Consider the following 72089-nt stretch of genomic DNA (forward strand, 5'->3'; position numbering starts at 1 on the left):
ATTTTCAGCAGCTGTTTCATAATAAACAAACTTTATTTGGTTTAAGACTAAACTTTGCTGTTGGTTAATTTTAAATTGAATCATCCACAAACTAAAAGGGGGCTCCATCCACACCAGCACCCCTTCTTAGTTCACAGACCACTTTGATGATACACCTTTTATATGGTTGTGACACTTTCTCGCTGGGATAAATCTTTGCTGAGAGTTATTAAATATCTCCTTAAAAATCTGCCACTGCATCTCTACTATCCTACCTTTTAACCTAGTTTCCATTAGTCAGCTCTGTCCTCATACCCTTATAGTTACCTTTATTTAGGTTTGCAACACTAGTCTTAGACGCAAACTTCTCTCCTTCAAACTGAAGGTGGACTTTTATCATGCTATGCTCACTGTCACCTAAAGGCTCCTTTACCATGGGTTTTTGATTAATGCTGTTTCATTGAACATTACAAGGTCTAGAATAGCCTGTTCCTGGTTGGCTCTAGAACATACTGCTTTAAGAAATTGTCCTGAATGCATCCAATGAACTAATTTTCCCAGCTACCTTTGCCAATTTGATTTGTCCAAACTACATGTAGATTAGAGTCACCTATGATTGTTGCGGTACATTTCTTACATGCCCTATTTATTTCTTCCTGTAAACTCTGTCCTACAGTGTAACTACTGTTAGGTGTCCTATAAACTACTCCCACATGTAACCTCTTAAATTTCCTATTTCTTATCTTTATAGAAACCGATTCTACATCTTGCTCTTTCGAGCTAAGGTCATCTCTCATTACTGTACTGTCATCCTTAATCAACAGAGCTACCCCATCACCCTTCCTAGCTTCCTGTCTTTTCAAAATGTTAAATACACTTCAATATTCAGGTCCTAGCCTTGGTCACCTTGCAACCATGTCCCCGTAATAGATATCAGGTCATATATATTTATTTCTATCTGTGCTAACAATTCATCTATTTTGTTGCACAGGTAACACAGCTGGCTGGATTCTCACTCTCAGCTGCAAAGAACCATGTCTATCCCCCTGACTATACTCTCCCCACTTGAATGGTTCCCTGTAGCATGATCAGTTCGTTCATCCAACTTGCAAATCCTGCTCTCATTCATACAAGCTGCAAGGACCTCAGATCTGTTGGACAATTGCAAGGGCTGAGGCTCCTCCATTTCCACCTTCTGGGTCCTCTTCCTTGCCTCACTTGCAGTCATGCCCTTCTGCCCCTGGAACCTAGAACAAATCAGATGGCCCTATCCTAAGGGGTGTGACTTGCCTTCTGGAACAAAGGGCCCAGGCAACATCCCTCCCACCACCCCACCGCGATGCATCTGTTTGTAGCTCGGCCTCCAGCTCACTGACTCTGCGCTGAAACTCCTCAAGCCTCATTTACTGCAGACGCGGATGCCTTGGATCACACTGTTATCCATCAGTACCCACATACTGCAGCCCCAACACATCACCTGCCCTGCCATCTCTACCATGTGTTAATTAATTTATTTTTAATTAATTTGTAGTTAATAAACCCTACTACTGCTAATAAACTTTAGTACTGTTCATCAACCTTACTACTACTAATAATAAAACCTTACAATTACTAATAACTCAACTTTTGAAAGATAAATGAGAAGAATACTAACCAGTTAACTGTTTCCCTGTGATGCCACACCTAATTTTTCTAAGAGCTCAGCCGGTCCCCAGACTGACCCCTCCCTCGGTCCCCAGACTGACCCCTCCCCCACACCCCCAACCTGTTTTAAGCTCCGAAGTCTCTGCCGTTCTCTCCCCTTCTAGCACTGTTCTAAGCTCTGAAATTTCCACTGCTCTCTCTCTCCGTCTCAGGTTTTAAGCTCAGATGGATCAATTGTCAATGTTAAAATTGAGATTAATAGGTTTTGGTTAGGTAAGAGCATAAAGGGATATGAAACGAAGGCAGATAACTGGAGCTAAGATACAAAACAACTATGATCTAAATGAATGCTGGTCAGGGTCCAGGGGTGAGTTATCTACTCCTAACAGACTAAGGACAGACCTAGTAACCCAAAACTGGGCATCTATGAGACAAGGAGGGCTATTAGCAGTAGAATTGCACGCCACCTCAATCTACAACCCATAACTCTTCTAATTCTTCATTCTTTGATCAGCATCAAGCCAGGAGAACAATGCTGATTCAATGCAGCTATGTACAAGGACATATCAAAAACTGGAATACGTTCAAATGAGTAATGGACTGAACGAAGCTAATATATAGGCCATCGCATTGAAAATAATGTTAGAGTAAACAGTCCTTGAAAAGCTATATATGCTTACCATATCCAATAATGAATAATGGGAGACAATGTACAAAACTAACATCCATAATCATTCCCATCCTCAATCATGGTAGAACCCAGCACATGGGTGCAAGGGACAAGGCTGGGTTGTTTGCAAATGCCTTTAGCCAAAAGTGCTGAATCACAGAATTTTAATGGCACAGGAGGTGGCCATTCAGCCATCGTGTCTGCAGTGGCTCTCCAAATGAGCGTTTTGATCTAGTGCCATTGCCCTGCCTTTCCCCCGTACCCCTGCACATTGTTTCTACTCAAATAATCATGTAATGCTCTCTTGAATGCCTTGATTGAACATGCCACCACCACACTTCTAGGCAGTGTATTCCAGACCCCAACCACTCGTTGGGTGAAAAAGATTTTTCTCACGTCACATTTGTTTCTTTTTCAAATCACTCTAAATCTGTGCTCTCTCGTTCTTGATCCTTTACAAACAGGAACAGCTTCTCCCTATCTACTCTATCCAGCCCCCTCATGAGTTTGAACATCTCTACCAAATCTCCTTTTAGCCTTCTTCTCTCCAAGGAGAACAGTCCCAACCTCTCCAATCTATCCTCATAGCTGAAGTTTCTCATCCCTGGAATCATTCTTGTAAACCTCTTCTGCACTCTCTCCAATGCGTTCACATTCTTCCTATAATGTGGTGCATAGAACTGTACACAATACTCCAGCTGAAGTCTAACAAGTGTCTTATATAAATTCAGCATAACCTCCCTTCTTGTACTCTTCTGAGTGGATGATTCTAATTTGTCTTTTCCCAAGGTCCCCACTACCATAAACATAAGTGTCCAGTGTCATGAAGCTGTTAATGTATATATTATTATTAGAAAATATTCTTTTAAAATAGAGGTTTAGTCTGCGGGTGTGTCTTAATTGGATTAAAGCCAGCTAGTCTGAGTGCTTTGATGTGTACTAGTTTTGAGATGTAAGAGGTAGAGTGCATCTTCATTTTTTGAATAGAGCAATCAAGAAGTGGGGAATAGAGCAATCAAGAATATGGCACCTAGCTAGCAGAGACCAAGCAATATGTTTATATTACTAATAAAATTGGTACTATGAAAGGGGTTTTATTGTCAGAAGAGATGGAGTTCAAAGGGGCTGGTGATACAATGAGAAGTTACATTCAATGAGCTGTGCTAGGTATAACAGACAGCAATGCAGGGCAGAGGCATGTAACATCAAAGCAGTTGTAAGCCTACCACTGCCTGTACAGGAACCAAAGTGAAAAGAACCTCATTTTGAATTCGTAAGGTGAAAATGCTTTGCCTGGGGTCTGGTTAAGTCTAGGGGTGCTGTTGCCTTGATGGAGATTAGTTTGGGAATTTGTTAAAAGTTATGATAGTAGTAATTTGTAGCCATGTGTATATATTTAACTTGTGTAAATTAATAAATGTCTTACGTAGTCGATATAAAAACCTTTCAAGAACTGGTGGTCTGATTCCTGAATTTAGAGTTGCAACTCAAAACATACCACTTAAAATATAGGTTATGACAGTTGTTTAAAATTTCCCTCTGGGATTTTTAAATAACTCAGCTTTACCAACTGCTGGGTCATAACACCAGGCGATCTGGTTCACGTTAGGTGTCATTAAGAGGTGCATTTCTCTTTAAAAAAACCTTCCAGCACAGCTAAGACACCAATACCTACTTGACAATGTGGAGAACTGCCATGCTTTATCTTTTCCCCCAAAATTAGAATAAGTCTACCTGGCCAATTAGCACTCACCAACCTCCTCCTAATCATCAGTAAAATTATGCAAGAAGTCATTAACAGTGCCATCGAGCAACATCTTCTCATCAATAACCTACACATCAACACTCAGCTCAAGTTCTTCCAAAACCACTCAATGCCAAACATCATATAATCTTGACCCAGGCATGAAGTGAATGCCAGAGGGTGGGAGAGTAGATGTTCTTGCTATTAAGGCAACATTGTGACTAAGTTTGGTACTGCAGAGCCGAAGAAACTCTGATGTCAATGGGAATCTATGGGAAACTCTCAACATATCTGACACAAAAGGAAGTGGTCGTGGTTGTTGGAGGAATCAGTCCCAGGACAAGAGCCTACATTACAAAGTTGTCAGCTATGATTCAATTGGTAGCTCTCTCACCCAAGTCAAAAGGTTATGGGTTCAAGTCCCATTCAAGGAATTGAGCACAGTAATTAATGCTGACACTTCTGTGCAACACTGAGGGAGTGCTTCACTGACAGAGTTGCTGTTTTTTGGGAAGGATGTTAAACTGAGGCTCCAACTGCCCTCTCACTTGGGCATAAATGATTCCACAGCGCTGTTAAGAAGAGGAGGGGAGCTATTCCTTGCGTCCTGGCCCATATTTATCTCTCAATCAATGTCACAAAAAATATTATCTGGTCATTATCACATTGCTGTTTGTGGGACTTTGATGTGCTCAAATTAGCTGCCACGTTTCCTGCTTTACACCATGACTACACTTCAAAATACATCGTTAACTGCAGGACGTACTATGCACAGATGTACTACAACAACTCACCAAGGTTACTTTGGTAGTACTTACCTCCCCTGCAACGTCTACCTCAAGGTGGCTGACTTGAACATATATCGCTGGGTCAAAACTCTGGAATTCCCCAGCCAATAGCATTGTGGCAGCACCAGCATCATAAATACTCCTGCAGTTCAATGGGTAGGCACAATACAACCTTCTCAGGATAAGTATTATGGGCAATGTGATCTTGTCAACAGCCTTATGTTCATGAACAACAACAAAGGAAATATTTTGTAATGGCATTATATAAATGGAAGTAGTATTGAAGTATAGCGTAAGAAACTACTGAATCAAGTGAAAGTGTAATAACTACAAATGCTGGAAACAAAAAAAAAATCAAAATTAAACAGGATTATCAGCATCTGGAGAAAGTATACGGGTAACATTTTGTGTGGTGATCATTCATTATCTGAAAGATAAGCAAGCATTGGATCTTGATTTGAACACATTATGAGAATGGGGGAGGATTTGTGAGTTATCAATTACTACCATGGACCTTACCTTAACGTAATGTTATTCTGAAAATTAAATCATTTTCAATACGACTGTCTAATAACACTGCTTTTCTTTGTAAGTATATCTCTCCAAGAAAAAAATCTGATGCACTCTATATACAGACAATGATTTAATAGGGCAGATACTCTGGTGTGATCTAACAATTTTCTTAAACAGGGATACATAAACCACAACAGCTTGTATTTATACTGCACCTTTAACATAGCCAAACATCTCAAAGCTCTTCAAACGTGCATAAAGGCAAAAAGTAATGCAGGTCACATATGGAAAGAACAGATGACCAAAAGCTTGGTCGAAAAGGCAGGTTTTAAGGAGTAACTTAGAGGAGAGAGGGGTAGACTTGCAGAGAGGTTCAGGGGGGGAATTCTAGAGCATAGGGTCTAGAAAGCTGAAGGCAAGGCCAACAATGTTACAAAGTAAATCGGGGTGCGCACGAGACCAGAATTGAAGGAGCACAAAGATCTCTAGAGGGTTGGAAGAGGTGACAGAGATAAAGATGGGCAAACCATGTAGGATCTGAACACTAGATGGAGAATTTCAAATTCGAGATGTTGGTGGACTGCGATGTTATGATGTGGCAAATGATGCATGCCAGGTGGATCAAATGCACATGGGAAAGCTGATCAAGCGGTCACAACTATTTTGCAATTTGTATTTTATTTTGAGTTGTGTGCCCTAAATTCAGAAATAATAAGAAAACCATGACTTCAGAGGTTTTTAGAAAACTAAATTAAACATTTATTAACAAAAGAAAAGATTTCAAGCACATACATAGGTCTACAAATTACTACTGTAATAATTGCTAAAACCCCCTAATTAATCTGGCTCCCAGTTGCACTTCCATTAAGACAACAGTAAAAACAAATAGATTTAAACAGACCCAGTAACCTTTGGGAAAAATAAACACATCGTTTGGCTTAGCTTCTTCTGGCTAAGTGTAACATCCTACCATCTCTTTGAAATTCAAACTAACCTAATTTATCTAAAAATGCAAATGTTCCTTACTCCTCACTTCTAAAACTTCAGCCGTGCTTACATATTTAGCATTTCAAACCTAGCTACTTGTTGATAACTCAAAGCCTCCAGACCAGCTGTCTCGAATTCAATTAAATCCCACACACACACAGAGGAACTAATCCAAACCCCACTATTAACCCACTTTTACAATAAATCATAATATTATGAAAATTATTATATTTTCATGACAGTGAGTCAAAGTATGTCAGTGAGTGTAGGAGTGCTATTGTGAATGAGACTTAGTGAGAGTTAGGTTAAGGGCAGCAGAGTTGGGATGAGCTGAAGTGTACGGAGGGTGTAAGATGAAAGATTAGCCAGAAGAGCATCAGTATAGTAGAATGTGGAGAAAACAAAACCATGGATGAGGATTTCAATAGCAAATGAGCTGAGGTAGGGGTGGGGGCGAGCAATTTAACACAGTTGGAATAAAGCAGTCTTGCTGATGGAGAGGGTATGGGGTCAGAGACTCAGTTCAGGGTCAAGTAGGTTGCTGAGGTTATGAACAATTATTATTGTTCAAGAGAGCGGCCAGAGAGAATCATGGACCAAGTGGATAGGAAACGTAACTTGTGGTTGGTCTTCCTACTCACCCAGACGTGAGATGGATGTCAGACAGGTAACCTGACAACACAGGCAGTGGAAGGACAAAAAGTGGCAAGTGTGTCATCAGCATGCATGTGGAATCTAATGTATTTTCAGATAAATTTTCCTCTCAGACGAGAGGTCAAGAGAATTTCAGTATCTATTAAAAAACATAGCTCACACATCAGTATTTCAAAACAAATCTCAGACTTCAGGTAGCTTTATTACTCGAATATTAACCTTATGCGAGTAAAATAACAAAAAGTCCTTTTCTTTCTTATTCTCCTTATTTTCATTTATTTCTCACATGTCTAATTGTATCTATTCTGAACACAAGAGTAAGTTAAAATAAATTATTTTTGCCTTCCAGGTCCCATTGGCCATTTTGAAGCTAGGAGCAATATATGAAAAAGCTTCGACCTGAAGGTTAGCTTTCTATTCAGTCGAAACCCAGAACTATAATGATTGATTTAGGTTGAGGAAAAGTATAGCCCTCAGGTAACTAGGAGTAATTTTCAGAAACAATATTTGGGAATGGAAGAATATCTGAAAAAGTAGTGCACTGAGGGTCTATAATAAGTGTGAATTGTCCCATCTTAAAACAAATTGGTTACCGTCAGCCGTGTTGGAAGTAGGTACTCTACATATTTCCCAATTCATCCTTCATCTTAGCAAAGCATGAAAAAAATCATTAAAATAGACACTCCACATTTTTCACTGGGTTAATATCCAAACCTTGAAACAGGGAACTGACATAGCAATGTGGGTTATGTAACACCATGCTCAACGTCAAAATATCAAACCATTGCACAAGAACAACATATTTTTATTTTGCTTCAATTAACAGATTATTTTGTGAATCCATTTTCTTTGCACAGTTAATACATTTCGCTATACACTCAATAGTACTTTGCACAGATTGCTGACCAGGAAAAAACATTCCTATATGATATGGTTTTCAGTGTTGAAGACTGAAAACTGAGTTTTACTATGGCCTTTTAATTGCTTTACAAAGCATGCAGAAGTACTAGCATTTAACTGCCAACTAACAGGAATCAAAATTGAACAAGTGTATTTATAGAATGGGGAGTTTCAGATCATTAATATGAAAAGAACAGGTGAACAAGAGCAGCAATTACTAGAAAACGACAAGCCAACAAAAATTTCTGTTATCTGTCATAGCTTCAATGTCAATTTTAAGATAAAATGAAAATGCCCCACAACCCCACAAAACTCCAAAAACTTTATGTGGATAACTGAATGAATTATAACGATGAGAGTTTTTTATATTGTACTTTTTCACATCAAGTACAACTAACATTTTGGAAAATAAACATAAGTATGTTTTAAACTATGTGTCCTACCACAGAGGCCTATCCTATCAGCCAATTGTTTACAAAATGCTGCCCATTAGGAAACAGTATAAACAAATGTTGATGAAGATGCTTTAAAAAAAAAATTCTAAACATAGCCACTGCTAGGTTTTCTTTCAAATATTATTTTCTTTCAAGTAAACCAGTTAATTAACACTATTGCTTTAGGAAAATGGAATACTAACAGGGCTGTTTAAGTAGCAGCTACTCAACATTGCACTGTGAAACAAACTTCAGATGCTCATGGCATCTGTAGCTACACAAGTTATATGATTTCAGAATAAAAGCTTGGCACTGGGTTTACGATGCAATAATACATCCAAGACACTGTGCACTGTTATGGTAAAAGATATTCCACTGACATTCCTTTTACAATATTGTAATGTTTAAGTCATGCAAAAACCTCAGATACTGGAGTGTAGCACTAAGTAGAGTAGGAGCACTACTGGTAAATGAAGCTATTCATCACAAACAATCTTTCCATCAGCATCTTCTGTATCCATAGTTCATAACAGAAACATGCATGAGCTGTTTTACTGGAGAAAGCAATGCATATCTGACAATGTGCACAAATACCATGTTTGATTTATACTTCAAATGCAGGGAATTTCGCCTTTGTGGGCTGCAGCAAGTCAGCAAGGAAGTAAATAGTTCCTGCCATCCCTTAAATGAAATAAACAAAGAGATTATATAAGTTTAGTAGCCGATGATCAAAAAAAAGCTACACATATTTACTCAAGCAAAATACCATGGATACTGGAAATCTGAAATAAAAACAGAAAATTCTAGAAATACTCAGTCTGGCAGCTTCTGTGCAGAGAGAAACAAAGAGTCAGCACACCTGAAAAAATGGCCTGGATTTTGCCGTCAGCAATGAAGTGGCTGCGTTTGTCATTTACCGCACCAACAAATACGAATTCGCACAATTTGTTGGCTGCAGGGAGAATTTCAACTTCTGGATGGAGCATGATCCACTGACTTAAAGCATCAGTGAGGCCCTGCAATGAGATGCAGTCACAGTGAAACCAAGCTGCCTAATGCCATATGCCCCTTCAACTCAAAGGGAGTTGTGTTCATGATGATTTTAAATACTTTTAAACACTTTTAAAAAACTTTTCAATCCTTTCATAAACTTTAAAAAACTGTATATAAGCTTTAAAATACTTTAACAAGCTTTGAACACCCAATGGTTGCCCTGGGGAGCATCTTGGACAAACTACCTTGCTTTTCAAAAGGAGTTGAGAATCCTTATAACCTGAAATAGTTAAAACTATGACAAAATAAATTCAGACCCTATCTCACTCTAGTAGCACAGGGATCTCTCTCATCTCTCTCCCCTTCTCTTCTGGCCTGGAACTGCATTGAAACTGTCCAGAATGATGCAGAAGATACTTCTTTCCCCACCACCCCCACCCCACTCTCCATTCCTTAAACACGTGTAGAAAAATGATGTGTAAATCTAGGATTTATAATCCGTACTACACCACTAACACAAGCACTTTCAGAAGAGGCAGCAGTGGAAAAATACAAATGCTTTGTTTATTTTTGCTTTCAATATCCTTTAAGTCCACAGTAAACAGCCATCCCCGCTTGCCATCTTTTCCAACAGCCTTGTATATAATTTAATAAACACTTAACAGGTGCTTATTGATGAGTGTATTCTACTTCAAACACTCATTTGAACTACTCCTAAGGTCATATTGCCCAAACTATCAGCAGCATAAGCCCAAAGGCTGAGTGAGTGGGCAAATGCATGGCAGATGCAGTATAATGTGCACAAACGTGAGGTTATCCATTTTGGTAGCAAAAACAGGAAGACAGATTATTATCTGATTGGCTATAAATTAAGAGATGGGAATGTGCAACAAATCCCGGGTGTCCTCGTACACCAGTCGCTGAAGGTAAGCATGCAGGTGCAGCAGGCGGTAAAGAAGGCAAATGGTATGTTGGCCTTCATAGCCAAAGGATTCGAGTACAGGAACAGGGATGTCTTGCTGCAACTGTACAGGGCCTTGGTGAGACCATACCTGGAATATTGTGTACAGTTTTGGTCTCCTTATATGAGGAAGGATGTACTTGCTATAGAGGGAGTGCAGCGAAGGTTTACCCAATTGATTCCTGGGATGGCGGGACTGACATATGAGGAGAGATTGAGTCGATTAGGATTATATTCGCTGGAGTTCAGAAGAATGAGGGGGGGATCTCATAGAAACCTATAAAATTCTAACAGAACTAGGCAGGGTAGATGCAGGAAGGTTGTTCCCGATGGTGGGGGAGTCCAGAACCAGGGGTCACAGTCTGAGGATATGGGGTAGACCATTTAGAACTGAGATAAGGAGAAATTTCTTCACCCAGAGAGCGGTGAGCCTGTGGAATTCGTTACCACAGAAAATAGTTGAGACCAAAATGTTGTATGTTTTCAAGGAGGAGTTAGATATAGCTCTTGGGGTGAAAGGGATCAAAAGGTATGGGGAGAAAGCGGGAGCAGGCTATTGAGTTGGATGATCAGCCATGATCATAATGAATGGCAGAGCAGGCTCGAAGGGCCGAAAGGCCTACTCCTGCTCCTAGTTTCTATGTTTCTATATATTTCAAAGATTCATTTCTGTTCACTATGCCATCAAGATATAAAGGCCTTTCATCAAAGAATGCAATTTCAATCCATAATTCTTTGGCTTATTTTTGTACCTTGTTCAAGGTTCTCGTAATTATACCTATCAGAAAGTTAGTTGCTAAATGATGCAGAAATGAATATACCCTCAGCTACAATAAGCCCCGAGGCAATCATTTTAAAAACAATAGGAAATGTCACTGCAATCAAATTGTATGGGGGCTACTGGATTGTCTTGTACCATTCAATGTTAATGTGCTTGGTTAAAATCAAACATTTTAATGTGAGCATTTTAAGCTGTCTAAAGATAATTTTGCATTCACTAATTTGGAAAGTATGAACTGCATTCCCTTGCCTGCATCGCTCACTGAGCAAACCAGCCACACTACTTCAAACTCTGCTTCTCATAGCACTATTTTTTCAGGACGATGGCCCAGCTCTCACTGACAAGTTGAGGAGAAATGCTTTCTTTTAACTTTCTTTATAGGCCTCGCTCCTCAGCAGCAGTGGGGTTCTTGGGATGATTTGTTTTTGTGTGTATGGGCTCTCTGAATGATACTCTTCAGTTTATACTGGCTCGTGGATGAATATTTTTCTGCACTCATGCAAAAATGGCAAACTACACCACTTCTCCAGAACATAAATCTGAGCAAAATTGGTTTCTACTGAATTTGATCTTTGATGTTATTTCTAGGACATTGATAAAGCAAAAATGGAACAAAATTTTTAAAATCCAATTTGCAATACATTTGCAACACAGAATCTCAAGATTTTAACTAGTGATATTTTCACTGCAAATGGCCATGAAAATTTATAATTAAGTCAATGCGCAAAAAAAATCCATCCAACACAACCATTAAATTCATGAGCATCTTTTCAGAGCAAAGCTTTACAGTAAATTTGTGCTCTCACCATGAAAACCTTCAAACAACTTTTAACATATATTATGCTGCTGCCGTCAGTACCTTCCTAATGGTGGATGCACTCCTGCCTGCCAAAAACAGTCTAAAAAAAATCAATGAAAATGAGTGTAATTTATGGGCAATCAGCCCAAATTGTTGCTTTACAAAGCAGCCCGGTGGGACCATCACCGAGGCCCCTCCAGAGCCCACTGATATGCTTGCAGCTTCCGGTTTTCAGCAAAAGTGTGCATGCTGGACGTTGTTGTGCCATTCTCAGAATTTGCAGGCAATTGGGACTGCAAAGTCGGAGTTTCTGTACTCTTGGTCTCGGCCACTCAGACTAGAGTTTACCAAAATCACTTGCAAATACCAGTGAAAAGAAACATTCTCAATTCCTTTGACTTCAGCTGAACCCAGTTTTCACTCTCATCTGAATGACTCACATTGCAAACTCTTTTGAAGGGTTCGATGACAGACTCTGTCTTATTCAATAAGTGCCAGCATTTACCTGCAGTAGTTGTTTCACTTGTCATTGGTCCTGTGATTGCTATTTATGTTAAAATGTCAGTCACTATATTAGCTTCAAACCCAACACTGGAATTGTAACTCTGTCCTTACAGCTGGCATGTGTTAACATGCACTTCTAAAGAAAAACACTGGATAGCAGTGCCAAATAAATGTCATGGCATCAGAAATTTTAAATGCAGGATTGGCAAACCTCTGAGAGGCAGCAATCAGCAACTAAGACCATTCCTTCAGTTTTCAATCCACCCCCGCACCTCTCCGTCTAAACACCCCCCACAAAGAAACTGCAACTCAACTCCTCACCCAATTTTAGTGGAACTCCACTAAACTCCAAAACTGAAACTTCTCCTGATTGCTAATAAGTGATGAGCGTACTTCAGGTATTTACTGTCATTTCTCAAGGTCAGAACCAAAATTTTGACATGTGACCACTGGCAATGTTGCTGTTCATGTAAGAATCCCTACCGCCTGCTAAATGTCTTACAAACCCTGCTGCATTTGACCATGATGCCATATGCTGAAGCTTCACCCGCTAACCAGAACAATGTGTAGCAGAGTGTGGAGTGGAAGGATGCTTTCCTTACTACCGTCCACTGGAACTACACTAGCTATCAGATTCATGGGATGCGGGCTTCACTGGCTGGGCCAGCATTTATTGCCCATCCCTAGTTGCCCTTGAGAAGGTGGTGGTGAGCTTCCTTCTTGAATCGCTGTAGGTACACCACTTTGTTGTGGTTTGTTACAACTGAGTGGCCATTTCAGAGGGGGATTAAGAGTCAACCACGTGTAGGCCAGACCAGGTCCTTCCCTAAAGGACATTAGTAAACCAGATGGGGTTTTACAACAATCGACAATGGTTCCAGGTTTTTTTTATTGAATTCCACCATCTGCCTGGCGGGATTCGAACCTGGGTCCCCAAAGCATTACCCCGGGTCTCTGGATTACTAGTCCAGCGACAATACCATTACGCCATCACCTTCCACAACTGACTAACACCAAGTGAAATAGCCAGTTGAGTCTATACGGAAGCCAAATCTACCTGCCATGACAACAACAGGTATTTATAAAGCACCTTAACATTGGTGAACATTGTTGGGGGGGCGCGAGGGAGGGGAGCGAGCATTGTCGGGGGGGGTGCGAGGGAGGGGAGCGAGCATTGTCGGGGGGCGCGAGGGAGGGGAGTGGGCGTTGTCGGGGGGCGCGGTGGAGGGGAGCGAGCATTGTCGGCGGGGAGCGGGCATTGTCGGGAGGTGAGGGGGAGGGGAGTGAGTATTGTCGGGGGTGATGGAGCAGGGTGAGCATTGTCGGGGTTGTGAGGGAGGGGGTTGAGCATTTCTGGGGAGGAGGTAAGGGGTTAAGCATTGTCGGGGTGATGGAGAGGTTTGAGCACTGTCAAGGAGGTAAGGGAGGGGGCTGAGTACCGTCAGTCAGGTGAGGTTGTCCAGTGTTGGGGTGACAGCTCCATTTAAAACAGTGAATGAACTGAAGACAGTGCTTAAGGGTCTTCAGTTCACAATGAAAAAAAGGGGTTGTGGATTCACAGGAACTGTCCTTGCCATTTGGCCTCCTGACTCTCTCCCTGCAATCCTGTTGGAGCCAGAATCAGAAGATGCAATGGTTGCAGCATAAAATGGTAAGAGGGCAGTTTAAATCATAGTCATGGGCACACCCTCTTTACCACTGGCCGAAGATCTGGGCCATAAAACTCAGAGACAGGGAAGGGAGAGCTTTACAAGAAGTTTGCTCTGGCGTGCTAGAAGAAGGGAAGTAGTAGAGGCAGCTGATTGAATAGTCTTAACCTTAGTGATAGAGAAGTCCATTGAGCTCCTTTCTGCAGGTAAGGGTGGACGAGACAGGGCAGAGGGATTTAGGACAGTTTGTGCAATGTTCTAATTTGATGGAGTGTTAATAATTATTTTCATAATGAGTAAAATGGTACTGAAACATTCTCTGACAAAATTGAAATATTTAGCCACAACACAATGTATCCAGTTTAATTCTATCTTATCTTAAGTGATTTTAAATGTTGATTACCTTCAAAGAGAGAGAAAGGAGTGTCTGGTGTTCTACAGCCATGCTTCCCATAGTCAAAGCACCATTCTGCAAACTTAAAGCCAAGCATCATCAGTAACAACAAATATAACTGTAGAGCTCTACGGGGTATATTAATCTTAAAAAGTCCACAAGGTTTAAACAAGAACTAAGGAATCAGAGGCATACTTGTACCACTCACAACACTTACCCTTGGAGTTATATACCATCTCTTTTAACATTAGGGCCAGTGATTGTTCTGAAACTCATCTGTTATCACTCAGATGCCAGCTTTCTCACACCCCGAGGATTGATTAGGAAAACTGCAGTACTTGGGTAGCAATTCACACAAGATAAGTGGAGGATATTGTGCTGCGCCAAATCACTTGGATTATAGTATGTTATTCAGGCTTCACCAATAATAAAAGTGTGCAGGCAGATAGTCCAGGCTCAATTAAAAGCAGAACCATTGAGATACTTTTAGGACAGACCACATGACTTTCACTGGTTAACATTTTTATGCCAAAGAATCTCTTCCCAATTTATGTCTCCCCATATCACAAGCACTCTATGACTGATAGAAACATCAGGTAACCTGATCCTCTAACATTGCTACCAGAAGGCTCAAGGGCTTGAGTGGCCTGTTTGCCCTCTTTTCCTCTTGTAGAGAAACATATCGGCCCCCATGCCAAATAGACCCATTCTCTCAGTTTCCCAGTGTAATGTTTTACACTCTAGAAAGCAGACTAAAGTGTGTCAACTGGACAATACAGCCACTGACAACATGTAAAGATTGGGACTCTACAGACTGGAGAGTAAAAGCAATGACACAGGATTTAGCCCATGTCCAATTCCAACATGGTTCACACTGAGTTGTGCATTAACATGCTTATATTGTTAATACATTTTCTTTAATAAAATGTGGTTTACAAATAAGGTTTCCTCACCAAAAATAAAGACACTGTCACATACCTTGCAAGCTCTGTACAAATACTTCTTATCTTGAGTAAGATTGTACATGGCTAGAAATCCATAAGCATTCCCAGCAGGCCCATGGCACAGTCCATATCCTTTCTTTAACAGCCCTCTGTGCCAAATCACTTCTGCACAATCAGAAGCATCTTTCAGATACTTTCCTTCCTGGAAAATCTATTGCAAACATAAAGAACAGGTTAAAGAATAGCACATGGACTCATTCAAAGCCTGATGGCAATTATGGTGTAGGAAATGAGGCATTTCAGTTACTTTTATTGCCTGAGGAGTTCCTTAGGATGTGTGGGCACCTCTGTCCCCTTTACAGCTGCCATTGTTCCCTTCTAATTCTCCTGATTAATTATTGTAAAACATACGGCAATGATAAACACGAAATGATCTTCTGGCCCATCTAGCCTCTCGCACACAACTGGAGGGTCTTAAGCATCACAATACATACACTCCACAAACTCATTAAAAAGCCTCGTAAACTCCAAACATGAATTAATGTTTCATGATGTTTCAAATGAATCTTGCTAAAATCATTATTAAAGTCCAGTTTATTTTGCTGTTGGCCTGCCATCTTGATGCTGAATTTTGAATAGAGCCTATTGGGCATGTCACAAATGCTCAGAATGATAGCTCAGAGTACTTCGGTCTTTGTCTTGCTTCTACATTCATTTTTAAGGAGGTGCTAGAAGATATTTTTGACTTTGATCTCTTGTTTCTTTAATAAGGAGAGTTCTGGACAGAGGAGCTAGGGAGAAACAGTTCCTGTTGGCAGAAGGTTGACAACCAGAGGACATTGATTTAAGGTGAGTGGCAAAAGAAGCAACGCCAAGATGAGGAAACACTTTTTTATGCAGCAAGCGGTTAGGATCTGGAATGCTTTGCCTGAGTGTGATGGAGGCAGATTCAATCAAGGCCTTCAGAAGAGAATTGAATAATTATCTGAAGAGAAAATATTTGCAGGGCTAAGGGGAAATGGAGGGGGAGAGAGACTAAGTGAGTTGCTCTTGCTGCTTTTCTGTGCCGTAACCATTCTATGATTAGCAAACCAGTTGTGCTTCATTAAAGCTCTTTCTCTTTATTCTCTGTCTTTCCTGCAGCATGCATCGTTCCCTGGGCATAAGTTTAAACGGTGTACCTAGATAAAAGGCTCTCCTTTGTTAAGGAGGTGCATGCAGACGTGGTGCAGAGACACACTCATTTGTCATTTCACAATTCACTGTGGGCAAGTGCTGAATTTTCATTCTGCATATGTGCCAACATCACATTAAAATCCAGAAGCTCAGTGCAAGGACATAAATCCACAGCTTACTGTTCTAAGTCCATCACTGTAGAACTGTAACAGCATCATGATACCACCAGCAGTTTAATGCAAATGTTCCTGAAAGTGTAGTAAAGCACATAGAAACAATGTTCTCCAGACTTATACATAGAATTATATACAATTTACAGCACAGAAACCGGCCATTTGACCCAACGGAATTCATGGAATGTGATTGTAGCCAGTAAGCTCAGCAGTTATTGTCCATCTCTAATTACCCTCAGGACCATGGTGGTGAGTCACATTCTTCAATACAATTGAGTGGGTTGCTATGCCTTTTTAGTTGAGAATCAATCACATTGTAATGCAGGAAACACAGCGGCCAATTTGTGCACAGCAGGCTCCCACAAACAGCAATGTGATAATGACCAGATAATCCAAATTCCTGAGGCTCAAAACTGATTGCAATACTCTAGATCGCCTCAGACCAAGGGTCTGGGCAACTGACATATAATTTCCTATCCACTGTATTCCCTTAGCTTTTCTGATTGGTTTTTGTTCCTGAACTAGTTTTTAGACATTTGTATACGCAGTCACCTGCTCTGCCACAGTTCCTCGTTCCTCACCATTAAAAAAAATGCTGATTTGTATTTAACTCCAACAAGGTATCATAACATGAAACATCAAAAATCACAGTGTGGGAGCACATCAATAAGAAGCATCTCATCTTGTTCATCTCTGCTAAAACAGTGCATGGAACTTTCAGCTGAAATATGGGCAGGTGTGTCTGTCTTTAGGGGGTACAGTAACATGTGGCGGAATCGTGGGCCCTCCATGTGGTGGGCTTGGTGGTGGAAGGGCTTTAATTATGTGGGAGAATGGTCGGTGGGGTCCCTGCTACCTTCCTGCCTCCACCCTGATTAAGTCTATGGCGGGAAGGCCCATTGATGGCCTTCCAGCTGTCACCAATTGAGGCCCTTAATGCCCACTTAAGGGCCTCATCCTGCCACCATGCGAGGAGCATGGCAAGCCCTGGTGTGTTTGCTTACAGTTCCTGGGGGGACAGAAAGTGCCTGATTGAGGGATTTGGCAGCGACTAGGGAAGGCCTGCTGAAAGCCACTTGTCATTGCTGTCAACCCCCCTCCCTAACCTTCCCCCACGACTCCCTTTCTGTCATCATTCACCGGTGTCTGAGTCCCAGGTCCTTGGGTGGATGTGATACTGGCAGTAACCATCACCTATCTAGTAACGTTTCGAGCCTTCACGGCCCTTCGGCAGAACTGAAGCATAGTTAGGAGTATTTCTCCTCTCTCCTAACTATGCTTCAGTTCTGCCGAAGGGCCGTGAAGGCTCGAAACGTTAACTGATTTCTTCTCCACCGATGCTGCCAGACCTGCTGAGTTTTCCCAGGTAATTCTGTTTTTGTTTTGGATTTCCAGCATCCGCAGTAGCTTTTAGCTTTTTGTTTTTATCGCCTATCTAGTGTTGCTGCTGAGTACAGAAGAGCTTTGATTGGGCTTTTAAGTGCCTGAGTGGCATAAGGTATGGTGGGCTTTCCCGAAAAGAGGTGATGCCCAGGTCTTGTCAGCACTCCAGCAGCGGCCGAGACCCTGGTTGCCTCCACAAGATTCCACGAACAATGTTTATTTTACTGAATTAGCAATCCAGAGGCCTGGACTAATGATCTGGAGTCCTAAGTTCAAATATCATCACTGCAGCTGCAGAATTTAAACTCAATTAATTAAATAAAATCTGGAATAAAAGTCATGGTGATCATGAAGTTACCAGATTGCTGAAAAAACAGCTGGTTCACTCATGTCCTTTATGGAAGGAAATCTGTTGGCCTTACCAGGTCTGCCCTATAGGTGTCTCCAAGGTCAATAGCAATGTGTTTGACTCTTTGGCCTAGCAAGGCACACAACTGAATTCAAGTATAAGGCTAAGCATTACCTTCTCAAGAGTAATTAGAGATGGGCAATAAATTTTGGTCTCACCAGCACCTCCCACATCTTTGACTGAGTTGAAAAAAGTCAGGTGGCTTTTTTTTAAGCAAACGTTGGTTCCATTAGTAGGGAAATAGTCTACATTTATTTTCATTCATTCATGGGATGTGGGCGTTGCTGGCTAGGCCAGCATTTATTGCCCATCCCTAACTGCCCTTGAGAAGGAGGTGGTGCGCTGCCTCCTTGAACAGCTGTAGTCCCTGTGGTGTAGGTACACCCACAGTGCTGTTAGGGAGGGAATTCTAGGATTTTGACTCAGCGACAGCGAAGGAACAGCAATACATTTCCAAGTCAAGATGGTGTGTAGCTTGGAGGGGAACTTCCAGGTAGTGGTGTTCCCATGTGTCTGCTGCACTTGTCCTCCTAGATGGTAGTGGTCATGGGTTTGGAAGGTGCTGTCTAAGGAGCCTTTGTGAGAGCTACAGTGCATTTTGTAGATGGTACACACTGCTGCCACTGTGCGTCCATGGTGGAAGGAGTCAATTTTTGTGGAAGGGGTGCCAATCAAGTTGACTGCTTTGTCCTGGATGATGTCGAGCTTCTTGAGTGTTTTTGGAGCTGTACTCATCCAGGCAAGTGGGGAGTATTCCATCACATTCATTGCTTGTGCCTTGTAGATGGTGGACAGGCTTTGGGGAGTCAGGAAGTGAATTACTCGCCGCAGGATTCCTAGCTTCTGACCTGCTCTTGCAGCCACAGTATGGCTATGTCCAGTTCAGTTTCTGATAAATGGTAATCAATGGTTGTTGATATTGGGGGATTTGCTGAGGTTAATGCCATTGAACGTCAAGGGACAATGGTTAGATTCTCTCTTGTTGGAGATGGTCATTGCCTGACACTTGTGTAGTGCGAATATTACTTCCCACTTGTCAGCCCAAGCCTGGATATTGCCCAGGTCTTGCTGCATTTGGACATGTACCACTTCAGCATCTGAGGAGTTGCGAATAGTGCTGAACATTGTGCAATCATCAGCGAACATCCCCACTTCTGACCTTATGATAGCAGGAAGCCCATTGATGAAGCAGCTGAAGATAGTTGGGCCTAGGACACTACCCTGAGGAACTCCTGCAATGATGTCCTGGAACTGAGATGATTGACCTCTGACAATCACAACCATCTTCCTTTGTGCTAGGTTTGGCTCCAACCAGCAGAGAGTTTTCCCCCCTGATACCCATTGACTCCAGTTTTGCTAGGGGTCCTTGATGCCACACTTGGTCAACTGCTGCCTTGATGTCAAGGGCAGTCACTCTCACCACAATACACATCAATGTGTTGTATAATACAAATCATTTGTTCCTATTTATTCACCATTTGCAGGGATATCCACATTAAAAAAAGTCTTTTTCCTAACAACTCAAATTTGGAAGGTTAAAATCTAGTAGTGCTGCTGCTTGTAGCTACTCCTACTTTGTGATCTGCTGTCATGTTATGTCATGCTCATCTGTCTTGTGCCATCCTCACACATCCATTGCAGCTTGTCTGCAACCACTGTGACACCCATCATCTAACTACGCCTAGGTCGACACATCTTTCTACTGCCCTCCACTTCACTCTCTAGAAGAGATCTCTAGTTTTTCAGCTCTGATCAAATGGTCGAATTACTGACATTCTCTTTTCTGGATGTCACTTTTTTAAAAAAAAATATTTCTGTTCTTGCTATTTCAAGCACGTCTTCATTTGTCTTCTGGTCTTAATAGGGATTTTTTAGCATACGTCTTAGCATCCACATTTCAAAGGTCAAAGCAGGGCACTGAAAGTGATTTGTCCCTATCCTAGGGATATGGTATGAAAATTTCACAAACCCTTTACACTTCACAGAAACCTGAATAACTCCAATGCAATTACATCTTTACTTATTAATAGGTGAATAATGGATTACCACTTGTGCAAGCCAAATTACAATATAAGGTTCAAAAACAAAAAATAAACTGAAAAGGGTTCGTCAATTGACCACTTCCCGTACCCAAACCTGCAAGCACTGCCACCTGGAAGAACAAGAGCAGCAGATGCATGGGAACACCACCATGAGCAAGTTCCCCTCCAAGCAACACACTACCCTGACTTGGAACCAAATTGCTCTTCCTTCATTGTCAAAATCCTGGAGCTCCCTCCTGAACAGCACTGTGGGTATACTTATACTACTGACTGCAGAAGCTTAAGAAAGCGGCTCACCACTTTGCAGCGACAATGCTGGCCTAGCCACCAATGCTCACATCCCATTAATGATCAAAAAAAAATTAGTAGAATTATACACCTTTCATCATCCACAACCCTGCTGCCCTGAATCCTTACTCTCACTTAGTCATGTTCACCCTGGCTTCTTGTTTTCAAATCCCTCCGTGGCTTGTCTTCCTTATATTTGTAATATCCTGTAGCCCACAACCCTCTGAAATGTCTGCACTCATCTAATTGTAACCTCTTGAACATCCCTCATATTAATTGCTCCAACAAAAAGCAGCCATGCCTTTAGTTGCCTGGGCCCTAAGCACTGGAATTCCCTTTCCAGTTCTCTACCTCCCTTAAAACCTCCTTTCTTGACCAAATGTTGACACCTGCTCTAACATCACCTTACGTGACTAAGAATCAAATCCTGCTTTATAAAGCAACTGTGAAGCACCTTGGGATATTTTATCACATCAAAGGTGCCCAAAAAAATGAGTTGTTGCTGTTGAAGCATCTTTACAACAGTTACTCATTCTGGATGAAGTCTCTATGGGAAATGTACAAATGAAATGCACGATCTATAAGCAGAAGGATGGAATGAATGGGATCCTTCTGAACTGTATTCTTCCATGGTGTTATCACCTTTTTTTAAATAATATGACATTGGTCTCTATTGGACCCACTGGCCAACAAGATGAAGCTTGGCATCTTGCTGTAGCACCGATCCTGAATGCTGTTGCAGTTCACCTCCTTTCGCTGCCAGATGCCAAAGTATGCATGGTGACTCCAAGCAGGTTACCTGGCTCAATCGATATTTACGTTTACACTGCATAGGTCCAATAGATACCCCCATTTAAAGCACATCCTAATAGCACGTTTTCACTTCAGTGGGGTTGGCAAATTAGGGATGTTCCTCAATAGCTCTGCTGCCATTTTTGAAATTAGCGCCATTACTGAGCACTCAGTCCTTTTCAAAAACAAACTGCTGCTCGATGCCTACACCCCCCAGATACTCCTGCTCACCAATCAGCCCGTTCGTCACCTACCTTCCCGACACCCTCTGCTCGCCAACCCTCCCGCGCGCCGCCTCCCTCCCCGGCCATCCCGCGCGCCGACTCCCTCCCCGGCCCTCCCGCGCGCCGACTCCCTCCCCGGCCCTCCCGCGCGCCGACTCCCTCCCCGGCCCTCCCGCGCGCCGACTCCCTCCCCGGCCCTCCCGCGCGCCGCCTCCCTCCCCTCCCCTCCCGCTCGCCGCCTCCCTCCCCTCCCGCTCGCCGCCTCCCTCCCCTCCCCTCCCCTCCCGCTCGCCGCCTCCCTCCCCTCCCCTCCCCTCCCGCTCGCCGCCTCCCTCCCCGGCCTTCCCCTTCGCCGCCTCCTTCCCCGGCCCTCCCCTTCGCCGCCTCCCTCCCCTCCCCTCCCGCTCGCCGCCTCCCTCCCCGACCATTCCGCTCGCCGCCTCCCTCCCCTCCCCTTCGCCGCATCCCTCCCCGGCCCTCCCCTTCGCCGCCTCCCTCCCCTCCCCTTCCCCTCGCCGCCTCCCTCCCCTCCCCTCCCGCTCGCCGCTTCCCTCCTCGGCCCTCCCGCTCGCCGCCTCCCTCCCCTCCCGCTCGCCGCCTCCCTCCCCTCCCGCGCGCCGCCTCCCTCCCCTCCCGCTCGCTGCCTCCCTCCCCTCCCGCTCGCCGCCTCCCTCCCCTTCGCCGCCTCCCTCCCCTTCGTCACCGCCTCCCTCCCCGGCCCGGCCCTCCCGCGCACCGCCTCCGTCCCCGGCCCTCCCGCGCGCGCCGCCTCCCTCCCCGGCCCTCCCGGGCGCCGCCTCCCTCCCCGGCCCTCCCGCGCGCCGCCTCCCTCCCCGGCCCTCCCGCTCGCCGCCTCCCTCCCCGGCCCTCCCACGCTCCGCCTCCCTCCCGCGCGCCAACTCTCTAGCTCGTCGACTCTCCCACTCACCGACCCTCCTGCTTCACAGCCCCTCTCACTCCCATCCTCTCAGCTACCGTCTTCTGGGCCCTCGCTCATGGTGAGGGTTCAGCCAATAGGAGTGGCGAGCAGGAGGAAAGTGGTGAGTGGGTGGAAGGTGTTGAGTGTTTGGGTTGGGGGTTGAGGTGGCGAAGGGGAGGGTTTGTGAAGGAGCTGGCGAGTAGATGGGTCATGGAGGGAAGTGGTGAACTGGGAGAGGGGATAGGGAGGGAAATGGTGAGTGGGAAAGAGAGATGGCAAGTTGGAGAGTCAGGACAGGTTGGTAGAGGCGGGAAGTGGAAGTCAATTGAAAGAGTTAGTAGTCTAAGTTATTAGGAGTTAGTAAATTATTAAGAGTTAGTGAGATGATTTTTAGGCTAGTTAGGTTTAAGGCTACCAATAGGCTTCTGATGTAAAAATTACAAGTCAGGAATGTAATCCACACTTATTACATTCTTTTTTTTGTGGGAAAGTGATTTTTGTTTAGCACATTTCATTTAGCATTCTGTTTTTTAGGAACCCGTTGGAGTGCGAAACAAGGGATATCTGTATTTCTAAACCCATGTGTTTGCCTGTTCCCATATTCCTTTACTCATCCATTTCCCTTTAACCAACTACCTAACCCATTCTTCAATGTTGATATGGTTTCTTTTTCAAACATGAGCAGCAGTAACATATTCCAGTCTTAAATCACCTGTGTAAAAAGATTCCTCCTTTTTACATTTAAACTTATACCCATGTCCCCCCAATTATTCGAAATAGTCCAGCTACTCTTTCGATCCCTTTACAACTTATCGAAGCACCCTTTAATCCTCTGTTCTGATAAAAATAGCTCTCATTTTTCAAGACTTTCTGCTTGTTTGTATTCTCTTAGATCAGGCAGAATCCTAGTGAATCCGTGCTGTGTTCTCTCTACTGCCTCAATGTGTAATAGTTCCTCTGCTTTCTCTTCTCTAGAGTCTTTTATAATACTTGTCTACATACACGCACAAATAAATAAGTGTACCTTATAAGCTTGTATGAGCATGTAAATAACGCCAGGTGACCCATGGCACCAGTGAACTAGGTTATCTCTGGATTCACCTATACATGGAGGATAATTTCCTGATGAAAACTTTAGCTGACAAACGTAATCCACACTGGGCTTCACCAGCTTGACAATTGCTTCTTGATCAATCCCAAACTCTGGCTAAAGAAAAAAGACAAGAAGAGAGTAAGAATTTTGCTGCTAAAATAAAGTAATAAAAATACTCAAGTCTGTATAAATTTTGGACTTCGTCAAAAAAATTAGATAGTTAAACCTGTTTAGTAACCAAGTAAACAGTTGCCAGCACAGATTTAGAATAGGAAGATCCTTTTAGACCATTCTCCAAAAATTTTCTGAGTAACATGCCAAGACCATTGAGGAAATCTCTAGTACATGGCACATTTTGAACTTCAAAACGCATAAGGCAAAGATCCACATGTAAAGAAGGGAGAATTCAGCAGCAAGTTAGGAATTAACAGGTATTTATGAGAAAACTCATGTCAGGATATGGAGAGTGCTGAGGGCAACACCTCAGCTACCTCTTTCATTTACATTAGCACGTTCAATTCCAGCCGGTTAACTTTGTAATTAAGGAACTTGGATCTGAGGAGGCAGCTTGAAAGCCAAAAGATGAGTTAAACAAATCTGTAAGTAAGTGGAACAAAGGCAGATGAAATTTAGTGTGAAATACTGTCCATAGAGAAAAAGAAATGCATGACACTCCAAAATGTTGAAAGAGATCCAAGGATTTCAGTAGATTTAATACCCAATCACTGTAGAGCAATTAGAATACTGAACTATCTACACAAAACAATAGAGTGCATCATCCTCTATTTCCGCCAACTCCAGCATGATGCCACCACCATACACATCTTCCCTTCATACTCCCTGGTGGCATTCTGTAGGAACCGTTCCCTCCAGGACACCCTGGTCCACTCCTCTATCACTCTGAACACCTCAACCCCCTCCCACGGCACTTTCCCATGCAACTGCAGAAGGTGCAACACCTGCCCCTTTACTTCCCCCCTCCTCACCATCCAAGGGCCCAAACACTCCTTTCAGGTGAAGCAGCATTTCACTTGCACTTCCTTCAATTTAGTCTACTGCATACGCTGCTCCCAATGCGGTTTCCTCTACATTGGAGAGACCAAATGCAGACTGGGTGACCGCTTTGCGGAACACCTTCGGTCTGTCCACAAGGATGATCCAGACCTTCTTGTTGCTTGCCATTTCAACACACCATTCTGCTCTCATTATTTTATCTCCAGCCTTTTCAATCTTTTTCCCCACCACCGTCCCCTCCCCCCACCCCACTAGGGCCATTTGTCACTTTCCAGAGTACTTACCCTGGTCCGGCCATTATCACATTCTGCTTTCCACTCTTAATGTCACCATTAGCACCTCCTTTAGCCAGTACCACCACTATTAACAACTCTTTGACCTTCTGTCTATGGCATCTTTCGCAATCTCTCCTTTGCCTCCACCTATCGCTGGCCTTCTATCCAGCTTCACCTGTTACACCGCCCTTAAACAAATATTTCACCACATTTCCACTTCCCTTTAGCTCTGTAGAGTCATACGGGCTCAAAATGCTAACTCTGTCTTTCTCTCCACAGATGCTGTCAGACCTGCTGAGTTTTTCCGGCCTTTTTTGTTTCTGTTTCAGATTTCCAGCATCCGCAGTATTTTGCCTTTATCAAAGGAGCTTTTCATGCTATGTCAAACACATATCCCAAATAAAGCAATGCTTTGAAGTTCCGAGTCCAGGATGCAGCGTGCATCTCTCAAGAGCCCTTGAAGGAAATATTATAAATAATAAAATAATAATTTAGAAAGTACACTAACCATCCATTTCCAGTACAAAGTGGATGACTCCTACTGAGAGCAGACAAAACCTCACTTAATGTTTCATCCAAAAGACAGCATCTCAACAGAACAAATCCAATCATGCCTATTATTACCCTGATGCCCTTGACTTCAAGGCAGTAGCTGACTGTGTGGCACCACAGTGCCTGAGTAAAAACTGAAGTCATTGGGAATCAGGGGGAAAACTCCACTGGTTGCAGTCAATACCTAGCACAAAGGAAGATGGGTGTGGTTGTTTGAGACCAGTCATCTCAACTATTGGACATTGCTTTAGGAATTTCTCCTAGCCCAGCCAGCTTCAGCTGCTTCACCATTGACCTTCCTTTCATTGTAAAGTGGGGGTGTTTGTTGATGATTGTAACGTTCAGTTACAATTCTTCAGATAATGAAGCAGTGTATGGTAAAGTGAGGCAGCAAGACTTAGACAACATTTAATTGGGCTGTGAAGAACTTTCATGTCACACAAAATGCAAGGCAGTAACCATCTCCAAAAAGAGAGTCTCCCTTTGATATTCAACAAAATTACCAACATGGAAATCTATCCACTAAGATAAAAGCAAAATACTGCCGATGCTGGAAATCCAAAACAAAAACAAAAATAGCTGGAAAAACTCAGCAGGTCTGACAGCATCTACGGAGAGGAACATAGTTAACGTTTCGAGTCCGAATGACTCTTCATCAGAACTCATGAAAAGTCATTCAGACTCGAAACGTTAACTGTGTTCCTCTCCGCAGATGCTGTCAGACCTGCTGAGTTTTTCCAGCTATTTTTGTTTTTGTTATGGAAATCTATCCCACTGTCAACAATCTGAGGATAACCATTGCACAGAACATCAACTGGACCAGCAACATAACTCCTGCAGCCAAGGAGCAGGTCGGAGACTGGGTATTTTATGGCAACCGACTCACCGCCTGGCCCCTTAAAGCTATTCCAACACCAAGTCAGGATTGTGATGGAATACTCGCCACTTGCCTTGCTGAGTACAGTTCCAACAACACTCCAGGAACCTGGCATCATCTAGGACTAAGTAGTCCCCTCCACCCACAACCTTAAACATTCACTCCCAATACCACTGGTGCACCGTGGCTGCAGCGTGTATAAATTACAAGATAGACTTCAGTAACTCACCAACACTTCTTTGACAGCATCTTCCATACACGTGACCTCTTATCACCTAGAAAGACAAGTACAGCAGGCAAATGAGAACACCACATTCTCAAAGGCAATTGGTGATGGGTAATAACTGTCGGGTCTTCTCTATGGCACTCACATCCCATGAATGTATTAAAAAAACCCACAAATGTCTAACAGGGAGGAGGCATTAAGGTTGTCAACTAAATTCACATTGTACTCGTGAAGACTGTTACAAACACTTATTATTTATTTTAGCTATTTTATTTCTTCCAAAATGGTTTTACTGATTAACCTATAAAGGCATGTTAATTTCATCTAATTTTACCATCCAAATTCAGGGGGAAAAAGATAAAACCCAATTTTTTTTATTCATCCAGGGGATGTGGCTAGGCCAGCATTTATTGCCCATCCCGAATTGCCCTTGAGAAGGTGGTGATAAGCTGCCTTCTTGAACCACTGTAGTCCATGTGATGTAGGTACACCCACAGTGCTGTTAGGGAGGGAGTTTCAGGATTTTGAGCCAGTGACAGTGAAGAAACAGCGATATTTTTCCAAGTCAGGTAGCGAGTGACTTGGAGGGGAACTTCCAGGCGGTGGTGGGCCATGTGTCTGCTGCACTTGTCCTTCTAGATGGTAGCGGTCATGGGTTTGGAAGGTGCTGCCTAAGGAGCTTTGGTGAATTTCTGCAGTGCATCTTGTAGATGGTACACACTGATGCCACAATGCATTTGTGGTGGAGGGAATGAGTGTTTGTGGATGAGGTGCCAATTGAGCAGGCTGTTTTGTCCTGGATAGTGTCCTGAGTGTTATTGGAGATGGTCATTGCCTGGCACTTGTGTGGCGTGAATGTTACTTGCCAATTGTCACCCCAAGCCCAGATATCATCCACATCTTGCTGCATTTGCACATGGACTGATAACATAAATGAAATAATGATACTTTTGATATGGTAGTAGGTTGCTTATGCAGAAGCATCATCTCACTTGTATATGAATGCGACATTACATCAACTAACTGTCTCCAGTTCTTTTTAAACTGAGCTTTCTGTGCATTTAGACTTCTGCAGTCTCAAACCTTTTCAATGCAATCCCCTTTTTAATGTTTAAATTCAATTGGTATTTAATGAACTAGAAGTCATCTTATTCTACAACTTTGGGATTAGCTGCAAAAAAAAAATTCCTGAACTAAAAAGAAAAACAACTGCAGATGCCAAACAACTGGAATATAAGCAGAAAGTGTTAGAGACACACAAGTCAGTTAGCATATGCAACAAAAATTGCAACTACTCAGACAGCAACCAATTTACCAGTCAGGTTCTTGTAATGGCAAAAATAAATATTGTTTCCCCAGCCACCAATTAGTTTTGGTGAGTCCCAGTCTTGGAAACCAAAACCATATGCTCTTAATTAAGGAGTTTCACCATTGGTAAAAAAAAACAATCAATAAGAAAGTATTTTGAATTTTGTTGACTTACACATGGCTGGCATGGGTTTTGAATACTTTTGTGAGTCCCTGGAAATGTGTAAAATTTGGTAGGGGTCCCCAAGATGTTTGAAAACCACAGCTATTAGTATATCTTCTGTCCCCTAGGCTAATTTTGAACAAGTTACTTGTCCAGAGTTCCCTTCACTATTGTAAAAATAAGAACAGATTTAATTTCGCTCCACCACTCGTTGACTTGAAGCATAGAACTATCATTCATGTTCTCTGATTGTACAAAATTAGGTGAACAAATTAAAAGCAGCATCACAGTATCATCAACTAAAAATGTGAACACAGCATAGGGATTTATTTCTAGTGGTATAGAATTCAAATGTAGTGACATTATGTTCAACTTGCATAGGATTTGGTCATGCCACATGGCTGCAAAGCACTGCAAAGTTTTGATCTCCATATTATAAAAATAACAAAAAAGGGCAGGAGAACGGACAAAACAGATTTACAAATGTGGTACCAGAATTGAGAGATTACAACTATCTGGAAAGATTGAACAGATTGGGGTTTTATTCTTTAGAAAAGACTTAGAAGTGACCTGATAGAGGTTTTTAAAATTATGATTGAGTTGGACAGAGTAGATGTGGTTGTGGACTGAATATTTTTACTTCTATGAGAATCCAAAACTATGGGATGTAAATACAAGATAGTTACCAATAAATCCAATTGGGAATTTCTTTACTCAGAGTGGATAGAATGTGAAACTCGCTAGCACAGAGGTGATTGAAGCAAATAACTTAGTTGTTTTTAAAAGGAAACTAGACTAATACACAAGAGAAAAGGAAATAGAAAGAGATGTTGTGAGACTGAGCTGAGGCAGGTGGAACATGTGGGATATGAACACCAGCCCAGACTAGTTGATCCGAAGGGTAGTCTCTGCGTTGTATATTCTATGCAATTCATTCCACAACCCAAGTTTCTTTTTGAAAATAATTTCAGAGACCAAATTTGGCAGTTGTATTTTTTTCCTGAAATCAGGCTAATAAATGGGTGAAGTTATTTGCAAGCAAATCAGTCCTTTTTTTGGATCAGATATAGGTGATATTTTTTTTTATATATCAGATATATGTTAGGCCACATCTGGAGTAGTGTGTGCAGTTCTCATTGCCACACTACAGGAAGAATGTGATTGCACTAGAGAGGGTGCAGGGGAGATTCATCAGGATGTTGCCTGTGTTGGAGCATTTCAGCTGTGAAGAGAGACTAGATAGGTTTGAGTTGTTTTCCTTAGAGCAGAGAAGGGTGAGGGGGGGACCTGACTGAGGTGTACAAAATTATGAGGGGCATAGATAGGGTAGGTAGGAAGAAACTTTACCCCTTAGTGGAGGGGTCAATAACCAGGGGGCATAGATTTAAGGTAAGGGGCAGGAGGTTTAGAGGGGGTTTGAGGAAAATTTATTTCACCCAGAGGGCGGGAGGTATCTGGAATTCACTGCCTGAAAGGGTGGTAGAGGTGGGAACCCTCACAACGTTTAAGAAGTATTTAGATGAACACTTGAAGCGTCATAGCATATGTTGATGCTGACTTATTTAACATTTCTCCTTGTACATTGCCCACCTTCATTCCTTTAAGTCAAAGTGATGCAGGCTTGAATGTTTATGGAGGACAACTAGTTTAGCCAGTCATTGTCAGAACTGACTGGATCACAACGAACACAATAGGGTCCTGCTGCTCTCTTCCAAAACTATTCATTACTCCAAGAACATCTTGGGAATGCAACCACTTTCCTTCTACACTAAAGAACCATTCTCTTAATCTCCTCTCTTCTGCCAAATCCAACCTCACCACAAATGCAAGGACCTCATGATTTGCTTTGCTATTACGATTGAAACCTTCCACTCAGTTACCTTTGCCACATCCCTCCTTTCTCCTAGTTCACCAGGCCAGGCTTTCCTTAATGTTCCTGCCCACTACTATCCTGAACTTGTATTTTATTATAGTTGTTCTCCCATCTTCCCTCATGTCTTTTCCTAGTTTACCTTGTCCAATCTGTGTTTAGCCTCCCCAATCTAAAAATGACTACTTTGTAGAAAAACACTATTCAGTTTAAAATAGTGACCCCGAGCTTCTAGTCACCTGTTGTTTAAATTCTCCATTCTCACTGGCTTCTCTGCCTTCGAGCTTCTACACTGTTCCAATGAAGCTCAACACAAGCTCGAGGATCAGCAACTCGTTTGTCGATCAGGTATTTTACAGCATTCCGGACTCACCGAGTTCAATTTCAAATCATAACCTGTGGGCCCATTTTGTTTTGTGTTTTTGGATTTGCTTTCGGATGGCAGCTGTTGGGTAATGATTCTGCTTTCCCATTTTTGCCTCCTCTTTTTTTGTTTTTTTTACATGTTCCATTATCACCCCTTTTTGCCTTGCGCCATCATCCTTTTTGTCATTCAATCTGTCCTTGCCTTTCACCCTATCATGGACCTTCCCTTTGGTTATGCCCTGCCTCTATGCTTGCTTTAAGCCTGTCACATTTCTAACTTTTTCAAGTTGATAAAAGGTCATCGAATTGAAACATTAACTCTTTCTCTTTCTTGTCAGGCCTGCTGAGCAGTTCCAGCATTTTCTGTTTTTATTTCAGATTTCCAGCATTCACCAGTGGCTTTTGTTACAATAAATTCAATGTTTATAGGATTGGTTAAAGTGTTACATTTATTTCAATTGTTAGAACTTTCTTTTCCTCTATTTGTTGCAATATGTTGATTGCTACTTTCATTTTAAGTGTAAAATGTTACCATATAAGAAGTCTTTTAAAAAGTAACAAATGAATGGAGAAGAAGTTTACAAGAATGGTTCCAGGGATGAGACACATTAGTTGTGAAGATAGATTGGAGAGGTTGGGACTGTTCTCCTTGGACAGGAGAAGGCTAAGAAGAGATTTGATAGAGGTGTTCAAAATCATGAGGGGGCTGTGATGTAAGAAAAATCTTTTTCTCACAGCGAGTGGTTCGGGTCTGGAATGTACTGCCTGGAAGTGTGATGGAGGCAGGTTCAGTCAAGGCACTAAGAGGGCATTAGATGATTACTTCGCAGTCCTCTCCCATCCCCCTCCTGCGCTCTTCGACACTCCCTCCTGCTGCCATTATCTGCACCATGCCCTCCCATTTTTCTCTCTCTCCCTCCTGTGCTCTTTGGCACTCCCCCCGTTGCCTACTGTCAGTTCCACCTCCTTGCGCCGTGCTCTCCCACTTCCCTCTCTCCCCTCTTCCCGATCTTCACTGTTCCCTCCTGCTGCCCGCTCCCCGCCATCTGTTCCTCGCCACCTGATCCCCTTCACCCACTCCCTAACATCAATTCCACCGCTCCGTCCCACTTCAGCCGCAAAGGGAGTGATGGCGGGGCGCGGAGGGGAGAGCGGGGTGCGGAGGGGAGAGTAGGCATGGGGTGCTGGAGGGAGCCTCACTGAGAGATTTAGTGATCTCTGCAGAGAGAAGTAGTCCTCTTCTCGCCATGCAGTGGATTGCAATGTTCCTTAATGGGAATTCCCAGCACGAAGTTTCAGTGATGTCATCGAGCTGTCCAAGCATGCGGTCACATTAAAGAATTCTCAAACTGCCGACCAGGAAATGAAAAGCTCTAAAAGCAAATTCCTTCTTAAAACATTTTACAAAGAGCAAAATAAAGATTTGGGCAGACGCATGGGGTGAAGGTGAAAGCTGAAATATCATGAAAAACGTTTAAAAGAAATTTTTAAAACTTGAATTTTAAAAAATCTAGTAATTAATCTTAATGGTAACATTTAGTAACACCCCACAAACAAAGATATTTTTTTCAGGGACAGGTTTGTTGCTGTGCTATAATTACAATGTAGATCACTGTTAGAAACTCCATTGCACTTGAGAACAAGATGCAGCTTTTTATGGGGTCTCTAACAACAAGGCGAGAGCAGAAAAGGGCAAGTTCTCCCCATATCAATTGATTCTAATGATCACTGGCCTGGGAGCTGGGGATGGGGGTGCGTGGGGGTGGGGGGCACTGTGCAGCCTGAGACAGAGCAAAGAGTGACAGACAGGGTTTCTGCGCTCATCTCTCTTTGTGCTAAATCCTGAAGTTGTGGTCAGTTTAAGAGGGATAATGAAGGTGAATGCTGACAGTTCACCATCAAACCAATGCCCCCCCCCCACCCACCCCCTCTGCAAAATCTGGACCATACACAGGGAAAAAAAGCAAAACACTGTAGGTCCCAGGCATCTGAACAAAAAAGAAAAACAGAAAGAGACTCAGCAGGTCAGGCAGAACCTGAGGAAGGTTTTTTAGACCAGGGATGCTGACTGGGTTTTGTTCCTCCATAGATGCTGTCTGACTACATGAGTTCTTTCAACCTTTTTGGTTTTTCTTGTTATTTGATACCTATATTTATGAGGTGTCATGACAACACTTTTTTAGATGGAGTGATGAAGATAAATTAGCTCCAGCTACTAACTATGAGAGGAATGTGCAACATATAAGCTTTTTAAGTCCAGAGTTTTTCTTGCAAAATAGCTTCATGGGATTAAAATCCCATAACATTGTATCTAAAGAGGATAGGGTTTGGGCAAAACCTAAGCTAACTGCATTAATATTACCGGATGCTCTACGTGTTAGTGTGATGATAGCTGCAGGAAATATAAGTAAATCAGTCAAAGCTTGACAAAACTTGGACTATTTTGGTTTTTCTGGCACTAATGAAATGGTGCACTTAACTGTATTTATTCTAGACTGAATTTGTAATTCAAATTCAACGTAGTAGTCTATTAAATCAGGTATAAAGATAAATGAAATGCAAGCAACTGGAGGGTAATCCATAAACTATGATGGTGGCAAGATTTGCGTTTCCTGCTTGCGGTTTGCTGCTATATATGCATTATAGATGGCTTGCACTGTATTGTCACATTTGAGTCGGCTGAAAATGACAACAAAAATTCACTTAGTTGAGAACAGAACCACATTTTCAGTATCACTGGAAGGTCAAGATTAACTACTTACCTGCATCAGGAAATAATAGATTCCAGCTAAGCCATGAGCTGCTCCAACATAATGCTCCTGGTACCACTCATACATTAATGGACTTCTGGAGATCCGTTTCCTGCTGCCTAGCTTCTCTCCAGAACTTATGACAGCATCGCAAATCTTGAAATGCAGAAAAAAGTTTTACATTGCAATTTTGAATTGGAATTAATCTGTTAGCACAAGCAAATGGTTTAGTGAGAAGAATACAATCAATGAAGCAAAACTTTTACTTAGATACTTAATGCTAAAACAGATCAGAGGTTATTACTCAACTTCTAATGGTGATCTGGCAAGGCGTTGGCAAAATTTGGGCAAGGAAACTGCTTTCTGTAGGAGGTGCATGATGTGTGTTTCAGGACCCCTCCCTCAATGTTTTCCATGCTCATTATTTTTTGTTACAGTGGCTTGTTAAAGTAATGGCCCACTGGACTTAATTGTCCCTAACACTTCAGTTCAGTACTCCTGTTCAAATCCCTCATCGCCGCTATCGACCTCCCTATACCCCCCACCCCTAGAACCCTTCTCTGTAACCGCCAACCCTAAAACCACCCTCTCCAAATTCGTCATTCCACTCTCCAGCCTCTTGTGCATCCCTCCCATTCTTTCAGCCCATCCTTGGCAGCTGTGGCCTCAGCCACCTAAACCCACACTTAAAATTCCTTCCCTCAACCTTTTGGCTTTCTACATCCCTCTTTTCCTTAAAGACTCTCCTTACAATTGGCTTTTGGCTCATCTTTTCTTTATCTCTCCTAATATATCTTCTGGCTAATCATTTTCTTGCTAATGTATGTGATGCATCTTGGGATGCTTTTCTATGTTAAATGAGCAATATAAATCGAGGTTTTTGTTAATGCTCCACTGATGAGTAAGTAGACAAATTGGCTGGAAGGTTTTCTGTCAAAGAAGATCCAGGTTTGGTCTGTGCCAGGTTAATACGAACGGTCATAATTTCCTGAGTTTGGGGGAGATGCTTGGACAAACCAGTGGGAAAAAAAAAGAGCGAAGTTCCTTACTGTTAACTGTTACAACAACTTGCAATGCAGTAAAACATCCCAAGCAGCTTTACAGGACCGTAATCAGGCAAAAATTAACACTGAACCAAGTTGACATTAGCATGAATGGTCAAAAGTTTGGCCAAGGAGATTATTTTTAATCAGCATGTTGAAAGGGGGATAGAGAGGTGAAGACACAGAGAGGCTTAGGGAGGGGATTCCAAAATTCAGGGCTGACCAAAGGCAAGACCACAAGTAGTTGAGTGAAGGAAGTGGAGATATCGCAGGGAAATATGACCATTTGTATTAACCTGGCACAGACCAAACTTGGACCTTCTTTGACAGAGTATTAGTGAGAGGCAGCATGGTTTTGTGAGGGGGAGGTCGTGTCTCACTAACTTGATCGAGTTTTTCGAGGAAGTGACAAAGATGATCGATGATGGAAGGGCAGTGGATGTTATCTACATGGATTTCAGTAAGGCCTTTGACAAGGTCCCTCATGGCAGACTGGTACAGAAGGTAAAGTCGCACGGGATCAGAGGTGAGCTGGCAAGGTGGATACAGAATTGGCTTGGTCATAGAAGACAGAGGGTAGCAGTGGAAGGGTGCTTCTCTGAATGGAGAGCTGTGGCTAGTGGTGTTCCGCAGGGATCAGTGCTGGGACCTTTGCTGTTTGTGATATACATAAATGATTTGGAGGAAAATGTAACTGGGCTAATTTAGTAAGTTTACAGATGACACTAAGATTGGAGGAATTGCAGATAGTGAAGAGGATTGTCAAAGGATACAACAGGATATAGATCGGTTGGAGACTTGGGCGGAGAAATGGCAGATGGAGTTTAATCCGGACAAATGCGAGGTAATGCATTTTGGAAGGTCTAACACAGGTAGGAATTATACAGTAAATGGCAGAACCCTTAAGTGCATTGACGGGCAGAGGGATCTGGGTGTACAGGTCCACAGGTCACTGAAAGTGGCAATGCAGGTGGATAAGGTAGTCAGGAAGGCATATGGCATGCTTGCCTTCATTGGCAGGGGTACTGAGTATAAAAGCAGGGAAGTCATGCTGCAGCTGTATAGAACCTTGGTTAGGCCACACTTGGAATAATGCGTGCAATTCTGGTCGCACACATTACCAGAAGGATATGGAGGCATTGGAGAGGGTGCAGAGGAGGTTTACCAGGATGCTGCCTGGTCTGGAGGTTATTAGCTATGAGGAGAGGTTGGAGAAACTCGGATTGTTCTCACTAGAGCGACGGAGATTGAGGGGCGACTTGATAGAAGTTTACAAAATTATGAGTGGCATGGACAGAGTAGATAGTCAGAAGCTTTTTCCTAGGGTGGAAGAGTTAATTACTAGGGGACATAGATTTAAGGTGAGAGAAAACTTTAGAGGAGATGTGCAGGGCAAGTTTTTTACGCAGAGGTTGGTGAGTGTCTGGAATTCGCTGTCAGAGGAGGTGGTGGAAGCAGGTACGATAGAGGTGTTTAAGAGGCAGCTTGGCAGATACATGAATAGGATGGGAATAGAGGGATACGGACCCCGGAAGTGCAAAATGTTTTAGTTTGATAGGCAATATGATCGGCGCAGGCTTGGAGGGCCGAAGGGCCTGATCCTGTGCTGTACTTTTCTTCGTTCTCTGTTCTTCTTGTTCTCTTTAATAATATACAAGAGGCCAGAACTGAAGGAACAATATTCTCAGAAGGTATTAGGGCTGCAATGTGGTTGACTTATAATTGCTCTCTGCAAGTCTGCCACTCAGAAAAGTTAAATGATGAAACCAGATGGACGACCCAACATCGCCTAGGCACCAGAAACAACAAAGATACATGCTGCTCAGTCCTTAGACACCGCAAAGTCCTCTTCACTAAAATCTGGGTAATTGTCCCAAAATTGGGAGAGCTGTCCCACAGGCTAGTGAAGCAACAGCCTGACATAGTCATATTCACTGGGTCATACAACACAGCTAATGCCCCAGACTCCTTCGCCACCATGCCTGGGTATGTCCTGTGCCACTTTGAACACAGATCCAGCATAGTTGATGGCAGAGTGGTGTACAGTTGAGAAAGAGTGACCCTGAGAGTTCTCAATTTGACTCCTGGCATTAGATAAAACATGGGCAAGGAAATCTGCTGCTGTTTACCATCTACTTCCTTCCCTCAGCTGATGAATCAGCACTTCTCATCCCTCATGATGAACATAACTTGGAAGAACCAGAGAAAAGTTGTGGTGCAGAAAGAAGCCATTCAGCCCATCGTGTCTGCGCCAGCCAAAAAGAGAAAAAAGGAAGGAGTGAGGGTAGCAAGGCACAGAATGTACTCTGGATGGGGACTTCAATATCTAGAAGGGATAGGGAGAAGCAATATTGACTTAATGGCATAGTATCTAAAGAGTGTGCAGGAACTGAGGGACCTGGGGATGCACGTGCATCGATCTTTGAAGGCGGCAGGACATGTAGAGAGGGTGGTTAGCAGAGCGTAAAGGATCTTGGGCTTCATAAATAGAGGCATTGAGTACAAAAGCAGGGAAGTTATGCTGAGTCTTTAGAAAGCTCTGGTTAGGCCCCAGCCCGAGTACTGCATCCATATCTGGTCACCACACTTTAGGATGTGTGGGTCCTTGAGAGGGTGCAGAAGAGATTTACCAGAATAGTTCCAGGGATGGGGGGTTTTGGTTCAAGGTTAGGTTGGAAAAGCTGGGGTCATTCTCCTTAGAGCAAAGAATATTGAGGAGAGATTTGATAGAAACGTACAAGATGATGACAGGTTTGGACAAGGTAAACAAGGAAAAATTTTCCCATTAGCCGACAGTACAAGGACTAGGGGACATCGATCAAAGGTTTTGGGCAAGAGATACAAGGGAATGTGAGGAAGAACTTTATTACACGAGTGTTAATGACCTGAAATCTGCTGCCCATGTGGGTGGTGGAAGTGGAAACAATGATTTCAAAAGGAAATTGAAGGAAATTAACCTGCAGGGCTATGGGGGTCTGGGGGAAGAGTGGGACTGACTGGACTGTTCCGTCCAATGGCCTCTTCTATGCTGTAAAATGACCATCACCAAGAGTGCCTTGGTAGCACTATGACTGTGCGTATAGGCTGAGTTCTGAAGAAGGTATCTGATACTCTGGGTAGGTGTTGAGAACACCCAACAAAGGAAGAAACCTTACTTGACCTCACTCTCACCTGTCGCAGATGCATTTGTCCAGGGCAGCATTGGTGAGAGCGAACACCACAGTCTTTGTGGAGCAAAGTCCCTTCTTCATACTGAGGACATGCTCCATCAATTTGTGTGGCACTGCCACTGTGCTAAATAGGGTAGATACAGATCAAACCTAGCAATTAAAAACTGAGCATCCATGAGGCAGTATGGGACATCAGCAGCAACAGAACTGCAGTCAACCACAATCTATAATTCTGAAGAGTTATAGGGACTCGAAACATTAACTCTGTTTCTCTCTCCACAGATGCTGTCAGACCTGCTGAGTTTTTCCAGAATTTTCTGTTATTTCAGATTTCCAGCATCCGCAGTATTTTGCTTTTAACAACCTCATGGCCCGGCATATCCCTCACTCTACCATTACCATAAAACCAAGGGACCAACCCTGGTTCAACATGGAGCGTACAAGAGCATGCCAGAAGCAGCAGCAGGCATACCTAAAAATGAGATGTTGACCTGGAGAAGCTACAGCACAGGATGCTATAGACAGGTCTAAGTGATCCCACAACTAGTGGATCAGATCAAAGCTCTGCTGTCTTGCAACATCCAGTCGTGAATGGTGGTGGGCAATTAAACAACTAACCGGAGGAGGCTGCTCCTCAAACATTTCCATTCACAATGATGGCAGAACCCAGTATGTCAGTACAAAAGAAAAGGCTAAAGCATATATAACTATCTTCAGCCAGAAATGTTGAGAAGGTTGATCTATCTCGGCCTCCTCCTGAGGTCCCCAGCATCACTGATGATACTTTTCAGCCAATTCGATTCACTCCATGTGACATCAAGAATGGCTGAAGGCACTGGGTAGGGCAAAGGCTATGGGCCCTGGCAACATCCCAGCTGCAGTACTGAAGGCTTGTGTTCCAAAACTAGCCGCGCCTCTAGCCAAGCTTATCCAGTATATCTACAACACAGGTACCTACCCAACAATTGGGAAAATTGCCCAAGTATGTCCTGCCCGCAAAAAGCAGGACAAATTCAATTCAGCCAATTGCAGCCCCATCAGTCCGCTCTCAATCATCAGCAGAGTGGAAGCAGTCATCGGCAGTGCTATCAAATGGTGCTTATTCAACAATAACCTGCTGACTGATGCTCACTTTGGGTTCGGTTAGGGCCGCTTGACTCGAGACCTCATTACAGCCTTGTTCCAAACAGCCGATGTAGAGGCCAAGCTGGGTGACTAACAGTTTAGCGTAATTTATTGACTCTTGCTGGAAGATGGATGCTGGGTGTTTAAATTATTGACCATGGATGTGATATATCCCACAATTAAATATCATAAGATCATAAGAAATAGGAACAGAAGAAGGTCACTCAACATTCATTGTTCATGAAGAATAATCTCCAAAGGGAAAAAGCAGAAGATTGTTAGGTTCAGAAGAGAAGGAATAAAGAAAAAAATCTGAATTAGGTTTTTTTGCAGAAATCCATATTTGGCAGAGTATAAAAGATGTCTTTAAATACCTGGGGCCAGTGGATGAGAAACTCTTCATCCTGGTGTCTATCAACAAACCTTCAGTGATTGTACATACAAATGGATTTTCAAGACCCCAACGTTGCAATGCTGGTAAGCATACCCAATAGGTGTTCTACAAAGTAATAGATGGCCAAGGAAATAATTCTAGTCATGTTCTGTAACTTCTATCTATTTCCAAACATGACATTATTTCCTTGACAATCCATTACTTTGTAGAGCACCTATTTAGGAATGCTTTGCCTGAAGGTGACCAGCACTTCATCAAGGCAACGGGGGCGGGGGGGAGGGGCACGATTCACAAGTTGAACAATATGGAGAACATCTGACATAACAGCTCAGTTTTTAAATTTATTAATAGATGTTATATATTGAAAGCGATTTGTACCTTACACAATAAGTTTACAAGGATTCCATTTTTAGAAAGCATGTTGAGAAAATAATTAAAATATTACAGAATAACCATTTAAATCAAAAAGAGAAGAGAGAGAGAGATACTACCTGTTTCATATACTGCAATGGTATTTTCTCATTGCCAAACTGGTCATTAACAAATAATAATGCATATAGGTAGCCCATCCGACCATAGAGCATCTCATCTGGCAATCTTGAATTCAGCTTCACTACAGACTGATGTAATCGGAGAAGCCTGTAAGAAATCCATTTCAAAAACAAACATTTTCAAATTAGAATTTAAAAACAGGGTTTTGGACCTTAGAAAACACCAAATCAAAATTAAACTTCCTCCTCTTGCAGCTTAGTAAGTGTGGCACCTTTCTTAAATACGTATTTTACACTTCTTTTTCAAATTGTTGCTCATTGAACCATTGTATTATTCAAATAAACAGATCAGAAGAACGTACAATTTTCTGAGAGGAGGAAAGTAAAATCATGCTGCTTTATTAGAAGTTTGAAAACATGGGAATAAAATGTCTTCCCCCTGCTGAACGGTGATTAAGAGTGGGATCCTTGCCTAATATCCTTATGGGTTTTGGGGCCAGCTGAAGTGTCCCATTTGCTGCTCCAGCTGAAATCCACAAACTCAGCAAACACTGGGAATCAAATTTGAGCTTCTGTTCAATCTGTATAATAAACTTTCCAAGTTCAGAGAAACCCGCTACTGGGCTCCAGAGAAGAGTAAACAGAAACTAACAAGGGAGATTTTTATTTATTGGTCAGCATTATATATTGATGGGGTGGGGGAAGTTGGAAGGAAGTACTTCAGACTGAAAAGAATCCCTTACTCTCTCCTTTAATAGTGCTAATGATTGAGTTGTTCCAAATTTCAAATGGACAAAAGTGCAATGACCGAGCAGGTAGTGTGTAGAAGACCGAAGTTAATGACGTCGAATTGATGTTTCTCAGAAACTAAAGTCAGCTATGACGCTTTATTAAATTAGAAAGCTTTGAACAATTCACATTGCACCACTGCTATGAAAGATTAACCAAAGAATATACAACTATGCAATAGTTATAACTGAACTGTCAACATGTGAATAGATTAAAATCAAATAAGAACCTCATTTTTTTTAATTCCAGCCTTAAATTCATCAAAAGCAATTTACAAAATATATTTTGGAAGAGGCAAATGTTGGATAATATGCAATATACAACATTAAGAAGTCGTCTTGATGACAAAGTATTACAAAATGATGAGAACTTTACCTATTAATACCCCCATAGCTTTTTCCCATCCTAAGGAAAGTTCTCAATAGCAACCAGTCCAAGCACATACCTTGCCTAGAGGGTGGTTTATGAAGCGACATTGGAGAATGTTTGGGAGCAAGTCACCTATTTGTCCTGTCTATAACGGCAAGGTTCCAAAGAAGAGGTACATCTAAAATAAATTTTCCCTTCCAATGGAGAAACAACAACTTGTATTTATATCACAACTATAATGCAGTAATGTATAATGTCTTCTTGAGTTTCTGCCTGAAGGCAGGTCTGACCCACAGTGCCACGACCTCCACCACAGGTACATCAAGAAGGCAAGTCCCAAACCCACCATAGTTGGAACAAGGCTCAAATCCTGTGCTGTTGACACCAATTTGATTCATACTGGCCATCCAGCCAACTAAGCCAACCACAAGGAGTCTGAGTTGTTGTGGCAACATGCACTTTTACATATATGTCATAGTCTGGAGCTATGGATGCTGATGATAGGGGATCCAATTTCTTTCTAACATGCAGTTGACCAGGAATTTCTTTGGCTCATACTGCCTGTCATTTGCATGTGTTGGAAGGGCTAACAAGTTGATAATGTTTGGCTGCATTATGAACGCACCTTCCTTGATCATCAAGTCTTGGAGTGGGTCTTGAACCCAGGGCTTCTGATTCAGGGGCAGGGTCGCTACCTACTGGGCCCCAAGGCCTCACAGGAGGCTAATCAAACAAAATTTGGCATTGAGTTACATAAGGAGATATTAGAACATGTTACCAAAAGCTTGGTCAAAAAGGTAGGTTTTAAAGAGCACCTTCAAGGAGGGTAGAGAGATATAGGGACAGTGTTCCAGAGCTTAGGGCCTAGGCAGCTGAAGGCACAGCTGTCCTACAGTGGAGTGGTGAAAACGAGGGATATGCAAGGGGTCAGAACTGGAGGAGCACAGAAATCTTGGTTGTAGATCTGGAGGAGATCAGGAGAGGTCAAGGCCTTGGATAGATTTGAAAACAAGGATGAGAATTTAAAAAAAGGTATTGCTGGACCAGGAGCCTAGCTGAACACTGAGATGATGGTGAATGGGATTTGCTGTGAATTAGGATCCAGACAGTGGAGTTTGGGATGAGTTCAAGTTTACAGAGTGTGGAAGACAGGACCCATAGGGCCCACAGCAGCACAGGCATCTTGGTAGGCTGTAGGAGGTAGGGTAAAAAAAGACAAAAATACAAATGTAGTTAGATCAAGTTACTTACTGATTGATATAACTATCCGATTCTTGAGTTTGTCGCAACTTATGGTGCACAACTGCAGCTACAGCCAGCGGGCCTGCATCACCACAGAGGAAAGTCACTACTCGCCCAGTAAGACATTTCAGACTTTTATTTACATACTGTAGAGCTTTCTGCAGGAAGGACTGATCTCCATAAATATTGTGTAGATGCAGATACAGTAAAGCAATCCCTGAAGGAATACAAAAGCATTGTTACAGACCCGAGACATTTCCACCTTAAAATGAAGAGGTAAAAGCTAAGAGTAAGGAACCTTTCTTTTATAAAGAAATAATATGCTATTTGCATTTACCCTTATTAAGCCACAGGCAAGAGATCTTGTTTGGGTATAATCAGGCTCCCTGGGCCACCCACAAGACCATTTGCTTGTTTCCTTGTTTGATACACAAAAATACATCAAACTACAAACCTCCTGCAGCTTGGACCCAACATCAATCTAGACTGACTGAAAATATTTGGAGCTGGTTTTCTCCTTCCTTGTCTTTATGACTCAGCTACTCGCTAAATAAACTTTGAGCCATCTTGCGACTACCATTAAAAAAACGAGCAGTTATAACGTGTCTTTCATGATCACCAGATGTCTCGAAGTGCTTTACAACCAATGAAGCACTTCTTGAAGTGTAATCACGGTTGTACCATAAAAAATGTGACAGCCAATTTGCATACAACAAGCTCCCACAAACGGCAATGTGATAATGACCAGATTTTTTTATTGTGGTGATGTTTAAGGAACAAATATTAGCCTTGCTCTTCTTCGTGGGATCTTTCACATCAATCTGAGGGGGCAATCATTTGACATTGCAGCACACCATCTGTATTGCACTGTAGTGTTAGCCTTGATTTTGTGCACAAAAACTGGAGTGGAACTTGAACTTGGAACCTTGTGACTCAGGGGTGGCCAACTGAACCATGGCTGACATTTTTGTATTTTAAATTATTATAACCTTAATGCCACACCATAAAGAAAAAGTTATGTATTGCTAGCCTAAGGAAACTGGAAGTTTGCAATTTAGAAACTCATTCAATTGCTGTTATTTGTATTAAATGATAATGTACTTGCACCATGAGCAGTCAAACCACAACATCACAAAATGCTGACACTACAGCTGGGCACACTAGCTTTACTTACCATTGAAAACTATTCCTTAATAGCTAAGTAGCAGCTGTTATGCACAATAGATTTACAAAAGACAACTTTAGTTGGTAGCACTCTTGCCTCTGAGTCAGAAGGTCATGGATTCAAGTCTTACTCTAAGTACTTAAAAACATAATCTAGATTAACAGTCCCAGTGGCATACGAGGGAGTGCTGTCTTTCAGATGATGAGATGTTAAGTTGAAGCCCCATCTGCCTTCTCAGGTGGACGTAAAACAAACTGTGATATTATTTGAAGAACAAGGGACTCCCTTGGTTCTGGTCAACATTAATTTCTCAAACAGCAAGATTAATATCAGATTATATGATCAATTATCTCATTGCTATTTCTGAGACCTTTCCTCCTCCTCAAACTGTGTGCCATGTCACAATGCCACATGCCACAATTATAAGTAACCATACTTCAAAATATTTACTTTGATGTAAAATGCTTTGGCATACCCTGATGTCATGAAAAATGCTATATCAAAGCAAGTTCCTGCTTTCTATGGCTCAGAACTGTGACTTCCTCAGCAATGGAGGGGGAAATAAATCAGTCATGGGGTCTATTCCTGATCCTGGCTAGAAAGCAGAAGTTTGCAAACTGAGGTCAGAACCTGCTGCCCATCACTCTAAATCACTAATTGGCTACTAAAACAAGTTGCTGGAGAATGACCAACATCCATGGAACTGTACTCCAACAAAAGTCAGCACCTCCTGGTGAGGAGATGGGGAAAAATATAGCAAGAAAAATGCATACTTTTTTACAAAGGTGACACTTTATAAACAACCTGATTGACCTTAGTTGTTTAAGTAACCATAAAACATAGAGAAGGTTCAGTGAAATATTATTCAAGATTAAAACTATTGAATCCTATTGAATCTAGTTTTGCTTGAGAATTCAACTAACTTTAGAACTAGGGAACATAGGCTAAAGTTGCTGAATGACCAGGTATACTTGTTTATAGGGCATATCATTTCAAAGTTTGCAAATGACATGAGAAGCAAATATGGTTTACAATGGAGGAGGATAGTACAGACATCAGGACATAGACTGATGAAATAGGCAGAGAAATTGCAGATTAAATTTCATGTGGGGAAGTGTGACATGATTCATTTTGAATGAAAGGGGGGAAATATAAACTAACTAGGACAATTCCAATGAAGGTAGAGGAACAGAGAGACGTGGGGGCTTAGGTACACAATTCTTTAACGGTGGCAGGACAAGTCGATAAAACATCCAGAAAAAGAATATGGGGTCCTTGGCGTTATATATATAAAATTATATATATATATAGGACAAAATCAAGGTGGTTATGATATACCTCTATAAGTAAAATCTCAGCTGAAGTATTGTGTCCAATTTTGGACATCACACTTTGGAAGGATGTCAAGGCCTTGGAGAGGGTGAACTAGAGATTCACAAGTATGATAGCAGGGATGAGGGACTGACGTGACGTGTTGGGAGCTAATAATCAAACAAATGCACTTAGAAGCTAAAATGAAGAATTGTATCCATAGAATAATAGTGTTTGTTGCATTCTGCATTCCATCTACTTTAATAGATGCTTTATGCTTTTATTATAAGCTATAATTTAGAGTTTTCATGTCCATTACCATTATGTTCTGTAATAATAGGTTTGGAATAGTGAGTGAATAAAACACTAGCTAAGTTAAATCCTTTAGTGTTTCTGCTTGTGCATTGAACCCAATCTGTTCTGCTGGTAACAAACAAATGCTAATCTAGAAAACTGGAATTAAATTAGTACTGTAAATCATTTTAACAATCTGGATACTCAAAGTCATCTCTTGAAAGCTATAAATCTAGTATGTAACCAGTTTAGTCAATGGCTATTAATTAATGTCATCACAAACAAATTCCAAGGTTATCAAAAATGCAGATTATGCAATAAGGACAAATCATCTGCCATTCTGCCACAAGCTTTGAGATTATCTGAAATTTTTCATAAATAAAAATGCCAAAAACAGTTATCAACATTAGACCAGGCTGCACTATCTTCCAACGTGTTCCCTCAAGCCTAGCCAAATCTCGAAGCCATCCTTACCAATGTAATTGTGTTTATATGGAAAAGTACCAGTAGGAGCAATCAATAATAACTAAAAATCTCATAATCAGCAACTCCTGTGAAACATCTATGCAAACAGCAACTAAGTCAAACAAAATTTCTGTGTTCCTAAATGAACGTATTGCTTCTGAAAATCAATTCTGGAAAGTTTCCACTATCAAGTTGAATTCTGCACACAACATTCTGGTGACGTGCACTGACATCTAACTGTTTCCTGTGCACTCTAGCTGAGCAGTCAGTCAATCAGCAACCACCCTACATTTCTTTCCCCATATTTTATCCTTTTCGTTGGGGTAGAATTCCACAGGCACTTTCATGTTATGCAAATATTCGTTCTTCACAGGTGAGAATTGACAGACTTCACAGTGTGGGGCCATCAGTGCATAGCCAAATCTCTGCTTTAGTCGTTTTCTCAAATTCTATGCTTTAACCTGCTTTTAGTTAGAAACATAACCAGCACTTCTCGAGCATGTAAGCCAGCTGCCTAATATGTTTTGCATTTTGGTTCTGCCTGAATTCCTAATTATTTTACATGTTTAAAATTCACAAACCCCAGTTTGTGAATCCTTCAGGTGTACGAATAATTTATTTAGACCAATTTTTACCATTTAGAAAGTTCAAATGGGTCACCTTAAAGTTTTCTTTTCAATCAGAACACGTCCAACTTTTATCATTTTTAAATCACGAAGTAATGACCTAAAACAAACAATTTTCAGAATTTAAATATACAAACTTTAATCTTGAGATAGTTTCTGGGTGTGCACAGTAGCTGTTTTTCAGTTTTGCAGCGTAAATAGTACCTGCCCATCCAGTGTAGCTGGTGCAGTCTGTTTCATCAGCTTTTATCAACCCATTTTCCATATGTTGCAGTAATTCACTGATTTTGCTCTGCAGTTGCTGAATGTAGTCACTGGTTAACTGTAAAAGATTAAGAAAGTTATATTTTTCTGCTTCCACTGTTAAGATCATTTAGAATGAGAAAAAGGCCATTCTGGGCCCTTAGTGCATGTCCACTCATAAAACCTGTTCAGACCAAGTTCACAGCTTAAGTGAACATTTTCTATAAAGGTTCAAGGCTTTAACGGTAATGGTAGTCCTCGATAGTTGAACAAACTGCTGACACATGCTGTCACAAATCAACATTCACTTGAGGAAGGTATCAGGGTACAAAGTATTCATTTTGAATAGAAATTAATTTTGTATGAAATGAATAACTTTACCTCAAAATATTTACAAAATGCAACTTTGCCTCAAGTTTTCAGGTGCAAGTGACATGAAAACAACCCTGCATGTCACAAACAATCCAACACAGATCACATGCCAATGCTCTATACTCCAGAGCCCTCACATTCAGAATACTAGACATTCTTGCTGGTTTATTGGAGAAGGCTTCATGGACGTCACTGGTAGCTAACTTTTTTTTTAAAGGATATGCAATCTTGAGTCCAAAATTTGTTGGGAAATAACTGCAAGCTAACTTCAACTTCAATTCTTATCAACCCATTTTTACCCTCCATCAATCAACATTAACTTTGTTATAAGCAAAACTGTTCTTGTTCTACAAATAACTTTTCAAAGACCAATTGGGTTAACGAAAATCTGCAGCACATGAAAGCATACAAGACGCTGCAGGCTGAACAATGTAATCAATTCTATTTTATGATGTTGCAAAACAGGTGATTGGACAATGAGCACTGTAGTAACATGTAGACTCTGGAGCATTATCCAAGTCTTTAGTACTTTGGAAGCAGTGTCAGGTTGCATGGAGGTGAAGTTCATCTGTTAGAACATAAACAGAAAGATGTGCAACAACAGTCTCAAACCAGTTCCATCATTGTAGGGCCACTGAACTACAGACTTAACTTACTGAAGGTCAGGAAGCAGTTAATTCCTTTCCCCAGAAGTCCTCAACATTTACTCCAGACCGAATGAAGCCTTCTGGCTTAAAATCAAACCTGGGCAAGGATACCTACTGCTGATTAACAACTACCACCCTCCCTCAGTTCATGAATCAGCACCAAGGGTAGCAAAGGCAAAAAATTTACTCTGGGTGAGGATCTTCAACATCCATCCCCAAGACTAGCTCGCCAATACCACCACGGAAATTACAGACTTGGTTTGCAGCAGATGGTGAGAGAAGCAATATGAGGGAATAACCTATATTACCCTGTCATAACCAATTTATCTGTTGCAGATCAGTCTGTCCATGACAGTACTGGTAGGAGTGAGCAACACACAGTCCTCATTGAGAGCAAGCACTATTTTCACACCAAGGACAAGCTCCACCCTGTCATACAGTACTTTCGCCATGCTGAATGGGATAGATTCGAAACAGATGCAGCAGTTCAAAGTTGAGCATCCATGAGGCACTGTGGGCCATCAGCTGCAGGAGAACTGTATTCCACCACAAACTCTGACCTTATATAACCCTCACCACAATCCGGGTTCATTAAGTGTAAAGAATATCCTGAAGCAGCACCAGGCTTACTTGAAAATAAGATGCCAACCTGGTGAAACTACATGCATGCTATACAGAAGAACAGTATGTTATAGACTGAGTTAAATAGTTCCATAATCATTGGACCGGGTCAAAGATCTCCAAGCCTGCCACCCCCAGTTGTGAACTGTGCTGGACAATAAAGCAACTAAACAGACGTGCCATGAACATTCCCAATGTAAACGTTGGTGGAGGCCAGTACAGGAGAGCAAGAAAAGACAGAAGTATCTGCAACCTCTTCAGCCTTAAGTGCCAAGTAATTGATCCCCTTTGGCTTCCTCCCTAGGTCCTAACTATCATAGATGTCAGTACTCAGCAATATCAGATCCACTCCAAATGATAACAAGAAATGGTTGAGTGCAGAGGCTATGAGCCCAGACAAAATTCTGGTGTGTTCCATAACTATCTCCTCTACTAAAACTATTCCAGTGCACCTTCAACAGTCACATCTACCCACCGATATGGAAAACTGCCCAGGTATGTTCTGTCCACAAACTAGCAAATCTAATCTACTTCCAATGATAAATTCAGTAATGGAAGGAGTTATAAACAATGTTACTCAAGGGTACTTGCTTGGTTTGATCTCTGCCTGGTCCATTTAACTTCAGACCTGACAGACTTAGTTCAAACATGGACACAGAAGCTGAATTCCAGAGTTGAAAGCGACTGTCCCTGACATCCAAGGCAGCATTCAACCCACTGTAACGCCAAAGAGGCCCAGTAAAATTGGAGTTCAGAGGGAAAATCCAGTGCCTGGATTATCTGACAATGAAAAATGGTTCTTCGAAGCCAAGGACATTGCTGCGGAGTTCCCTAGGCCTAACTATCATTAGCTGCTTCATCAATGACAACCCCTTCATCTGCCAGTGAGTTACCATTTTTTTTCTCAAAATTTGTTAGGTCGCTTTTGGCGCGAGGAAGTGTTTCCTAATATTTGCTGGGCTGACATGATAGTTTTAGAGTTGGAGTTGGTTTGAGGAAGTTAGTTTGAGGGAGTGTTTTCCAGGCATCAGTTTGGGAGATGAATATTCTTTTAGGAACAATGGCTTAAAGGGGAAGATCTGTGAATATTCTCAACGAAGTCTGGTCATTTCTTAAATAAGAAGCCATTATGAGTTAGGGCAAGAAACAATCACAGGAGGATGGAACAGAAGTCCTTTGTGGTGATTAAGAGTAAGGGGTTAGTGTTCAAAAGTGGTAAGATAAAGGCATTAGTTTTAATGACTAATCCTGGGCATTCAGAAATTAGGAGAAGCTGATGTTAGAAAGAAAGAAACTGCAGGACTTTCTGGAAGGGAAATAGAAAACTGGAGGTTTCAGGCCATGCCTGTTCTGATAAAGAAATGGATCTTGCAGATGCATAGAACATGAATTACAATTTAGAGGGAGGAACATCTAAATTGGAGCATGCAAAGCTGGCAGAGAACCAAGCAGGCATCACAGTTAGAGGGACTCCTAGGAATGAGGTAGCCTAGCAGATACAAAAACTCATGAAACCTGGTGGTGGTGTTCTGAAGATCCCTCAGCTCCCAAAAGTTGAAAAGGGGATTTGGGACCAGGGAGTAAGGCTGCCGTCCCCTTCCACATCCCTTTACCTTCTCCCAGAGCCCTGAGCCCACATGGTTTGAGAGAAAAGGCCTGACACGACCCCACACCCAGATGATTAATATCCCCCGCCCCGGACAGTTAATACCACACACCCCCACCCCAGACAGTTAATACCACACCCCCCCACCCCCGGACAGTTAATACCACACCCCCCCACCCCCGGACAGTTAATACCACAGCCCCCCCACCCCCGGACAGTTAATACCACAGCCCCCCACCCCCGGACAGTTAATACCACACCCCCCCACCCCCGGACAGTTAATACCACACACCCCCACCCCGGACAGTTAATACCACACCCCCCCACGCCCCACCCCCGGACAGTTAATACCATACACCCCCACCCCCGGACAGTTAATACCACACCCCCCCACGCCCCACCCCCGGACAGTTAATACCACACCCCCCCACCCCCGGACAGTTAATACCACACCCCCCCACCCCGGACAGTTAATACCACACCCCCCCACCTCGGACAGTTAATACCACACCCCCCCACCCCCGGACAGTTAATACCACACCCCCCCACGCCCCACCCCCGGACAGTTAATACCACACACCCCCACGCCCCACCCCCGGACAGTTAATACCACACACCCCCACGCCCCACCCCCGGACAGTTAATACCACACCCCCCCACGCCCCACCCCCGGACAGTTAATACCACACACCCCCACGCCCCACCCCCGGACAGTTAATACCACACACCCCCACGCCCCACCCCCGGACAGTTAATACCACACACCCCCACGCCCCACCCCCGGACAGTTAATACCACCAACGCCCCCCACCCCCGGACAGTTAATACCACACCCCCTCCCCCACTCCAGCACCCACCCTCCGGGACAACTTAGTGTCCTCCCCTCACTCTGGAGACAGTTTATCCCACCCCCGCCCTCGATTCCGGGGCCAGGTAGTGTCACCCCTCCCGCTAGTCGCTCCTATTCCGGGTCTCCCTACCCCTCAGGCTCTCGCACTTACATTCCCGCCTGAATCAAAAAGCCGCTCAGTGGAAGCCGGTCCTTCGTAGTCCGGGAAAGGGTTTTTGAAGGCTCGAGACTCCATCCCTTCACCAGGTTGTCGCCTTCAGCACGTTCAGCTCACCCACAGCCCGGGATCGCGGCAGGAACCAGGCCTCAATGTTCCGTAACCACAGCAACCATTGAAGCTGTCAATCACAAATAGACAACCCCTTTCTGACGATCACGGACCCCGCCTCCCCTGTCAACCACAGATAGACACGCCCATTCTGTCAATCACAGGCTCCGCCCCTGCCAATCACAAGTAGACACGACAAAAACAGAATTACCTGGAAAAACTCAGCAGGTCTGGCAGCATCGGCGGAGAAGAAATCAGTGATAAAAACAAAAAGCTACTGCGGATGCTGGAAATCCAAAACAAAAACAGAATTACCTGGAAAAACTCAGCAGGTCAAGTAGACACGCCCTCTTCTGTCAATCACAGGCCCTGCACCTCATGTCAATCATAAATAGACACTCCCCTTCTGTCAATCACAGACCTAGTCCCTCCTGACAAGTGAAAGTGGGGGAATATTTAGGGGACAGTGATCATTATAGCATAAGGTTTAGGATGATGGGGGGAAGTGACGTTGGCAGTTGATTATTCTTACTCTGGATTGACCACAGAGCAGACTTCAATGGGGCAAGAATGGAGCTGGGCCGGATGGACTGAAAGCAAAGGTTGGCGGGAAAAATAGTAATTGAACAATGGTCGACCTTCAAAGAGGAGAAGGTTTGGGCACAGTCAAGGTATGTTGCCTCAAAAGGGAAGGGCAGGACAACGAAATCCAGAGCTCCCTGGATGACAAAGGAGATAGAAATTAAGTTAAAGAAGAAATAGTGTGCTTATGACAGGTGTCAGACAGCAAATACAATTGAGAACCAAAAGATAAAAACAAAAAGCTAAAAGCTACTGCGGATGCTGGAAATCTAAAACAAAAACAGAATTACCTGGAAAAACTCAGCAGGTCCGGCAGCATCGGTGGAGAAGAAATCAGTTAACGTTTCGAGCCTTCACGGCCCTTCGGCAGAACTGAAGCATAGTTAGGAGAGGGGAGAAATATAAGCTGGTTTAAGGTGGGGGGGGCGGGGGGAGAGAGAAGTTGAGGGTGTGGTGATTGTGGAGATAAGCAGTGATAGGAGCAGATAATCAAAAGATGTCACAGACAAAAGGATCAAAGAGGTGTTGAAGGTGGTGATATTTGTCTAAGAAAAGTGCTAATTAAGAATGGAAGACAGGATACTCAAAGTACAGCTCTAGTGGGGTGGGGTGGAGTGGGGTGGAGTGGGGTGGATTGAGAACCAAGCTGAATACAGAATGTTTAGAAGGGATGTGAATACAAGAAGCAAAGAGCGATTATGAAAAAAGACTGACAGCCGACATAAAAGGAAATCCCAAAGTATTCAATAAGCATGTGAATAGTAAAAGGGTGTTAAAAGGAGGAGAATGGCCAAATAGGGACCAAAAAGGAGATTTACACACACAGGCAAGAGGCATGGCTGAGGTGTTAAATGAATATCTTTCATCTGTCTTTACCTACGAGGTAGATGCTGCCCACACCATGGTGACAGGAGGAAACTCAGTCACTAGAAGGGTTTAAAATTGATAAGGAGGAGGTATTGGATAAGCTGTCGGTACTTAAAGTTGATAAGGCACCAGGAGATGCATCCAAGAATATTGAAGGAAGTGAGAGTGGAAATTGCAGAGGCATTGGCAATAATCTTTCAATATTCCCTGGATTCAGGGGAGGTGCCAGAGGACTGGAGAATTGCAAACATTACGCCCTTGTTCAAAAAATGTTGTAAAGTTCTGCCCTGCAATTACAGAACAGTCAGTTTAACGTTGGTGGTGGGGAAATTTCTAGAAACAATTATTCAGGATAGAATTAATAGTCACATTGAAAAATGTGGATTGATTCGGAACAGTCAGCATGGATTTGTTAAAGGAAAATCGTGTCTAACTAACTTGCTGGAGTTTTTTGAAGAGGTAACAGAGATGGTTGATGAGGGCAAGGCCATTGATGTGGTGTCTTTGGATTTCCAAAAGGCATTCGATACAGTGTCACACAACAGACTTGTGAGGAAAGTTATAGGTCATGGAATAAAAGGGACAGTAGCAACGTGGATACAAAATTGACTGAGGGATAGAAAACAGAGAGTAATGGTTAATGGGTATATTTTGGGCTGGAAGACGGTTTGTAGTGGAGTTCCCCAGGGGTTGGTATTGGGACCCTTGCTTTTCCTGATATATATAAATGATCTAGATCTTGGTGAGCAGGGGACAAATTCAAAGTTAGCAGATGACACAAAACTTGGGAGATTTGTAAACGGTGAGGTGGACAGTGTAGAACTTCAAAAGGACATTGACACATTGGTGGAGTGGGCAGATAGGTGGCAGATGAAGTTCAATGCAGAGAAATGTGAGGTGATACACTTTGGTACAAAGAACATGGAGAGAGAGTATAAAATAAAGGATACTATTCAAAAGAGTGTGTAGGAGTAGGGAGACCTAAGTCATTAAAGGTGGAAGGACAGGTAGATAGAGCTGTTTCTAAAGCATACAGTATTCTAGACTTCATTAATAGAGACACAGAGTACAAGAGCAGGGTGGTTTTGATGAACTTACGTAAGACACTGGTTAGACCTCAGCTGGAGTATTCTGTACAGTTCTGGGCGCCACACTATAGGAAGAATGTGAACACACTGGAGAGAGTGCAGAAGAGGTTTACGAGAATAGTTCCAGGGATGAGACACTTCAGTTATGAGGAAAGATTGGAGAAGTTGGGACTGTTTTCCTTGGAGAGGAGAAGGCTGAGAGGAGACTTGATAGAAATTTTCAAAATCATGAGGGGTCTGGACAGAGTAGATAGGGAGAAACTGTTCCCACTCATAAATGGATCGAGAACCAGAGAGCACAGTTTTAAATGTTTTGCAAAAGAAGCAAATGCATGGTGAGAAAAAACTTTTTCACACAGCGAGTGTGAAAAAATTATTGCCCATCCTTAATTACTCGAGAAGTGGTGGTGAGCTGCCTTCTTGAACTGCTGCAGTTCATGTGGTGTAGGTACATCTACAGCTCTGTTAGGAAAGGAGTTCCAGGATTTTGACCCAGCGACAGTGAAGGAACGGCGATATATTTCCAAGTCAGGATGGTGAGTGGCTTAGAGGAGAACTTCCAGGTAGTGGTGTTCCCATGTGTCTGCTGCCCTTGTCCTTCTAGATGGCAGTGGTCGTGGGTTTGGAAGGTGCCGTCAAAGGAGCCTTGGTGAGTTTCTGCAGTGCATCTTGTTGTATACACTGCTGCCACTGTGCGTCGGTGTTGGACGGAGTGAATATTTGTGGATGGGGTGCCACTCAAGCGGGCTGCTTTGTCTTGGATGGTGTGGAGCTTCTTGAGTGTTGTTGGAGCTGCACTCATCCAGGCAAGTGAGGAGTATTCCATCACATTCCTGACTTGAGTCTTGTAGATGGTGGACAGGCTTTGGGGAGTCAGGAGGTGAGTTAATTGCCGCAGGGTTCCTAGCCTCTGACCTGCTCTTGTAGCCACAGTGTTTATATGGTTAGTTCAGTTCAGTTTCTGCTCAATGAATGTTGATAGTGGGGGATTCAGTGATGGTAATGCCATTGAATATCATGTGGGCAATGGTTAGATTCTGTCTTGTTGGAGATGGTCATTGCCTAGTACTTGTGTGATGCGAATGTTACTTGCCACTTTTCAGCCCAAGCCTGGATATTGTCCAGGTCTTGCTGCATTTGGACATGGACTGCTTCAGCATCTGAGGAGTCGCGAATGGTGCCGAATATTGTGCAATCATCAGCGAACATCCCCACTTCTGACATTATGATGGAAGAGAGGTAATTGAAGCAGCTTAAGTTGGTTCGGCCGAGGACACTACCCTGAGGAACTCCTGCAGTGATGTCCTGGAACTGAGATGATCGATCTCCAACAACCACAATCATCTTTCTTTGTGCTAGGTATGATCCAACCAGTGGAGCGTTTTCTCCCTATTCGAATTGACCCCAGTTTTGCTTGGGCTCCTTGATGTCACACTTGGTCAAATGCTGCCTTGATGCCAAGGGCAGTCACTCTCAGCTCACCTCTGGAGCTCTTTTGTCCATGTTTGAACCAAGGCTGTAATGAGATCAGTAGCTGAGTGGCCCTGGCGGAACCCAAACTGAACATCAGTGAGCAGGTTAATGCTAAGCAAGTGCCACTTGATAGCATTGTTGATGACCCCTTCCATCACTTTACTGATGATCGAGAGTAAACTGATGGGGCAGTAATTGGTCTTTGCATTATCCAGTGCCTTCAACCATTTCTTGATATCACATGGAATGAATTGAATTGGCTGAAGACTAGCATCTGTGATGCTAGGGATCTCCGGAGGAGGCGGAGATGGATCATCCATTCAGCACTTCTGGCTGAAGATTGTAGCAAATGCTTCAGCCATATCTTTTACACTGATGTGCTGGGCTCCCCCATCATTGAGGATGGGGATATTTGTGACGCCTCCTCTTCCAGTGTGTTGTTAATTGTCCGCCACCATTCATAACTGGATCTGATCCGTTGGTTGTGGAATCACTTAGCTCTGTCTATCACTTGCTGCTTATGCTGTTTGGCATGCAAATAGTCCTGTATTGTAGCTTCACCAGGTTGACACCTCATTTTTAGGTATGCCTGATGCTGCTCCTGCTCCCTTCTGCACTCTTCATTGAACCAGGGTTGATCCTTTGACTTGATGGTAATGGTAGAGTGGGGGATATGCTGGGCCATGAGGTTACAGGTTGTGGTTGAGTACAATTCTGCTGCTGCTGATGGCCCATAGCACCTCATGGATACCCAGTCTTGAGTAGCTAGATCTGTTCAAAACATATCTCATTTGGCACGGTGGTAGTGCCACACAACACAATGGTGGGTATCCTCAATGTGATAAATTTACTTTGTCTCCGCAAGGACTGTTGGTGCTCACTCCTACCGATACTGTCATGGACAGCTGCATCTACGGCAGGCAGGTTGGTCAGGATGAGGTCAAGTATGATTTTCCCTTTTGTTGGTTTCCTCACCACCTTCCGCAGACTCAGGCTAGCAGCTTTGTCCTTTAGGACTCAGCCAGCTCGGTCAGTAGTGGTGCTACCGAGCTACTCTTGGTAATAGACCTTCAAATCCCTCACCCAGAGTAGATTCTGCACCGTAGAACCATAGAACACTACTGCACAGAAAACAGGCCATTCGGCCCTTCTAGTCTGTGCCGAAATATTATTCCGCTAGTCCCATTGGCCTGCACCTAGTCCATAACCCTCCAGACCTCTCCCATCCATGTATCTATCCAATTTATTCTTAAAACTTAAGAGTGAGCCCGCATTTACCACGTCAGATGGTAGCTCGTTCCACATTCTCACCACTCTCTGAGTGAGGAAGTTCCCCCTAATGTTCCCCCTAAACCTTTCCCCTTTCACCCTAAAGCCATGTCCTCTTGTGTTTATCTCTCCTAATCTAAGTGGAAAGAGCCTACTCGCATTTACTCTGTCTATACCCCTCATAATTTTGTAAACTTCTATCAAATCTCCCCTCATTCTTCTACGCTCCAAGGAATAAAATCCTAACCTGTTTAATCTTTCCCTGTAACTCAACTCCTTAAGACCCGGCAACATCCTAGTAAATCTTCTCTGCACTCTCTCAATCTTACTGATATCCTTCCTGTAGTTAGGTGACCAGAACTGTACACAATACTCCAAAGTTGGCCTCACCAATGTCTTATACAACCTCTCCATAACATCCCAACTCCTATACTCAATACTTTGATTTATGAAGGCCAGTATGCCAAAAGCTTTCTTTACAACCTTGTCTACCTGTGACGCCACTTTCAGAGAATTATGTATCTGAACTCCCAGATCCCTTTGTTCCTCCGCACTCCTCAGTGCCCTACCATTTACTGTGTATGTCCTACCTTGGGCTGACCTTCCAAAATGTAACACCTCACACTTTTCCGCATTAAATTCCATCTGCCATTTTCTGGCCCATTTTTCCAGTTGGTCCAGATCTCTCTGCAAGCTTTGAAAACCTTCCTCGCTGTCCACAACGCCTCCAATCTTAGTGTCATCAGCAAACTTGCTGATCCAATTCATCACATTATCATCCAAATCATTGATATAGACAACAAACAACAATGGTCCCAACACAGATCCCCGAGACACACCACTAGTCACAGACCTTCAGTCTGAGAAGCAATCATCCACTACCACTCTCTGTCTTCTCCCACACAGCCAATTTTGAATCCAGTTTACAACCTCTCCATGGATACCAAGTGTCTGAACGTTCTCAACTAGCCTCCCGTGTGGGACCTTGTCAAAGGCCTTACTAAAGTCCATGTAGACAACATCCACAGCCTTTCCTTCATCTACTTCCTTGGTAACCTCCTTGAAAAACTCTACAAGGTTCGTTAAACACGACCTACCACGCACAAAGCCATGCTGACTATCCTTAATCAGCCCTCGGCTGTCCAAATAATTATATATCCTATCTCTCAGAACACCTTCCAATAATTTACCTACTACTGACGTCAGGCTCACTGGCCTGTAATTACCTGGTTTACTTTTGGAGCCTTTTTTAAACAACGGAACAACATGAGCTACCCTCCAATCCTCTGGCACCTCACCCGTGGCTAAGGACATTTTAAATATTTCTGCCAGGGCTCCTGCAATTTCTACACTAGTCTCCCTCAAGGTCCGAGGGAATATCATGTCAGGCCCGGGGGATTTATCTACCTTTATTCGCTGTAAGGCAGCAAGCACCTCCTCCTCTTTAATCTCTATATGTTCCATGACACTACTGCTTGTTTCCCTTCCTTCCTTATACACTATGCCAGCTTCCTGAGTAAATACTGATGCAAAAAAACTGTTTAAGATCTCCCCCATCTCGTGAGGCGCCACACATAGACGTCCACTCTGATCTTCAAGGGGACCAATTGTGTCCCTTACTATCCTTTTACTCTTAATATACTTGTAGAAACCCTTCGGGTTTACCTTCACATTATCTGCCAAAGCAACCTCATGTCTTCTTTTTGCCACCTTCAGTGTTTCCTCCAAGTGGTGTTCAATAGGGAGGAGTAGTGATTCATTAACTGAGTGGGCGAGTGTGGGTGTGCGGTACACGGTAATCAGTAGGAAGTTTCCTTGCCCAAGTTTGACCTGATGCCATGAGATTTCATGGGGTCCGGAGTTGATGTTGATGACTCCCAGGGCAACTCTCTCGGACCACATACCACTGTGCCGCCACCTCTGCTGGGTCTATCCTGCCAGTGGGACAGGACATACCTAGGGATGGAGATGGTGTTGTCTGGGACATTGTCTGTAAGGCATGATTCTGTGAGAATGACTACACCAAGCTGTTGCTCTGTGAGACAGCTCCCCCAATTTTGGCACTAGCCCCCAGATGTTAGTATGGAGGACTTTGCAGCGTTGACAGGGCTGCATTTGCCGTTTCCGGTGACTAGGTCGATGCCGGGTGATTCATCTGGTCTCATTTCTTTTTGTAGGCTTTTTAGTGACTTGATACAACTGAGTAGCTTGCTAGGCCATTTCAGAGGGCATTTAAGAGTCAACTACAATGCTGTGGGTCTGGAGTCACATGTAGGTCAGACCAGGTAAGGACAACAGATTTCGTTCCCTAAAGGACATTAGTCCATTAAACCCGCCCCTTCTGTCAATCAGAGATAGACACACTCATATGTGCAAATTAACTACCTGTGACACACAGTTAGAACTCCCCAGCACTCCACTTTGAGACCAGGTAATACTTACAGAAAATGCTGTAAGTACTCAGCAGGTTAGGCAGAATCTGTGCAGAGAAACAGAATTCTGTTTTTAATTAATATATTAGATGTGACTGCTGGATGCTTCCAACAATTTTGGCCATATCTGAATGATTGACGCACAGCAGCCTGACGACAGTGCAATCCCCTCCTTCTATTCCATTATTCTGCTGATCTCCTTTATTTTCTATATTACAACAGTGAGTTCATTGCAAAAGTACATGATTGGCTGTAAAGCCAATTATAAGATTTATATAGCTACAAGATTTTCTTTATATTTCCTTCAGTAATACAACAATATTTTCCAATCCATTTTTAATTCAAATGTTGTAAAACAGTGTTGCCAGATGAACACAGGAGAGTGGTGTGCCAACAAAGTAAATACAATCATTGGGGAAGCAAAATAAATTGTACATTAAATTCTCAAGTGACAAAATCAAGCGACCTTTTCCAAAGCGCTAATAACTCTTGAGGGAGTTACATACAATTTAGCGCACTTGTGAGCTGTGCAATTTGTATTGTCTTGTGGGATGAATATATTTATTCATCAGCTGTATGACAAGAGTATAGGAAAGCCTCCATATGGCTATGACAACATCTCAGCCCACAGGAACAATATCTGTCAAATCATGACTTTGATGTTGCCATGCATGTTTTGGTGTTCGCCCGACGTTTTAATAAATTTTCATGAATACTCATCTTGTCCATGAGGCCCACCTCTTCTTCCTCCCTCTACCTTTTTTCTATCAAACTGCTGAACACCTAATTTCCCTTCCTGGCTCCCATGTTAGCTAATATTAACAATGGTTCCATCTTGGGTCTGCATTGAGAGTTGGTGAGTGAGAGAGTTATGAGGGTTAATTTCTATCTAACGTCTAGTCTTTTTCTTTAATTTAGCAATTAACTAAAATTACTTCTTAAGAGAAATTAAGCTTTATTCCAGCCTTAAAACAGAGGTATACAAGCTCTCCGAGAGCAGCTGCAGCTCATTAATTAGGTAGCTAGCTTAAACTGATTTTCAGAAACTTGAATCAGTTGTTTTTCAAGGATCATAAAAAGAGGCCTTCCTCAGAGCTGCTTTGGGTGTACAGAGGGTGGTCTGTCTGTCGGTTGTAGGTCAGCTTGGCTGAGTGGAATGCAGGAAGTCATGGATGGACCATGTGGTCCTAGACACTTGGCTGTAGAAGATTGAGCTCTGGGTTTTGGAACTTGAGCGGTGGCTGGAGTCAATGTTGTGCGCCTACGAGGCAGAGGACTGTGTAGATAGCACATTTAGGGAGATGGTCATACTGCAGGTTAGGAATGTACAGGCTGACAGGGAATGGGTGACCATCAGGCATTCTGATAGAACTAGGTAGGTAGTTCAGGAGTCCCCTGAGTCTATCTTGCTTGCTAATCAGTTTTCCATTTTGGATACTGATGAGGGTGATGGTTCCTCAGGTGAGTACAGCCAGAGCCAAGGCTGTGATGCCATGGGTGGCTCAGCTGCACAGGAGTGGAAGAGCAATAGTGATAGGGCATTCAATAGTTTGGGGATCAGGCACATTTTGTGGCAATAAATGTGACTCCAGCATGGTGTGTTGCCTCCCTGGTGCCAGGGTAAAGGATGTCAGGGAGAGACTGCAGGACATCCTTCTGGGGGAGGGTGAACAGCCAGAGGTCATGGTCCACATTGGTACCAATGACATAGGTAGAAAGAGGGATGAGGTCCTGAAAGCAGATTTCAGGGAGTTAGGAAGGAAATTAAAAAGTGGGATCTCACGAGCAGTAATCTCGGGATTACTCCCAGTGTCATGTGCTAATGAGCATAGGAAAAGGAGGATTGAACAATTGAAAATGTGGCTTGGGAATTGGTGTAGGAGGGAGGGCATCAGATTTCTGAGGCATTGGAACCAGTTCTGGGGTAGGTGGGACCTATACAAGATGGATGGGTTATGCCTTAACAGGACCTGGACTAATATCCGCACAAGGAGACTTGATAGTGCTGTTGGGAGGGTTTAAACTAGCCTGTCAGGGCACTGGGAACCTGAGGGGTAGCTCAAATTGGAAGGAAGTAAAGCTGGTAATAGGAAGTAGAAAAGTAGCAAGTGAAACAGAAGTGAGCATCAACTAAGCTTAGAATGTGGAATAATGTCAAAAAGACAAAGTTAAGGGCATTCTACCTAAATGCATGCAGCATTTGCAACAAACAGAGGTATGGGTATGATCTAATTGCCGTACAAAAATGTGGCGACAGGGTGACCAAGACTGGGCACTGAATGTTCAAAGACAGGCAAAAAGGAAAAGGAGGTGGGGTTGTGCTTATAATAAGGGATGGGATCTGATTGGAAGAACAAAATGTGGAACCTGTTTGGGCGGACCTAAGAAACAGCACGGGACAGCAAACGGTCCTGGCTAGAAGACGGGAATGAAAATATACATATGTTATCTATGTCAACCTGGCTACTTCATAAATTATTATTTTTATTTTGAAAATGGACAAGGCTTTACCCTGACTAGCTATGACTCATTCGAGAGGAATTTCTAACCTTCAGAAACCAGGAGGGAGCTTGTTATCTTTGAAGAGGTTCCAATGCCCTCTATGATGGCCGACAATCAAATTCCAAAGAAATGCACCAACCCCCTTTACATTTCTAAGGCAGAGCTCCGGCCAAAGGAGATGCTATTTCTGCAAAGGACAAAAGGGAAACTGACTCCTCTATTAAACACCTCAAGATTCCAGACCTGGGAAAATACATCCTTTGTCCAACACCCAGGAGAAGAAGTTGGAGGTATGTCACATGACCTCTCTCAAGCTGCTAGAACCTGTAATATTGCCATGTGGAACTGAACTCAGGCAGTTTACCACTTTATCATCTAACGGATAGCAGCAGAAAGAGCTCTGTCCAAGTGAAGTGCCTGGCCCTAATCTACACTGAACTACTGGAACATTGGAACTTCTGTATCTGTACCTTCAAGACTAATTCATCTCTACGTGCGTTCTCCCATCATGGAAGTCCTTGCTGCTGGAAAGTCAGCTCACTTGGCAAAAGTTTCAACCTGCTAACCTCTGAAGGAATATGCCATTAGACTTTTGACTCTGGACTCTAGACTCGCATGAAACCAAAACTCTTTTTTTTACCGTGGTCTTGCCCTGTACCCCTTTCTTTCCCTTGTCCCTCTTTCATTGTATGAGTGCAAAAAGGGGTGGACATTGCAAAACCCTTTCCTGCATTTTATGTGTGTGTAAAATAAACCATTCTCTTATTTTAACTTATCTCGAGTTTACTGTGGGCATATTAATAGAGGATTGGATAACTCCAAAACTGAAGGGTAGGGGAAAATACACCACTACTTATAAAGGGGCAAATCAAATATTAAAAACACCTTTCTGTTTACGTACGGGTAGTGAGTGAAGAAATCAGGGCCATTTAAATTAATCCCCCACTGGCCTGTAACATTGGTAGGAGTTGTTTGTAGGCAACCAAACAGTCGTGGTAGTGTGGGACATGGTATTAATCAGGAGATAAGGTGGACAGAGTAGATAGTCAGAAGCTTTTTCCCAGGGTGGAAGAGTCAATTACTAGAGGACATAGATTTAAGATGAGAGGAGAAAACTTTAGAGGAGATGTGCGGGGCAAGTTTTTTACGCAGAGGGTAGTGAGTGTCTGGAATTCGCTGCCAGAGGAGGTGGTGGAAGCAGGTACGATAGTGGTGTTTAAGAGGCAGCTTGACAAATGCATGAATAGGATGGGAATAGAGGGATGCAGACCCCGGAAGTGCAAAATGTCTTAGTTTGACAGGCAATTCTTTGTTCTTTGTTTAGATGTGAGAGCATGTAGCAAGGGTAATACAGTAATCGTGGGTGACTTCAATCAATGTATAGACTGGGTAAACTTAATGAGCATGAATGCTGTGGAGGACAAGTTTCTGGAATGTGTTAGGGATGGTTTTCTAGAGTAGTATGTTGAGGAACCGACCAGAGAACAGGCTATTTTAGAAATTATATCAAGTAACAAGAAAGGACAAATCTTGTTGTAAAAGAACCTTTAGGGATGAGTGACCAGAATATGATAGAATTTTACATGATGTTTGAAAGTGAGGTGGTTAAATCTGAAGCCACGGTGTTAAATTTGAACAAAGGAAATTAGCTGAGGTGGATTGGGAAAATTAAAAGGTATGACAGTACATAGGCAATGGGTAGTTTTTAAAGAATTATTACATACATACACAACTATACATTCCTTCAAAGCACAAACCCCAAAAAGAAAAGTCAGTCAATCATGGCTAATAAAGGAAGTTAAGGATTGAATAAGTTTAAAAGAAAAGGCCTATAAAGTTGTCAGAAATAGTAGATGTATTCTACTTGGATTTCCAGAAGGCATTTGATAAGGTACCACATCAAAGGTTATTGCGGAAAATAAAAGCTCATAATGGAGGTGTTGGCAGGCGTAAAAGTGGATAAATCTCCAGGTCTGGATGATTTGTGTCCCAGACTGCTGAGGGAGGCAAGGGAGGAGATCGCAGGGACTCTGACCCAAATTTTTAATTCCTCTCTGGCCACGGGGGAGGTGCTAGAGGACTGGAGAAAAGCTAATGTGGTTCCGCTATTTAAGAAGGGTTGTAGAGATAAGCCAGGGAACTACAGGCCTGTGAGTCTCACGTCAGTGGTAGGGAAACTATTGGAGAAATTTCTGAAGGAGAGTATCTATCTCCACTTGGAGAGGCAAGGTTTGATCAGGGATAGTCAGCATGGCTTTGTCAGAGGGAGGTCATGCCTAACAAATTTGATTGAATTTTTTGGGGAGGTGACCAGGGGTGTAGATGAGGGTAGCGCAGTTGATGTAGTTTATATGGATTTCAGCAAAGCCTTTGACAAGGTCCCACATGGGAGACTTTTAAAGAAGGCAAGGGCACCTGGGATACAGGGTAATTTGATAAGGTGGATTCAAAATTGGCTTAGTTGTAGGAGGCAGAGGGTGATGACAGAAGGATGCTTTAGGGACTGGAAGCCAGTGTCCAGTGGCATACCACAGGGATCTGTGCTGGGTCCCCTATTATTTGTCATTTATATAAACAACATAGATGACTATGTGGGGGGTATGATTAGTAGGTTTGTGGATGACACAAAGATTGGTTGGGTGGTTAACAGTGAGGTTGAGTGTCTTGCGCTACAGGAAGATATAGACGGGGTAGTCAAATGGGCAGATAAGTGGCAGATGGAAGTTAACCCTGAAAAGTGTGAGGTGATACAGTTTGGAAGGAGTAATTTGACAAGGAAGTATTCAATGAACGGCATGGCACTAGGAAGTTCTGAGGAACAAAGGGACCTTGGCGTGTGTGTCCATAGATCTCTGAAGGCAGAAGGGCATGTAAGTGGGGTGGTGAAAAAAGCTTATGGGACACTTGACTTTATCAATCGAGGCATAGATTGCAAAAGAAGGGAGGTCATGTTGGAGTTGTATAGAACCTTGGTGAGGCCACAGCTGGAGTACTGTGTGCAGTTCTGGTTGCCACATTATAGGAAGGATGTGATTGCACTGGAGGGGGTGCAGAGGAGATTCAGCAGGATGTTGCCTGGGATGAAACATTTAATTTATGAAGAGAGGTTGGATAGACTTGGGTTGTTTTCATTGGAGCAGAGAAGACCGAGGGGCAACCTGATCGAGGTGTACAAGATTATGAGGGGCATGGACAGGGTGGATAGGGAGCAGCTGTTCCCCTTAGTTGAAGGGTCAGTCACAAGGGGGATAAGTTCAAGGTGAGGGGCAGGAGGTTTAGGGGGGATGTGAGGAAAAACATTTTTACCCGGGGGTGGTGATGGTCTGGAATGCACTGCATGGGAGGGTGGTGGAGGCGGGTTGCCTCACATCCATTAAAAAGTTATCTGGATGAGCACTTGGCACGTCATAACATTCAAGGCTATGGGCCAAGTGCTTCTAAATGGGATTAGGTAGGTAGGTCAGGTGTTTCTCACGTGTCGGTGCAGACTCGATGGGTCGAAGGGCCTCTTCTGCACTGTGATTCTGTGATTCCGTAGGGGTAACATATTAGCATAGATAGAAGATTGGCTGGCTGGCAGAAAACAGAGTATGCATAAATGGGTCTTTTTCTGATTGGCAAGATGTGATGAGTGGAGTCCAGCAGGGGTCTGTGCTGGGGCCTCAAATTTTTAGAATTTATATCAATGACTTAGATGAGGGGAGCGAAGACATGGTAGCTAAATTTGCGGATGACGCAAAGGTAAGTAGGAAAGTATGTTGTGAAGAGGTTGCGGATGGATATAGATAGGTAGAGTGGCTGGGTAAAAATCTGACAGATGGAATATGACGTGGGAAAATATGAAGTTGTTCACTTTGGCAGGACGAATAAAAAGGCAGAGTATTACTTAAATGGAGAACGGCTGCAGAATTTTGAGGTGCAGAAGGATCTAGGGGTTCTAGTGCATGAGCTACAAAAAGTTAGTATGCAGGTGCAGCAAGTAATTAAGAAGGCTAATGGAATGCTATCCTTTATTACAAGAGGAATTGAATAATAAAGTAAGGATGAACTGAAGTTATGCTTCAGTTATATAGGGCATTGGTGAGACAACATATTGAATACTGTGTGCAGTTTTGGTCTCCTTATTTAAGGAACTATATAAATGCATTGGAGGTGGTTCAGTGGAGGTTTACCAGATTGATACCTGGAATGAGCGGGTTGTCTTATGAGGAGAGGTTGGACAGACTGGGCTTGTTTCCACTGGAATTTAGAAGAGTAAGGGTTGATTGGATTGAAGTATATAAAATCTTGAACAGTCTTGACAAGGTGGAAGTGAAAAGGATGTTTCGTCTTGTGGGTGAGTCCAGAACTAGGAGACACTGTTTTAAAATCAGGGGTTCCCCTTTTAGGACAGAGATGAGGAGAAATCTTTTCTCTGAGGGTTGTGTGACTTTAGAACTCTCTGCCTCAGAAGACATTGGAGGAGGGGTCATTGAATAATTTTAAGGCAGAGATAGATTTTTTAAGGCAAAGGAAGCAAAGGTTATCGGTGGTAGATGGGAATGTGAAATTGTGGAGTTGAAAATGAGCATGAGAGGAGTCGGGAGTTGAAGAGAGGAGTCGCAGGTGAAGAGAAGTGTGAGAGGAGTCAGAGGTGAAGAGAAGCTGGGAGAGCAGAGGTGACTGAGGGAGTTCGGTGAGGAGGGAACGAGGTGATCCTTTGAGTATCGTGAGTACGGTCGGGTAAGCATTTACTACTTTTATTGCTTATAGTTTTAAAGGTCTTATTTTGTGGTTCATTGTTTGTAAGGGTTATGTTCTGTAACAACGAGGAGCTGGGAAGAAGGGCCCGAGAGTAATTGATATTATTTGATATTAAGTATCTTCCAAAAGGTTTAATTTAATTTAAAGGGGTAAGTTATGGCAGGAGAGCTCAAAGCTGTGGTGTGCTCCTCCTGCTCTGTGTGGGAAGCCGGGAACATTCCCAGTGCCTGGGACCAGCATGTCTGCGGGAAGTGTCTCCAGCTGCAGCTCCTGGAAGCCCAGGTTTCGGAGCTGGATCGGCGGCTGAGGACACTGTGGAGCATCCGCCAGGCGGAGAGTATCGTGGATAGCACGTATAAAGAGGTGGTCACACCACAGGCTAAGAGTCCACAGGCAGGAAGGGAATGGGTGACCACCAGGCAGAGCAAGAGGACTAAGCAGGCGGTGCAGGAATCTCCTGTGGATATTCCCCTGCAAAACAGATATACCGCTTTGGATACTGTTGGGGGGAATGGCCTCTCAGGGGAAAGCAGCAACAGCCAAATTCATTGCACCATGGTTGGCTCTGCTGCACAAGGGAGGAGTAAAAAGTGTGGGAATGCAATAGGGATTCAATTGTAAGGAGAATAGATAGGCATTTCTGTGGCCGCAAATGAGACTCCAGGATGGTATGTTGCCTCCCTGGTGCTAGGGTCAAGGATGTCTCAGAGCGGCTACGGGACATTCTGAAGGGGGAGGGTGAACAGCCAGTGGTCGTGGTACACATTGGTACAAGCGACATAGGTTAAAAAAGGGATGAGGTCCTAAAAGCAGAATATAGGGAGTTAGGAAGTAAGTTGAAAAGCAGGACCTCAAAGGTATTGATCTCAGGATTACTACCAGTGCCACGTGATAGTCAAAGTAGAAATAGCAGGATATATCGGATGAATACGTGGCTGAAGAGATGGTGTGAGGGGCAGGGTTTCAGATTCCTGGGACATTGGGACTGGTTCTGGGGGAGGTGGGACCAGTACAAACTGGACGGGTTATACCTGGGCAGGACCGGGACTGATGTCCTAGGGGGAAACATTTGCTACAGTGGATGGGGAGGGTTTAAACTAAAATGGCAGGGGGATGGGAACCTATGCAAGGAGTCAGAGGAGGGGGAATCAAGGATAAGAACAAAAGACAGAAAGGGGAATGAAGAAAGTGATAGGCAGAGAAATCAAGGGCAAGCATCAAACAGGGCCTCAGTGAAAAATAATGGGAACGGGACAAGTAAAGTTAAAAAGACAAGCCTTAAGGCTTTGTGCCTTAACACGAGGAGCATTCGCAATAAAGTGGATGAATTAACCACGCAACTGGATGTAAACAGGTATGATATAGACAGGGAGACATGGAGACATAGCTGCAGGGTGACCAGGGATGGGAACTGAACATCCAGGGGTATTCAGTATTTAGGAAGGACAGACAAAAAGGAAAAGGCGGTGGAGTTGCATTGCTGGTTAAAGAGGAAATTAACGCAATAGTGAGCAAAGATATTAGCTCCGACGATGTGGAATCTGTATGGGTAGAGCTGAGAAACACTAAGGGGCAAAAAACATTAGTAGGGATTGTATATAGACCCCAAAACTGTAGTGGTGATGTTGGGAATGGCATTAAACAGGAAATTAGAGACGCATGTAATAAAGGAACATCTGTAATTATGGGTGACTTTAATCTGCGCATAGATTGGGCAAATCAAATTAGTAACAATACCGTAGAGAAGGAATTCCTGGAGTGTATACGGGATTTTTTTCTGGATCAACACATTGAGGAACCAATTAGAGAGCAGGCCATCCTAGACTGGGTAGTGTGTAATGAGAAAGGAATAATTGGCAATCTAGTTGTGCGAGGCCTCTTGGGGATGAGCGACCATAATACAATAGAATTCTTCATCAAGATGGAAAGTGACATAATTGATTCTGAGACTAGGGTCCTAAATCTTAATAAAGGAAACTACGATGGTATGAGGCACGAGTTGGCTATGATGGATTGGGAAACGTTACTTAAAGGGATGACGGTGGATAGGCAACGGCAAACATTCAAAGAGTGCATTGGTGAACTGCAACAATTGTTTATTCCTGTCTGGCGCAAAAGTAAAACAGGAAAGGTGGCCAAACCATGGCTTACAAGGGAAATTAGAGATAGTATTAGATCCAAGGAAGAGGCATACAAATTGGCCAGAAAAAGCAACAGGCCTGAGGATTGGGAGCAGTTTAGAATTCAGCAAAGGAGGACCAAGGGATTGACTAAGAAGGGGAAAATAGAGTACGAGAGTAAGCTTGCAGGGAACATAAAAACAGACTGTAAAAGTTTCTATCGGTGTGTGAAGAGAAAAAGATTGGTGAAGTCAAATGTCAGAAACAGGGGAAATTATAATGGGGAACAAAGAAATGGCTGACCAGCTAAATACATACTTTGGTTCTGTCTTCACAAAGGAGGACACAAATAACATACCAGAAATGTTGGGGAACACAGGGTTTAGTGAGAGGGAGGAACTGAAAGAAATCAGTATTAGTAGGGAAATGGTGTTGGGGAAATTGATGGGATTGAAGGCTGATAAATCCCCAGGGCCTGATAATCTACATCCCAGAGTACTTAAGGAAGTGGCCCTAGAAATAGTGGATGCATTGGTGGTCACCTTCCGAGATTCTATAGACTCTGGAACAGTTCCTACAGATTGGAGGGTAGCTAATGTAACCCCACTATTTAAAAAGGGAGGTAGAGAGAAAACAGGGAATTATAGACCAGTCAGCCTGACGTCAGTAGTGGGGAAAATTCTAGAGTCCATTATAAAAGATTTAATAGCTGAGCACTTGGAAAACAGTGGCAGAATCGGACAGAGTCAGCATGGATTTACGAAAGGGAAAATTATGCTTGACAAATCTACTGGAATTTTTTGAGGATGTAACTAGTAGAGTTGATGAGGGGGTGCCAGTAGATGTGGTTTATTTGGACCTTCACATAAGAGATTGGCATGTAAAATTAAAGCGCATGGGATTGGAGGTAGTGTATTGAGATGGATAGAAAACTGGTTGGCAGACAGGAAACAAAGAGTAGGAATAAACGGGTCTTTTTCCGAATGGCAGGCAGTGACTAGTGGGGTACCGCTGGGATCAGTGCTGGGCCCCCAGTTATTCACAATATATATTAATGATTTAGATGAGGGAACTCAGTGGAATGTCTCCAAATTTGCAGATGACACAAAGCTGGGTGGGAGGGTGAGCTGTGAGGAGGATGCAGAGATGTTTCAGTGTGATTTGGACAAGCTGAGTGAGTGGGCAAATGCATGGCAGATGCAGTATAATGTGGATAAATGTGAGTTTATCCATTTTGGTAGCAAAAACAGGAAAGCGGGTTATTATCTGAATGGCTATAAATTGGGAGAGGGGAATGTGCAATGAGACCTGGGTGTCCTTGTACACCAGTCGCTGAAGGTAAGCATGCAGGTGCAGCAGGCGGTAAAGAAGGCAACTGGTATGTTGGCCTTCATAGCCAGAGGATTCGAGTACAGGAACAGGGATGTCTTGCTGCAATTGTACAGGGCCTTGGTGAGACCACACCTGGAATATTGTGTGCAGTTTTGGTCTCCTTATTGGAGGAAGGATGTACTTGCTATAGAGGGAGTGCAGCAAAGGTTTACCCGACTGATTCCTGGGATGGTGGGACTGACATATGAGGAGAGATTAAGTCGGTTAGGATTATATTTGCTGGAGTTCAGAAGAATGAGGGGGGATCTCATAGAAACCTATAAAATTCTAACAGGACTAGACACAGTGGATGCAGGAAGGATGTTCCTGATGGTGGGGGAGTCCAGAACCAGGGGTCACAGTCTGAGGATACGGGGTAGACCATTTAGGACTGAGATGAGGAGAAATTTATTCACCCAGAGAGTGGTGAGTCTGTGGAATTCGTTGCCACAGAAAATAGTTGAGGCCAAAACATTGTAGGTTTTTAAGAAGGAGTTAGATATAGCTCTTGGGGCGAAAGGGATCAAAGGGTATGGGGAGAAAGTGGGAGCAGGCTATTGAGTTGGATGATCAGCCATGATCATAATGAATGGCAGAGCAGTCTCTAAGGGCCGAATGGCCTACTCCTGCTCCTAGTTTCTATGTTTCTATACAGATCAAGCATGATCTTATTGAATGGTGGAGGAGGCTCGAGGGGCCAAATGGCTTACCTCTGCTCCTATTTGGTATGTTATGGTAAAACCAGAGGATTTTGGAATACAGCAAAGGATGATCAAGAAACTGATTAGCTTCTGAACTTCTACACCATTGCCTACAAGACACATTCATCTCCACATGCCAATCTCATGTGGACGTTATCTCTTCGGAAAAATAAATTATCTAGGGTCACTTTTCAGTCTGCCGACCTCTGTGAAGGAATACACTATTGGACTTTGATTTTGGACTGTGCACATACGTGGAACAATAATTCTTCTGTTGTCCTTGCCGTATAAATCTTTCTTTCTCTAGCCCCCTCTTTTATTGTATGAGTGAAAAGCAGGCAATGTTGCTACCCTCCTTCCACGTTTGAGTGTGTGCAAATAAAATAAACCTGTTGAGTTCATCCTATCTCGCCTTTGCTGTGGTGTTATTATTAGAAATTAGATCAATCCAAAACTGAGGGGTTGGGAAAAACACCACTGCTTATAAAGGGTGAAATTAACATCAAAACACCTTTCTGTTTACAGACAGGTGGTGAGAGGAGAAATCAGGGCTGTTTAAATTAAATCCCCTCCTGCCCATAATAAGGGGGATAGAGAAATGGCAGAGAAATGAAATGACTTTTCAGCCAGCATGCAACAAGCCCAATGAGAGAAGACGCAATTCTAGATTTAGTTGAGGAAATGAAGCTGGACAAGTGGATGAAGTAGCAGTGGGGGACCATCTTGGAGACAGTGACCATGATACAGTTAGATTTAGCATCATAATGGAAAAGGATAAGGGTAGAACGGGAGTAAAAATTCTAAATTGGGGGAAGACAAATTTTACAAAGCTGAGAGGTGAACTGGCGAAAGTGGGCTGGATACAGCTACAGAAGGGAAAATGGTGTCAAATCAGCGGGAAGTATTCAAAAGCAAGATTCTACAGGCACAGTGTAGACATGTCCACACAAAGAAAAAGGGTGGTACTGCCAAATCTAGAGCACCCTGCTTATCCAGAAGCATACAGGCCAAGATAAAGCAGAAAAAGAAAGCCTAGGACAATCACAAAAAGCTTAACATTGTAGAAAGCCTAGAAGAATATAGAAAGTACAGGAGTGAAGTAAAAAAGAAAATTAGAAAAGCAAAGAGAGGATACAAAACATATTGGCAGATAAAATCAAGGAAAACCCAAGATGTTTTACCAGTATATTAAGAGCAAAAGAATAACTCAGGGCCTAACAGAGATGTACATTGTAATTTGTGTGTTGATGCTGAAGATTTGGGCAGAGTTCTGTGAGAGTACTCTGTTTCTGTCTTCACTATGGAGAGGGATGAAGCAGATTTTCTAGTTAAAGAGGGTGTGTGTGAAATATTAGATACAATAAGCATAATGAGAGAGCAAGTACTGGAGGGACCAGCATCCTTGGTGGATATATCACCAGGGCTGGAAGGATTGTATCCCAGGCTGTTAAAGGAAGCCAGGGAGGAAATAATGGATGCTCTGACAATCATTTTCCAATCCTCACTAGATGCAGACGAGGTACCAGACGATTGGAGATCTGCGAATGTTGTACCAATATTTAAAAAGGGTGTGAGGGTTAGGCCAGAAAATTATAAGTCAGTCAGCCTGACTTTAGCGGTGGGCAAATTATTGGAATCAATGCTGAGGGACAGGATAAACTGTCACTCAGAAAGACATGGATTTATCAGGGATAGTCAGCATGGCTTTGTTAGGGGAAGATTGTGTCTAACTAACTTAATGGACTTTCTTGAGGAAGTAACAAGGAGGATTGATGAGGGTAGTGCAGTGGATGTTGTCTACATGGATTTTAGTAAGGCATTTGACAAGGTCCCACATGGCATACTGGTCAGAAAAGTGAGATCCCATGGTATACAGGGGAAAGTGGTGAGTTGGATCCAAAATTGGCTCAGTGACAGGAAACAAAGGGTAATGGTTGATGGATGTATTTGCAAATGGAAAGCAGTTTCCAGTAGCATTCCACAAGACTCAGTGTTGGGGCCCTTGCTTTTTGTTGTGTATGTTAATGATTTGAACTTAAATGTAGGAGGCATGATTGGGAAATTTGCAGATGACGCAAAATTTGGCCCTAAGGTTGATAGTGAAAAGGATAGCTGGAGATAGTGAATGCACTGGTGATCATCTTCCAAAATTCTAAAAATTCTCAGATGGTTCCTGCAGATTAGAAGGTAGCAAATGTCTATTTAAGAAGGGAGGAAGAGGGAAACATGTAACTGCAGACTTGTTAGCCTATTATTAGGGCTAGGGAAAATGGTAGAATCTATTCTAAAGGATGTGATAAATGGATGCTTGGATAATCATGATTGGGCATAGTCAACATGGATTTATGAATGGGAAATCATATTTGATGAGCTTGTTGGAATTTTTTGAGGATGTTACTAACAGAATTGATAAAGGGGAGTTGGCGGACATAGTGCAATTGGACTTTCAGAAGGCTTTTGATAACGACCCAACAGGTGGTTGGTTAGCAAAATTAAAGCACATGGGATAGGAGGTAATATACTGGTATGGATTAAGGGTTGGCCAACAAGCAGAAAACACAGTAGGAATAAGCAGGTCATTCTTGTGTTGGCAGGCTGTGTCTAGTAGTGTA

The 72089-nt window shown here is 43.0% G+C and overlaps 1 protein-coding gene across 3 annotated transcripts; it reads right to left on the reverse strand.

Moving 5' to 3' along the window:
- Nucleotides 1-7763: 7763 nt before the first annotated feature.
- Nucleotides 7764-50422, reverse strand: lancl1 (LanC antibiotic synthetase component C-like 1 (bacterial)). 3 transcript variants are annotated; one of them, XM_078551653.1, is made up of 9 exons: nt 50213-50418; nt 45927-46044; nt 41871-42078; nt 39462-39609; nt 33251-33394; nt 23769-23951; nt 15373-15549; nt 14404-14476; nt 7764-8994 (listed from the first exon to the last, which is right to left on the reverse strand). In XM_078551653.1, the coding sequence occupies exons 1-9, from the start codon at nt 50294-50296 to the stop codon at nt 8918-8920; spliced, it is 1212 nt and encodes a 403-aa protein (XP_078407779.1). In that variant the 5' UTR covers nt 50297-50418; the 3' UTR covers nt 7764-8917. The 3 variants fall into 3 exon arrangements, with proteins under 3 accessions (XP_078407779.1, XP_078407778.1, XP_078407780.1); XM_078551652.1 differs by lacking the exon at nt 14404-14476 and having other exon boundaries at nt 50213-50420; XM_078551654.1 differs by lacking the exons at nt 14404-14476; nt 23769-23951 and having other exon boundaries at nt 50213-50422.
- Nucleotides 50423-72089: the final 21667 nt, after the last annotated feature.

The sequence above is a fragment of the Cetorhinus maximus genome, chromosome 11 (genome assembly GCF_964194155.1).
Source record: "Cetorhinus maximus chromosome 11, sCetMax3.hap1.1, whole genome shotgun sequence".
NCBI classification, from domain to species: Eukaryota; Metazoa; Chordata; class Chondrichthyes; order Lamniformes; family Cetorhinidae; genus Cetorhinus; species Cetorhinus maximus.

Coding starts and splice junctions, on each gene's coding strand:
- lancl1 (XM_078551652.1), bottom strand. CDS start 50,296: ATGGAGTCTCGAGCCTTCAAAAACCCTTTCCCGGACTACGAAGGACCG. Junction 42,079..45,926: donor CAGCTACACTGGATGGGCAG/GTACTATTTACG, acceptor GTATTCCTTCAG/GGATTGCTTTACTGTATCTG. Junction 15,550..23,768: donor TGCTCATACAAGCTTATAAG/GTACACTTATTT, acceptor TGTTTGCAATAG/ATTTTCCAGGAAGGAAAGTA.